This window comes from Gastrolobium bilobum, unplaced genomic scaffold (genome assembly GCF_033153095.1).
Source record: "Gastrolobium bilobum isolate Gb01-03AN ecotype WA unplaced genomic scaffold, APGP_CSIRO_Gbil_v1 utg3588, whole genome shotgun sequence".
NCBI classification, from domain to species: Eukaryota; Viridiplantae; Streptophyta; class Magnoliopsida; order Fabales; family Fabaceae; genus Gastrolobium; species Gastrolobium bilobum.
In genome coordinates this window covers 577,012-649,100 of record NW_026899729.1, presented here as the reverse complement: position 1 = coordinate 649,100, position 72,089 = coordinate 577,012, and the positions used below count along the sequence as shown (strand labels likewise).

The 72,089-nt window shown below is 32.7% G+C and overlaps 5 protein-coding genes and 1 pseudogene across 7 annotated transcripts in view; 2 read left to right on the top strand and 4 right to left on the bottom strand.

The window, feature by feature from the left end:
* The window catches only part of LOC133292996 (very-long-chain aldehyde decarbonylase CER3), a 6,282-nt gene extending 775 nt beyond the window's left edge, over positions 1–5,507 (bottom strand). Inside the window, exons 1-9 of the mRNA XM_061491506.1 lie at positions 5,134–5,507; positions 4,808–5,040; positions 4,449–4,681; positions 4,052–4,271; positions 2,895–3,022; positions 2,453–2,709; positions 2,223–2,330; positions 1,398–1,604; positions 73–183 (exon numbers count right to left, since the gene is read on the bottom strand). Coding sequence (XP_061347490.1) covers positions 73–183; positions 1,398–1,604; positions 2,223–2,330; positions 2,453–2,709; positions 2,895–3,022; positions 4,052–4,271; positions 4,449–4,681; positions 4,808–5,040; positions 5,134–5,184 — 1,548 coding nt within the window. The 5' untranslated portion in view covers positions 5,185–5,507. The remainder of the gene's footprint in view (positions 1–72; positions 184–1,397; positions 1,605–2,222; positions 2,331–2,452; positions 2,710–2,894; positions 3,023–4,051; positions 4,272–4,448; positions 4,682–4,807; positions 5,041–5,133) is intronic.
* Positions 5,508–28,005: 22,498 nt separating this feature from the next.
* LOC133293045 (uncharacterized) lies at positions 28,006–28,582 on the top strand (annotated as a pseudogene).
* Positions 28,583–46,651: 18,069 nt separating this feature from the next.
* On the top strand, positions 46,652–48,808 carry LOC133292999 (WAT1-related protein At4g30420-like). Of its 2 annotated transcripts, none has more exons than XM_061491509.1 (7): positions 46,652–46,865; positions 46,946–47,014; positions 47,123–47,239; positions 47,446–47,680; positions 47,753–47,911; positions 48,007–48,155; positions 48,302–48,808. In XM_061491509.1, exons 1-7 carry the CDS (start codon positions 46,684–46,686, stop codon positions 48,495–48,497), a joined length of 1,107 nt encoding a protein of 368 aa, XP_061347493.1. In that variant the 5' UTR covers positions 46,652–46,683; the 3' UTR covers positions 48,498–48,808. The 2 variants fall into 2 exon arrangements, with proteins under 2 accessions (XP_061347493.1, XP_061347492.1); XM_061491508.1 differs by having other exon boundaries at positions 46,668–46,865; positions 46,943–47,014.
* Positions 48,809–49,565: 757 nt separating this feature from the next.
* On the bottom strand, positions 49,566–52,509 carry LOC133292993 (tetraspanin-8-like). Its single transcript, XM_061491501.1, has 2 exons — positions 51,918–52,509; positions 49,566–50,104 (listed from the first exon to the last, which is right to left on the bottom strand). The coding sequence occupies exons 1-2, from the start codon at positions 52,422–52,424 to the stop codon at positions 49,808–49,810; spliced, it is 804 nt and encodes a 267-aa protein (XP_061347485.1). The 5' UTR covers positions 52,425–52,509; the 3' UTR covers positions 49,566–49,807.
* Positions 52,510–60,914: 8,405 nt separating this feature from the next.
* Positions 60,915–65,240, bottom strand: LOC133292990 (cytochrome c oxidase subunit 6b-2). Of its 2 annotated transcripts, none has more exons than XM_061491496.1 (4): positions 65,223–65,240; positions 63,520–63,608; positions 63,358–63,439; positions 60,915–61,156 (listed from the first exon to the last, which is right to left on the bottom strand). In XM_061491496.1, exons 1-4 carry the CDS (start codon positions 65,238–65,240, stop codon positions 61,103–61,105), a joined length of 243 nt encoding a protein of 80 aa, XP_061347480.1. In that variant the 3' UTR covers positions 60,915–61,102. The 2 variants fall into 2 exon arrangements, with proteins under 2 accessions (XP_061347480.1, XP_061347479.1); XM_061491495.1 differs by lacking the exon at positions 65,223–65,240 and adding an exon at positions 64,734–64,796.
* Positions 65,241–66,111: 871 nt separating this feature from the next.
* On the bottom strand, positions 66,112–71,422 carry LOC133293015 (protein FLX-like 4). The gene is made up of 4 exons (XM_061491527.1): positions 71,292–71,422; positions 70,040–70,651; positions 66,714–66,853; positions 66,112–66,633 (listed from the first exon to the last, which is right to left on the bottom strand). Exons 2-4 carry the CDS (start codon positions 70,591–70,593, stop codon positions 66,461–66,463), a joined length of 867 nt encoding a protein of 288 aa, XP_061347511.1. The 5' UTR covers positions 70,594–70,651; positions 71,292–71,422; the 3' UTR covers positions 66,112–66,460.
* Between the last annotated feature and the right edge of the window lie 667 nt (positions 71,423–72,089).

Sequence of the window (72,089 nt, the reverse complement as noted above, 5' to 3'; positions counted from 1 at the left end):
TAAGAAGAATCGTTAACAATTTGAGCTGTGTATAAAGAGAACCGGTGGAGAATAATAATGGCATGGAAGTACCTTGCAGTTTTGTGCTACTTGGTATTTTGTCACTTGGACAAGGTAGCTTTGGTATTCAAGAGGGGCTTCCTTTTGAATCCTCTGAAATCTATCCGTTGAAAGAGTTAACATCTGCAAAGTAGCTCTCAGCCTTTTAGTAATTGTGTTCGAATCTGTGATTTTTCAGTGGAACAGTTTTACACTGCTCTAGACTCGCACTACAGTATATTAGATCTAACAAATAATGAATTAGTATAAACAAATTCAATTTACATTATATTATATTTAATATCAAATTATATACATCATTTATTAAAAGGCTACCCTTCCCTTCAATCAAACAATGAAAGTAATGGATAAATTTTTAGTGAAACCACTTCATTGTAATTATGTAATTCGGTGAATAATAATTATAATATTAAAGTTATTTTTTTTTCTCTTTCCACGTCAGCGGACAAGTTTTTAAAGAAAAAAATAAAAAAAATAACTTTAATATTATAAATATATACTCTCCAAAATACATAATATAATATCACCGTTGCACTGAGTATGTGTGTATCGTTTGCACTAAAAATTTGTTCGAAAGTAATAGGCTAGAGGGGAGACAGGTGGACAAGTATTGTGTTGACTTTGCTTTTTTCTTGTGAATCCTTCCTTCCCTTTTTAACCTATTAACCCGCTCTTTCAGTTTTACATCTTCATTCTTTAGCTCTCTTTTTTCATATACCCCTCCCCAATTTTTATCCTAGCATCACCATTGCCATTACTATTTACTAATTCAACTCAAACACGTTTTATATCAATTTACCGTTTGAAAGAAAAAACCTCACCATTTTTTAATTCTTTTTGACAAGTTAGTTCCCGTATTAATAGGCAACACAATCATTAAACTTCCCTTAATGCCATTCACCTTTGCAAGTAGGGACTTTGTGCATTGCTTGTTAGCCAATTATAGTTTCATTTTAGGGTTTGCTTCTTCTGCAGTTACTGCAGACAAGTTATCTGCAGTAAGCCCAATACGACGTCGTTTTGAGACGGAAATCATGGTGTTTTTGTAATTTTAGTTTATTTTAGGGTTATAATAGTCTTTATATTTATAATTTTTTAAGATTTCAATACCAAAACGACGTCGTTTTAGGAATAAATGCAGATAAGTTATCTGCAAACATTTTTTCCTTCATTTTAATATAAAACAGCAATATTGCACAAATGAAATGGACTAGAGAGTAGAGACAATAATTAACAATAAAACTGTTATCTATAACTATGATCCACGCTTTTTAGAAGAGCAATGAGGTAAAGAAAAGAAAAAATATTTGAAAAGTGGGGTCTGGAAGAAATTTTACCAGAACTCTGACTTTCTTTTGGCAAAGGTAGAGTGCAATTGCCCTTCCAAGCTTGGATGTAGCTCCTGTTAGGAACACCTCTTTCACATCTTCTGGGATATCATTAAGAATGACAGCAGCAGTTAAGGTGTTCCCATGAACAACTCGAACCTTAAGGTTTGGGTGCTTGTCCACAAAAAGCTTTCCACCTCCGTTTAGGGATTCATTCTGTATTCAGTGAAGTATGATAAATTTATGATAAGAGAGTAATAATAGCACATATTTCTTTATAAGTAACTAGATAACCAATTTCAGATAGTTAGACCCTACTATGCTAAAAGCATGATAAAATAACTGATCTGCACTGTACCTTGGATATAAATGTTTCATTAGATAATTTATTACTGTTATTATATAATACACCATGGAACTGGTAATACTGAAGCCCCATGTAAAAATAGAATAAGTCGATATCCATGGAAAGCTAGAAACTAGAAAGTATTTATGCCCGAGTAACTTAAAACAGGTGCTGTGGATTAAAATCCTAAACGGCTTATCATGGAATGGAATATTCTCTATATATCTGTTTTCATTCTATGTATAGCTTAGACTAGAAATGGGAGGCAATGTTTAAATTCCTTTCACAAGTTATAAAGCTGGTCCACCATTCCTATGCGGCAATTTATGATGTACTAGATAGTGTTCTCAGGTGTCAGGGATCTACCTTACAAGGAATTAAAACCTTCAACAACTATGGTCAGAGAACGACAGAATTAAAGTAAATCAAGTTTATTTTACTATACTTGTCAAATTAAATAGCAAGAGAAGTTGTTCAATATGGCAAACCTTATTCAATGCAGCGAGGCTAATGACTTTAACCCCAATTCTATCGGCCCTGAGGATAGCTTGCTCAATTTGCTTATTAATTCCCTCAGTAGCAAATGGCAAGAAATACTGTATAGAGTATTCAAAAAGAAGAAAATTTCAATACTTGCTATTCTTTTTCAGCCTTCATGATGGAAAAAAAAATAAAAATGAAGGCAAATTTCATACTGATGAGTGTACTATAGACCCACCATGAAGCCACATCTAGGTACAACCCATGTTTGGTGTAGTCGACCTCTGAGGTAGTAGAAAGCAATTAAAAAGGTCTTGGACCAAACCCACATTGCTAGCAAAACTATGAAGGTGCAAGGCCACAATGGAATCATAAAAAGCCTTGTTGTGAATGGCAATGAAGCAATGGATCGAAAGACGAACGGAGCATGCAAACTGGCTGTGACATCCACTACATGTGCCAGGAAAACAAAATGCGGTACGGGACCACCGTTTCCTGCATTGATAAAATTACAAACACAACTTTTTCATATACGTAGATGAATATTAGCACTTCCGCAAAAAGTGGGAATGTATATAACTAGTAGTGAAAAAGACTCAGCAAAGCTTTACATCAAGTGTTGAAGTCAAAATGAAACATATTATTTAGATGAAGTCAATCATAATCATAAGACAGCTTACCTGAACCTGAACTTAATTTTTTGTGTAATTGCCATGATTTGCTGTTAAGCGTATTGCCTAGTGCGTCAAAGAGAGGCATGAAGAGGCAGAAATTAGTGTCCTTATCAGTGTGGTGTAGGTAGTGATATCTGCATAGCATAGAAAGCAAATAAATATATATATACAAGTACATGGTAAGATGGGAAATGGACAATCTAATTTGAACTTATAGCTGGACCACTATGTAGAAAACGCATGTCCACTTCTTATGCCATTCTTCTGACAGTTGCAACAGAAAAAGGAAGAAGCCAAATAAATTATGTGACGGAAATTTAAATAGGCTTGAAGCCAAAAAAATCTTTAGTAGCTTAGTCCTCAAATAAAATAATAGTTTCCAACTTAAATATGGCACCAAAACTTGTAGAAGTTCAATTCTTGTGGACCATTTGTTTAAGGGGTTTGCATTTGTCATTTAACATGACACAACAAACTTTTCTACACACATAACATTTTGTGATGCCCACACTTTTTAAAGAAAAAAGAAAAATAAAAAATTATGGCACGCAAAACGAATCTCTATAACATTACACAATCACTTTTCCTACAACATAATTCTTATAAAACCCTTTGTTTAAACTTCAATTCCTCTCTTCACAAGAGAGAATCTTAGACTGTTAACTTTAGGACTTTATTTTACTCTCCCTCTCTCTTAATAGTATGTTTGTATCGAGAAGAAGGGAGAGTAATAGAAGCATTTTGGTAAACATTCATGTTGTTTGAGAGGTTTATAAAAAGAGGAAATGGAAATAAGTGATTTTCATGCAATTATCCATAATCCCTTCTTTTTTTTTCAAGGTTCTTGTAATTTAAATAAATTTTGAAGGAGATTAAACGTCCAAATAAAAGGAAGAAAATCATTTCTACAAAAAAAGAAGAAGGGAATATTAATGAACCTAACATCCAAATATGCCCCTAACGAACCTAAAGTCCCAGACCTATTCTACTATGGTTCATTTGCATTTGGTCAAAAAGTAAATGCTTTTAACCTGTCTCACCAAGACACAAACAGAAATCAATGCGGGCTCTCATATGTCAAGTTCTACAATTAAATATCTGAATCCAGTTACTGAGATTTGTACTTGTGACTCAGTGGGTGCATCAGTTTTAAATTAACTTACGTTGGCGTGTATATCACATATCTAAGAATTGGAAATATCTCGAACAACTGATGTGGAACAAATTCAACGTTGCAATGGCCAAAGCATCTCAGGAAATCAAAAATCAAAACATAACCATATATCAAGGTTGCTGATCCATATCCCAACACAGAAGTCCCAAGGATAGGGATTCCAATCACTGCCGTCAAAATCAGATGCTCCAGAAGTGTTGCATTTCCAGCTGCAGCAATACAGGTCATGTTCAATCACCAAAGCAAGATTAACAAGTAGTTTGAAATGAACACAAGATATTAAAAAAAATTAGAACAAAATAAACATCTCTGCAACTAGTCTTCCTTTTGAACAAATCATTTCCAAAATCAGAATAAAATGAAGATGGGGTATCTATGGTTCTCACCAGTAAATGCCTGTGGTACTGGAGATGAATGATGAAGTGAGTGATAATGGGTGAAAAGATAGTCTCCATGAAACCTCCTATGCACCCAATAATAAAGTGGCTCTGAGATTCCCACATGGAGCATCAGAGCAACAATAAGACCCTTTACATTCCAGGGAGGGAGATGTTGAAGAAAGGGAAACATGTAGCAGGCTATGGAGGCAACTAGTGCCTGAAGAATCAAGAAATTGTCCCTGTTTGAAAAATAAACAAATAGGACAAACACTAATCATACATACATACATACATGTATGATAACATATTTTCAGCATAATATAATTTTATTAACAAAAAAAAAAAAAAAAAGAACCATAGTTTACCAGTCCCATTCTTTGTCAACCTGCTTGAAATCAACCCCCTGTTGAACAATCCTTCGATTTCTAACAAGAAAAAGCATATTACCATAACAAGTCCAAAGGGTATGAATTAGACCTCTGAGACCACATAGTATGAGCAAATGAAGACACCAGCTCAAGTTGTTGGAGTTGGAGTGTTCCTCATCATAGAACCTTTCATAAAGGACTTTTGCCACAAATGGCCCATATAACAGATACTATCCATTGAAAACATAAAGCCCATATCAGTACCACCACTAAAATTATCATAACAAATAAAGAAGCACGAAGATGCATCGATCATACTGTACCTTGAATATTCCAAAGTTCTCCCATGGCCAGGCTGATAAAGGAGCACCCATTTCACTACACTATATGATAAATAAGATCCTCTAAAATCTTCTATTATCCGTTTCACCTTTTCCCTTGTCAAATGTAAATGCTCAATACCATAGTACCTCCCTTCTAGCCTTCTAGGCACCTATAGTATATATTTTTTTTTTTACTGTATTCACTAAAACCCAATAGAGTCCCAAAAATCTGTACTGGCCAAGAAGAGTAAGCGGAAAGGATCCAATACCCAAAAAGAATATCAGAAAGAGGAAAAACAATGGGAGGAGAGGTTCGTTTCTGTAATGGAAAAGTGTCTTTTTATCCTTTCTTAATTGGAAACTCTATCTCTGTGTTTGGCCACAACTTAATTATGCATTTATTCTCCCATCCCCTATTTATAAGCGCAGCAGATCATGCTTTGAAGTTTGAACCAATACAGTAAGGTACTCTCTCCTAAACATCTTTTTTCTCACTAGAAAAAAATATTTTAAACGCAGGATTAGTGGATTAGGAACTTGGATAATTTACGTAAGGTTAAAGGTTGAAACATCATTATCCTACATTAAAAATATAATATTATATATAAAATTATTCATTTATCTTCAACCAATTAAATTTTTTTATGACAATTAATTACTTGATATGATATCATAATAATTTTTTTGTGAATATTATATAGGTAATGAGTATATATATTTTATCCATCTTTCAAGTAAAATACACTTTGGTGTGCAGAAACATGTTAAAAATATAATATGATATATTAATAATAATTTCATTTTTAGTTCATTTGACTTGCCGCGTAATAGGACAACCTTCCATGGAAGAGGGAAGCCAAGCAGGTAACCGTATCCACAGAGATTCCTAGTTACAATGAAAAAGATATACATATTACATAATGTTCTTACAATACTTTTCCATACGTGGATCGTTATCGTATTCAATTACATATATGTTATAGGAGATTAATATTTTTCATGTTATAAGAGATAATTTTATTTTTTACATATAAATATAAATATGTGGAGTCATATGAAATCGCTTGACTTGTATGATTTAGATGTCTCGTATTTTTTGAAAAAACGATTCGAAAAAAGAAAAAAAATATATATAAATCTTATATATTTTTATGTACAATGCTAGTCTTCTGCCACATAGAATTTTTCCTATCTTCTACTCATACATTGAAACATGTGCTATTTCTTTTTTCATTTTTTTTCTTTTCTTTTCTTTTCTATTAGATCCCACTTGGAGTTAAGTGCACGGGAGACAACACAATTTTTTATGTCACATGAGAATACATTTTCTCTATTTTTATATATGTAAAGTAAATAAAATTATTTCTTAGAATATTAACAATATTAATCTCATTATAATTACAATTAACAGTGGAAAATTTAAATCTACATCAAGTCATCAATGACAAAAAACACCACCACACGTTCTGCTGCCTAACCTCCAACTCAGCATACTTGCAGCGTAGTAAATGCGCTATGTGGTTGGCTGGTGAGTGGTGACACAGTGCCTCTCAGATCTTAGATAAAGATATGTCAGCGATCTCTTCAAAATACTGTTCTGAGCATTATAAAATAAACGTATAGTTAAAATATGTAAGTTATATTTATTTTTAATTTAATTTAAGATGTTTTATTATTTTATTTTATTTTATTAAAATTTTAAAATATTATTGTTTTATTTATTTACTTTAAAGATGAATTCACATTAGAAATGCTTCATTATGATTTATGTCATCTCAATGTAATAAAAGAAAAAATACACGTTTGAGTAACTATTTAATAATGATATGTTTTGATAAAATTTAAAAATCTAACACTAAAATCTCATCATTGCACTCTTAATCCACGTTTGGATTGAGAGAAAGAAAACACAGAGGAAATATTTTATCTTATTTGGTTAAAGAAAAATAATGATAAATATGATAAATAATTAACACAATAATTTTATATTATATTTCTTTATCATATTCTTTCACATAAGAGTTTATTAGGTTTAAAGGATGGACAATGTATTAGGCCAACAAATGAGATTGGTGATGCACCCAATGGGTGCAGCTCAGTTGGTAATTTGGCGCTGAATTAGTAGGGTTGGATATGTGTTCGATTCCCGCTGAATGCATTCTTGGGGAGGGGGCTGAACCTTTAGTCATCACTGTTCCCCCGCACTCCGGATTAGTCCCATAGCCGGCTCAAAGAGTCGAAGCTCGTGGGGATACCGGAGGGAGCCAACTCATCTCAAAGAGATAATTAGGGTTGGGTAACTCTAAAAATGAGATTGGTGATGTAAAAAATTGTTTCACCTAAAAGCTCAAGTTATTTGATGAAGGTCATTTTTAGTGGTTTTTTTATATTTCTCTAACAAAAGAAAATTCTAAAAGATAAAAAAAAAATTGTAAAAAAATTTCTTCAATTTTTTTCTTCTATATTTCAAATTTTAAGATTTACTTATTTTATTTTATTTTGGTAAACATTATTTCTTTATTACTTTCTTTTCTTTCATCCAAATAGTAAAGGAAAACTAAGAATGAATTTGCACTGTGCATAACAACATTCCCGGAATGAGTTTTTTTATTATTTTTGTTCCTGGGAAAAAAAATGAGTAGGAATTGCGTTTGACAAAATCGATTTATTTTTTTATTTCCGAGATAAATCGATTTATTTTTTGTGTTGGGAACAAAAAAAAAGAATCAAAAAATTTCTGATTCTCTGTTCTAGGGCACAGAAAGAGAATCTGTTTTCTTTCACTCTCAAGACTTCCTTCCCGCTCACACGCCAACACCGAACCGTCACTGGCCTTCAACCACATATCACCGGACCACTACCCATCCCTTCACCACAAAAGTTCTTGGTCTCCTTTCATTTCCCTTCTCTCTCTCTCTCTCTCTCTCTCTCTCTCTCTCTCTCTCTTGCGTTCCCAGTTGCAGGTCTTTCTCCTTCACACAAGAACAACAGGTATGCTCCTCACCTCTTCGTCTTGATGAATCTCGTGTAATGGTATGATTAACTGCTTATTTTGTAATTTAATTTTTCTTCTTATATAACCTCTGATCAGAATTTGATGAAATTTTGGGATTTTTAAAATTGGGGTTAGGGCTCTTCAAAGATTACACATAAATGATTTTTGAAATTGGGGTTAGGGCTCATTTTGGTATTTTATACAACTGATGAAATCTATAAACAAAAGTAAAGAAATAGATTTGTATTGTGTTATCAAACGTAATTCTAATTCTCAAAATGAAAAAAAAAATCTGTTAACAAACGTAATTCTGATTCTCGGAATAAAAATAAAATATATTAACAAACGTAATTCTGATTCTCAGAACTTTTCCAAGACACATAAATAGAAAAGAATCATTTTTTTCAAAAATAGTGTCAGGAACTAAAATGATTGTCATGCGCAGTCTAAGAATATATATTTTAAGCATGTTTCACTACAATTAACCTTTTCGTTGCTTCACTTGAAGCAAAGGATAGCGCGGTCATTAAATGTTGTCATGAAATATTACCTAAAATGTAAAGAATGTATTCTAAGTATAAATTATATATGTAAGAAGAATAAGATTTTAAAACTCAACAACGTAATTTTTAAAATTTATGAAATCATAAAACATAATATAAAATCAACTGATCTTTATACATGTACATCTTATATAAATTTAATATACATGATTTGATAAAAGCATCAAGTAGTTAAACTATAAATTACAAAAGTTTCTAAAATTAACCGATTACTTACATTTTAGGCTTAAATTTTGGCCGCCAAGATTAAAAAACACAAAAAACTTGGCATTAATGAGGGTAAGTTAGCGGATACGAGTATTAGCTGGATGATTTTCAGTATTAATACTTTGACCAAAGAAAGGGAAGGGAGAGCAAGTTGGTGAGAATGGTGCACTGGCAATGGCAAAGCATGTTATTTCTCAACCCTCTATTTCTATTTCAACTAATCAATGACAGGAAAAAACGGGTCCAACTTATACAAAAGGGTTTTGGAATTGGAACACTATATGGCGCCGCCTAATTATTAAGTTAGGGGAGAGTTATGGATCATTTCTGCCTAGTTACTTAATATGGTTGTTGTTCTATGGAAGTTTCTTCTAACTGCCACCACGTGCATGAAAACAAAACGGGTGGGTGAGTATGCTTTATATCATCTATATTAAATTTATTTAAACCAACAAATATTAAATAAAAACTTTACGTATTTAATATTTTAAAACTTAAAAGTATATATGTCGACATCAACGGCATACATAACATCATGATTTAGAAAACTAAAAAAAAAAAATGTTTTTTATGCCTTATTTATTTTAAAAGTGTTTTTTACAAAAGATAAAACTATTTAAATCTTTTAAAAAATATTTGACTTTAGACTTTTACTTTTTTTAAAAGGCAAAATGTTTAGCTTCTAAAAAAAACAAAGCATGTTTTTGACTTTTTTTTCCCTGAAGAGTGTTTTTTTTTTTTTCTAAAAAAGAGCTCATCCAAACTTTTCCTATTCATCTTATGTGGCTAATGGATTTTAACATGGTGCTATACGTGTTTGATTAGTTATGTTAAATCAAACTTTTTTTAATTTGCTTAGTACAGCAAACGGATTTTTTATTTTTATTTTTGATAAACCACAGCCAACCTTTCAAGGAAGACAATTGTATTCCAGTGAATAATATCTACACCAAAAAGGTTTTTAAATCCTTCCGTATACGTAAAATCGTTCTCAATCAACTCTTAGTTGTCTAGAGGATACTCAACCTCACCATTGGGACCATCCTTTAATTTCATAATCGACGTTTTTGCAGGCTAACTTGGTTTCCTTTTTTGTTATGACGTGGAGCGCTTTCTTTGTCTACATTGGAATTCACCGAGCCCTTCACTACGGAAAAGAACACTGTCATTGAAACAGGCATTGTCTATGTCAATGGAAATTCCCAGTGGTCATATGGAAATTCCTTTTTACCCTGACGCTTAATTTGCAGTTCATATGTTTGTCAGAATTGTGATGTTATTTGTACGAGAGCCGTTGAAAAGAAAAGATGCAGATGACAATGTATGGGTCTTCTCAGATTTTTCTATTTCGAGGATCAATCCCTTCATTTATATGTGATCTAGGTGGGGTCTAAATGGACTAGGCCGGTTTACATACGGCTTAGCCTATATTAGATAAGGTTTGGCCTATTACAAATTGTAAAATAGAACAGGTCTACACTTTAAAAAAAAATCTATTTAGAGAACAGTTCATAGACTTTTTTGTATATGTCGAGCTTATAAACTTACACGTCGGCCTATATCATATTATTTATTTTAAATAAGAGAAATAAAATTTTTATTTTTATAATTTTGAATAATAAAGTAATATTATTTTAGTTATTTTTTTAAATTGTTGAATATTTAATAAGCTTAAACAGGCTTAGGCCAAGACTTTTATTTTTTAAATATAAGTCAGACCAGACTTGTAATTTGAGCCTACACAGGCTAATAGTTCAAGTCATACCCAATATTTTTCATATAGACCTGACCTATTTAAGCAAAAGTCTAACCTAGTTAGCCTATATATTTACACCCCCAGACCTAGGCCTTTTGTAGTTAAGCAATTTTAGGAATTGGATTGAGAACAATTTTATGTATAATGACGGGTCTAAAAATCTTTATATTTTCCATGTATAATGATCAAGAGATAATTGATTATTAACCTAAACAGAAAGCAATTTACCAAAAAAATATTCTAGGGCAATCAATTTTTTATAGTCGATTATCTTAGTGCAAACTTAAAATTTTTTTGACCTTCGTAACGTAAAATAGTTGATTACTAAATATATGACAATGAATGGAACAGTGACCATTGTGTCACTGTTTCAAGTCTTATTTTCCAAAATGTCACGTCTACGCACTTTTTTTCCCAAACTGCCACGCAGGCAAGTTCGCTTGGAGTAGTAGCGAACTAGGTGTGGTGATGTGTCAGCAACCTAATGGTGCTCAAGTTCGCTACTGACACAGGCGAACTTGAGTGTAATAAATGCCTCACCTACCAGGCCACGTGGCTTGCACGCATGGAAAGTTGCTTGCCACGTGGCTGACATGCACCAAGTTCGCTGGGAGTGGCAGCGAACTTGATGTAACGGCTAATTTTCCCAGCCCTATATAAACCCCATCCCCCTCCCCCCTCCCTCTCCCCTTCCGTCTCTCTTTCTCTCTCATTTTTCTTCAGCACCGGGTTACCAGTAGCGCATCTAGCAATCAGTCGAGACAGGAATTGGCCTCGTTGTAATCTCAACTTCTTGTATATTATTTTCTTCAACTCAGTATATTTGCAACACGGACTCATGCAGAAGATCTTTGTATCTCCTTCAAACACTTGACCGTTCGGTCCAAAATATCTTCTCTCATTATAATATAGAAGGCATATTACATCATTGTTACTCTCATTCATTATGTATTGAAATAGCAAAAAGTAACAAACAAAAATGGAAACTTTAAGGAAAACCGACGAGGATGACTTCGGGAGAGGAAGAGGGTGTGTGTGTATAAATAGAACTGAGTTCGCTACCTAGGGCAGCAAACTGTAACTGTCGGCAGGTAGTTCGCTTACCTAGGCAGCGAACTTGTGAGGGACTGCCACGTGGCACACAGTTCGCTGCACGGGGAAGTGAGTTGCGTCAGTGGCTGCCACTTGTCACCTAGTTCGCTGTCAATGTCAGCGAACTTTGTGCCAATTGACACATGTCAAAGAGTCCGCCTGGTCCCCCAGCGAACTGTGTTGGGGTCAGACACGTGGCAAACCAAGTCCGCCTTGTCTGTCAGCGAACTCTTCATACGTGTCAGCATTTATTGCACTCAAGTTCCTTTGTGTCAGTAGCGAACTTGAGCACCATCAGGCTGCTGACACATCACCACACCTAGTTCGCTACTACTCTCAGCGAACTTGTCTGCGTGGCTGTTTGGAAAAAAAGTGCGTAGACGTGGTATTTTGGCAAATAAGACTTAGAACAGTGGCACAATGGTCACTGTTTAACAATGAACTATGGAAGTTTGACTTCAAAAAAGAATTTACAGATGTCACAACTATATATGTTTTACACAAGATCCAAAAAGATACAATTAAATATATTTATCGTTCAAACAGCCAAAAATATTTTTTACATGCATAAGATGTAACATTTTTTAAGGGTTTAGCAAGTTTTTCGAGTAAATATGCTGCATTTATTCAAATAATTGGCTTACTTAATAATGTGTTCTATTCTGTCCTAAATAATAACAATGATGATGTGTTTTATTCATACATTTTAGTTGCTTATTTATGAATTGTTAAAATTTTCTTTAAATCTATTTAAAATTATATTACATTTTTTTTGCATATATAAATAATTAAACAATTTTATCTATACCATCTGTTTAAATATTATTCATACAACATTATTTAACAAAAAATTAAGTAAAAAATTTCTTTTAAGAAAGGGGCAAAATTACTTGACCCAAATAATATTATTCACATACATTTATAAATATATTATGATACATTTATAGATTTATTATTATTTAATTATAAATTGTTTTTATTTTTTTATATGTACATTTTAATTTTACCATTAACATTATTAAATTGGTTACCATGAAAAAAAAAAAAGTTAATTCCTATGTAAGACATAGGGATGTAAATGGGTCACAAAACTACTCGGCCTACGTCAAATCAAGCAATCTAAGTAAAATATATAAAACGAACTCAAGACTTGAAATTAGTTCGTTTAAAAAACAATTTATATGGGTCTACTTTTACATGACCTAGCTTACAAGTCTATAGGCCATTTTAGATTGTATTATTTATTTTAGATAAAATAAAATAAAAATTATTTAAATAATTTTAATTAATAAAATAATATTATTTAATTTATTTTTTTAAATTCTTAATTTATAGGTATTGAAGATTTGATAGACTTAAATATATTAATATAATTATTAATGATTTTTTAATATAGGGAAAACTAGAACTACAATTTAACTTATACTATGTTAAGAGATCATACTAAACTCAAAATATTTTATATAAGCTTAATTTATTTAATTCAAAACGTATATTGTCTCATTCCATTCATTCTTTTAATAGAAGATGGTACTATATACAAGCAACTGTCTTCCTTTATTTTTTCCTTTGCAAAGTATTCATCTCTCATCACCTTTAAGATATCAAATCATGCAAAATATTTTTAATTTTAGGGATGTATCGATCACTCGGTATATTTTTTATTAAATATAAAAAAAATAATATATTTACACTATCCTTATATTTATAGTTATTTTTGTCTCTATCCTTTTTTTCCTCCTTTTTGATAAGAGAGTATTTGCTTTCATTGCACCAAAAATATGCTCCAAATCACGGTATTATGCATAGGCAGTGCATAGGAATGTCAATAGGCTAAGCTGGTTTACAGGGGCTTACGGCCTAGTCTATATTAGACCAGACGTAGTCTATTATAAATACTAAAATAGAACAAGTTTAGACTTAAAAAAAACGAACAAACTTTTTAAAAAACAGGCAATAGGTTTTTTTGTACATGTCAGGCCTTATAGTCTACAGGTTTGCCTATATTATATTCTTTATTTTAAATAAAATAAATAAATTTATTATTTTAATAATTTTGAATAATAAAGTAATATTATTTTAGTTATTCTTTTAATTGTTGAATATTTAATAAGCTTAAATAGGCTAACAGGTCTAGGTCAATACTTTTATTTTTTAAATATTGGTCAGGCCACACTTGTAATTTGAGACATACACAGGCTAACAGGTCAGATCAGATCCAATATTTTTTACACAGATCTGACTTATTTAAGGTAAAGTCTAGCCTAACATAACCTATTTACACCCCACTGAAACCCAGGACTAGTGCGGTTAGTTGTGTTGCTCACACACCACGCGTCGTGATGAATTCTCTCATGTTGTGATATAATTATTCATGTAATGTGAAAAGTTTTACTCATTCATATTGAATATTGAATGGTAATAATTTTAACGATGAAATTTAATTAACAGATGAGAAGAAGAAATTATTATTTTAATTACTGATCATTAATATATGAATGAATAATTAAAAAAAATTCCTAATATAATCATGTTAAAACAAAAAGTTAAAACAAGAAATGAGGAGATTTATTCACTAACCACCAAATCCTTTTGAGTTCAATATTAAAAAAGCAGGGACGATTTAAGGGGAGAAGCTAAGCTGGTGTTTTACAAGTAATTACAACCTATAAATTTTCTTTCCTATTAATTACATGTAATAGATTTTCTTGTTTAATAAATAAACTCTTGCACTAATATGTAATGGTCTCATATTCCAATTTAAAAAATTACTACGCTAACAGTGCGTATTTCATAATTTATTTTTTTAATCTTCAATTAGAGGATCTATCGCTATTAATATTATTGAAAGACTACCTTCTCATATTAAAGATAATTATTAAGTAAAGTCCTACTCAAAGTAATTTTATACACAGACTCAACAAATAAATATTTAACTGAAAAGGAGACACTAATCAATTAAGAACATGTTGTTTAACTTATGATTTGTGTGTGTTTTAGAGTATAGAATGATCCGCATGATGCAAATTTTTTTTTTTTTTAAGTTTGTAATTGTGGTAAATTGCTTGATAATTTAGAACTCATTGTCTTTTTGATGCAGTTATAGTTGGCCCATTATACATGGCTCAACCATTGATTCAAGAAACTCGTAGTCAACTAGAGTTGTGGTCCAATAAGTATGGCCCAATTGTTGAAAGAGGCAATGATTTGAAATATATCAAATTACAATCAAATCCAAGTCCCAGTAAAGCAGCAGATGTGATTGTGATTTATTTGGGAAGAAAAGGAAAACAACATATTTGGCATGATTTGAGATTAAAGATTTGGAATGTATTTTGAACTATTTATTTGTAATTTTTTACTTATTTTTAGATGTTAATTACTGTTATATTTATTTTAGGAAGTTTTATTATTTTTAGAATTTTAGATTTAGAATTTTGAATCAATTTGTAATTAGTCTATAAAAGGGTGCTTATGACCTTTATTATAGGAGTTGAATTTTGATATTTTGTTAATAGAAATTGAGAACCAGAGAGTTACTTTTTTGTGAAATCTCAATTTTCTGTTTAGCCACTTTTCTATGCGCTTTTGGCATCATCTTTTATTCAAATTATTTGATATTTACTTAAATAATTTACAAGATCTTTATCTTCTGTGATCTTTACAATTAATAATTAATGGTATAAATATCTTGAAAATTAAATGACCTCTTTGTTTTAAACCCCCTAGCTCCCCAAAGAAGTCATGTGTAGGGTGGCAAATAATTTGAAAATGGAAGTTCAACAATAACTTAATTTGGTTTTCGGAAAAGAAGAGGAAAAAAGGAGATATCGTAATCGCATGTCTGGTATGAATCGTATCTGATACGATAGCTTATGGGCTTAAATATCCACCCGAAGGCTTAGGGAGTGTTTTGTAGAAGATAATTTTTTGGTGTCCGAGAATCATGATTTTCAGGAATATGATGAAAAACTGAATTTTTCAAAATTGTGACCAAATAAGTGTTTAGTAGGTCAAAATATTACCGGAAATATTGGATTAAAAATTAATAATTCTATGTTTGATAGATTATGAAATATTATTGATTCAGTGTTTTTTCTTTTGCACGATTTACCTAGGGTTTTCTACACACATATATGTGATCTGGGTTGGTAGATCCACCTTCGTTCCAAGATGATTTTTGTATGCCCTAGGTTTTCTTCAACATCTCTCCCAACACTTCAAATGCTGCCTCTGGTTCGATTTTCCCTTGATGTTGTTGGTGCTCTGATGAAATCCCCTCTAATCTCCTATTTGCAAAAGTTCAAAAAAAAAAATGGAATTTTTATCCTCCACTCTCAACTTCTTCTTCACACTTGAACACAACAAAAGAGACGAACTTTATTGAGAGTCACACACACACACAAAAAGTTAAGCCATTCATTAAATGGACATTCAGCAGCAGAGTGTGAAGCAGCTCATGGTTCACCAAAACACACACAAGAAATTACGGTTTTCACACAAAGGAGCGAAAGAATCAGAGAAATTTTTAGAACCAATCAACAGTACTCCTCAAAGGAACAAACCTAGGGTTGCAGGGTATTTTTGTCTCATAATTCTGTTTCGATTTTCCTTGGTGTGTGTAACACCTCGTGTATACCCGGTAATGTTATCATACTATCGTATTAAGCTGCACTTAATTAAAAAAGCGGAAAATCTTTTTTTTCTTTTCAATTATGACGTCATTATACTTAGCCAAGTTGATTACTTAATCAATTTCATAAAATATCGCCTGTATGTAAATTGCAATAAGCATCTAACTAAAATACCTCCATATATAGATATAAATGTGAGTATCTAAGTCACGAATCTACAACCCGTAGTCCGGACAATAATCATGATACATTATTACAACTCCAACTAAAACAAGACATAAACAAGTCTATGTGGCATGGACAATCCCCATGCTCACCAAATCAACAGCATAACCAACAAAGTCTCAACATATAAATCCTTAACTGAAGCTAAAAGCATAAGACAGTAAACAGGATCCACATCCAATCATAATAGCAAAACAGTACATCAGCATAAACATGCAACGTCTATCAGCTAAGCTATGGCCTCCTGCCACTAGAGGTCTCAACCCCCGCATTACCTGAACTTGAAATAAGCATTCCCAAAACGTGGGGTGAGATCTCTAAACCAGATATCTCAGTAAGACAAGGGGTCTCCAAGGATCTTCCACCCCAAGCTCACTTACATGTGCAATATAAGTTCTAAAAGCAGTAATATCAATATCAGTTCCAAAACTATGCAGTGCAACAAATATTCATGCCATGTGTGTTATAACTATTCTACTGGCCAGAGAAATGCAGGAATACGTTTATACCTACATGTAGTACAAGGAACACCGCTTGCACCTCACCCTCAGCCTCACCATATTGTATGTACTACATACTCAGGTTTACCGTATAGGTGGAACACCACATGCATATCATAAAGGCACTAGCATATAACAGCTCAATAGCATTTCCAAAACATCAAAAGCATGTGTAATATCCCATATTTTTATTAACTTTAACCTTATGCCTTTAAGTTAATTTGAGAAGCTCAAACTTCTAAGTTTCGAGGACGAAACTTCTTTTAAGGAGGGTAGAATGTAATACCCCATATTTTCTTTAAATAAAATAATAATAATAATAATAATATATTAATAAATATTTTTGGATAATAATGATATTTAGTATTTTTGTAATTAATAATATTGGTATTTAATATTTTTAATTAATGAGTTAATAATAGTTAAAATAATAAGATGTAAGATAATAATAGTAATATTATTTGATTTATGTGATAATATATAATTATATATATATATATATATATTAGATGATAAATTATGATTAATTGATTTATTAATTGATTGATGATTTATGTATTTATGTTTGATTAATAATGATTGATTAATAATGATTGATTGATAATGTTCGATTGGTAATGTTCGATTGGTAATGATTGATTGGTAATGTTCGATTGGTAATGATTGATTGGTAATGTTGATTGGTAATTTGATTAGATATGATGAGTCAATAATGAGTCAGCAAATAAGTTAGCTGTAATCTGAGCCATAAGAAATTAATAATAAAATAGTGTATGAAGCCCATATCTGAGTCAGATAAATCAATAAAGAAAAAAGGAAATAAATGCACGAAACCCATATCCGAGCCCAAAACTTCAACTATAAATAGAGGCCTAGCCTAAACAAACTAATTCACTCTCCAACATTTCTCGTCTACTACTCTCTCTCCTTACTTCAAAAGTTTATTTGTTTTATTTTCTATATTCTTTTGGTTACCAACCGGTTCTCTGCCCCAATTTATTCTCTTCTAGAAGTTAGCAAAAACGGAGACCAGGTAATCCTAATCCCTAGAGAGTCATAGGTTATATTGATATGAATTTTGATATGAATCTTGATATGTGTAATCCTAATCCTTAGGTATTTTTAGATTATATTTATTTTATGTGAAATTTGGTATGTGTAATCCTAATCCTTAGGTTATATTTTTGTTTGAAGTTTATTGATAGTAATCCTAATCCCTAGATGTTTGTAGGTTATCTGTATTATATGAAATTTGGGCATGATCCTTATATGTAATCCGTAGATGTTCTTAATAGTTTGGTATGAACATTTCTATATATATAGGTATTTGTTCTTTTTTTTAAATTTAAATTACTACATATGATAATTAGAATATGGATACAAGTTATTCCTTAGAATGAAAGAGAATTCCGAATAAGCTTTTTTGAAGTACATGGGAATCGAACTGCAACTAAACACTACACACCCCACCACCACTAGGCTAGCCCTAGTGGGTTGAATTCTGAATAAGCTTGCAATATATGATATAAACTTTTATTTTAGAAATTATGATTATGTGCAATATATGATATAAAATGTTATTATTTTAGAAATTATAATTATGTGCAATGTGTGGTATAAAATTTAATTCATGTGCAATGTATGGATCTTATTGAATAATTATGAAAATTATGGAATTATACTACTCTTTAAGAAATTTTTTTCCAAATATGTGTTTTAATGATTGAATTTGAATATTTATATTATTAATAACTATAATAAGTGATATGATGGGATTATTTGAATGACGATGATTGGATTTGAATTTTTCTATGATGAATGTTGAAGATTTGAATTATTATATCCTTGAATAAATTGGAAAGTTATGATGAGGATCGGATTTGGATTTTACTGTGATGAATGTTGAAGATTTGAATTATTATATCCTTGAATAAATTGGAAAGTTATGATGAGGATCGGATTTGGATTTTACTGTTATGAATGTTGAAGATTTGAATTATCATATCCTTGAATAAATTGGAAAGTTATGATGATGATCAGATTTGGATTTTACTATGATGAATGTTGAAGATTTGAATTGTTATATAAATTCGAGAATTTATGATAATAGTTGTTTGAATTATAATACTTTGGAAAATTATAATGCCCTTGAGTAACTCATTTAGAGATGATAATACTTAAAGAATAAATAATTATGATTGAATCTTTCCTGATTGTGTGTGTTTGTAATAAATTAATGGTGGGAGGATAGCTTTGGGATGGTACCTTCCAAAGTGATGAACACAACTTTTGGGCTTTATGCCTCCGATGTGAAATTGATGTGAAAAAGATTGTATCCGTTCTTCCCAAAGTGGTATCTGGTAACAGTGGTTTTTTCCCGGGATACTAGTAGCAACTTTGGGAAGAGGTGTGCACACTAGGAAGATGTGAATTGATTATGGCCAATTTTGATTATACGTGGCTGGTAACAGTGGTTTTTTCCCGGGTCACGGGGTAGACTGGCAGGGTTTCCCGGGTCTACCATGGTTCTCTTCCCACAAAGTACAATGAACTTAAACATGATTAATAATGAAACATCATTTGATTTGATTATGATGAATGTCATTGAATTGTGAATATTACCATTTATGTAATATTATGATTAATGTTGTGCTAAATATGTTAGTTGACAATTACCCTTATACACTAAATGGACTAAATAATCTTAAACATGATTAATAATGATATTAATACTTGATTTGAGTTATGATTAAATGACTTATTTGAATTATTGCTTGATTTATGATTAAATTTCTTATTTGAATTATTACTTGATTATGATTAAATGACATATTTGAATATTGCTTGAGTTATGAATAAATGACATATTCGAAATATTAATTGAGTTGATTATGTTGATTATTCTTAAATAAATGTCTTGATTGATATTGGGTTATATTATCCTCGTTTTGTATCTTGATTGGGATTACCAGCTTTGCTGACTTTTGTGTTTGTTTGTCTGCAATGATCCTGCGGCTGCGGGGGAGCAGATTTTCAGTGAAGCATGTTGCAAAGGAGGGGGCTAGCTGTGGGCAGTGAGGATCACGACTCGGATATTTCTAGCTGTCATAAATATTATGTATAAAAAAAAAAAACTGTAGTCTTAGATTTTTATTTGAATGTAATAGAGTTAGCCTTGCACTTGTCCCTGTACAAGTGCGGCGGTAACACTTCCCAAATTTGATTATTTTGAACTTCCGCTGTTATTTATAAAATTATTGAATTTATTTATGCTATTATAAATTGTTAGAATTTGGGGTGTTACAGCATGTAACACAGCATGCATATAACCATACCCCCATAGGACATGGTGGAACCACAACATGGCTAAACTGAGGACACGAAAGCTTACCTCTAAGCTAGCTATCCAATGTCACAAGCTCAAAGTCCAAACACAACAGTATCACAATCTGTTATGGACCAATAATATATCAATAAACATACTCTACAAGCATACAACTTAAAGACAACGTCTTTTTTTACGTTTTCCGTCTTAAGGCTTCACACAAAGTCGCAAGCCCTTAATCACATGATTCTGACTTAGTTCATTAATTACAGAAGTCCAACTTCATCACTCTAAGGTCCACAAACCCCCAATAGCCTACTGTACACACAACATAGCTACTGTTATACGAAAACCCAGAATATCTGGATATTCCTCGGGGACATATCCGGATATCCAATATCCGGATATCTCACTGATAATATCCGGATATCTCACTGATAATATCCGGATATCCAGATATTTCACGGGCCAATATCCGGATATTTCGCGACAGAATGCAGTTTCTGCATTTTCGCGAAGATATCATTCCAAGGTACTATTTTTACCGATTACAGAAGCCTAAACATGCATTTCTAGGTGTGTTTGACATTACCCATCGTTAGGTTATCATCTTAAGCCCATTATATGCATCAAGGTTCCATTTTTAGACACTTAAACTCAAGTTCAAGGTTGATGATCATACCACAAGTTCAAAAAAGCAAAGGGAGATGCTCTTGGAGCTCACTAGAAGCTCCCACACCCCAGCACACCCAAGGACACGAAAATGGACCAACAAGTTTGGTCATTTCTTCCTAAAGATGACACCTTGAAGCTCAAAGTACCAACTCCAAGCTCTCACAAACAAACTAACCAAAGTCAGCCTCAAAACCTCACACACAACAGCTGGAATACCACTGAAGAACACCCTCACTCACCCACAAAGATGCCTCTCACTCACACCGAGTGTTTAGGATGATGAAACAACCAAGAAAATGGGTTCAAGGTTGAGTTTTGGTCAAGAAATAGAGAACAAAGCAATGGAACAGTGCTTACACACAAACTGACCAGCCCCACTCACGTAGGAAAGAAAGGAGTCTAGGATTTTGTGCCCATAATAAGAGTATATATAGGTCATGTAAGCATTAACACACAGTATTAACTTTAATTGTTACGCTTAGCATTTTAATACCAAACTTTGAATTCTTAACCTACTCAATTTTACAAGAATTATCATATTTTTATTATATTTTTCGGAGCACCTTTCCGGTACGCGCTTTTCATAGCCAGTATCAGTTTCTGGCACCAGTTCTCATTATTTTAACTTGAAAATCGTTTTACAAGTCCTATATATTATTCTAGGTATTATCATGCACTTATTATAATTTTCCGGGATACTTTTTCGGTACGCATTTATACCGACTAGTAGAATCGGTATCTACATTTTTCTTCCGAAAAGAGACTTTCAACATTCTTAATCACTTATCATAATTATTAAAGCCTCTTAATAATTATTAGGGTCAATTATAGAATTATTTCCTTAATTAACGGTGCGGGTTCTTACAGTGTGGGACATCGATGGTTATCTCAAATGAGAAATTTGTGTATAAATGAGAATACCTAAAAAGAAAGATTTTTAGAAAAAAAAAATTGGATGACCTTGTACCAAGCATGGCAATATAAGATTGCCAATGTAACTTCCCCGTCAAACTAAAATATTTCTCTTGTACCAAACATCTCTTTAACTCCTTTTTTCGAAGTCAAAATGCCTTTCTTTCACACAACATATTTGATGAAGCAATTGGCAGGGAGAAATTATTTTATGCCAGAGAAACATAATTTTCAGGAATATGTTAGGAAAACAAATTTCTAAAAAATATGATCAAAAAGTTGTTTGATAGATTAAAATATTACTGAAAATGTTATCAAAAAGCTGTGTAAAAATTTTTCATGTCATGAAAATCCAAGAATACCACCCTCCTTATAGTATTCTTGGATAGCTTTTTGATTCAACAAACTTAAAAAAAAAAACAAATTTCTGATAATCTGATTTTCTCGAGAAATAAGATTATCAATATTACTTTTTCAAGAATCCAAAAAAAATTGTTGTACCAAACGCACCAAGAAATTCCACTGAATGCGCAGAGTGGGTGATCATTTATTGTGGATTTAGAAAAATGAGTGCATTATGGCAAAATGAGGTAAGAGTAAAGCTATTTCCGTTAATTAATTTAACTTATGATATTATCAGGGAAAAGTTATATTTACAATTTTTTTATTTACAAATTCTTATAAACTATATTATGTCTTACCAGTAAAACACTCTTAAGTAGAGTCTTACCGGTAAGACATAATATAATTTATAAGTTTGTAAAAAAAAATTATCAATATAATCCTACTCATTATTAGGAGTATATATACGAAAACTAGTTACAAGAATGTGAACGTTCGGATATCTTTTTATTCCATTTATTATATACCTTCCCAACCAGCAACCACTATCCTCGGTCGGAACACATTAGTTGTGAGCAGATACATGTACCAACCAAGCCGAACGACACGGGATATCATTTAGGGCCTTATTCAGAACAACAATAAGCAAACCTTATTCCATAAATAGAATTAATTTCATGAATCAATTCACACCATTATTAGATTAAACATAAGCTTTGATGCAAAAGGGACGTTTAGCTACCACTCTTACACAACATTAAAAAAAAAAAAATATTTTGCATCATGCACATCTTCCTTTTTTGTTTCATATAATTTTTTTATCTTTTTTGGATAACTGTTTCATATAATTCTTAAATCACATCATTTAGTGCCTGTTTGGATCCTCTCTCTTTCAAGCTAGAAGCTACTTATAAGCATAAGTTAGGCCAAACAGATTTTGAGAAAAGCTCTCATTTTATAATGAAGAAAAAAGCTAAAAGTTAAAAGCTCCTATGAGGAGCTTTTTTTAAAGCTCTTATTTGTTTTTCTTGAATTGTGTATTTTTTTTTTGTAAATGAAGAGCTATAAAGATAAAGAGAGAGATACTTTTCTTGAAATATGTGCTTTTAAGTAATTTTAAAGTTAAAAATTTTATGTAATTACCAAGCAGCTTTTAACTTTTTTTTAAGCCCTTTTTTTACCTTTAGCTTATAAGTAATTTCTAACTTAAAAATAAGAGGATCCAAACAGGCTCTTAGTCTATCTCTGTTTTTCTCTTCTCTTTGTCCACTACCTTATAAATAGCCTTACAACATAGAAGATAATTTATCTTCTGCACACATATAAAAATTGATTAAATTCATTTTTTCATTTTCTTTCTTTTCTCATAAAATCTCACTATATAACTTATGAGGTAGGATATTCATAGTACCAATTTTTTCTACTACCACTCCACTATCACTCTAATCACCATTGAATTGTTCTTTTCTCTCTCTTCATTTAACTTTTCATCTAATCCAATAGTGATTAGAGTGGTAGTGAAGTGGTAGTAGATAAATTTGATAGTAAGAATATCTTATCTCATAACTTATAGGAAAAAATGTTTTTGTAGTTACTGCAGATGAGTTATCTGCATTTATTCCCAAAACGACGTCATTTTGGTATTGAAATCTTAAAAAATTATAAATATAAAGACTATTATAACCCTGAAAAAAATTAAAATTACAAAAATATCATAATTTTCGCTCCAAAACAACGTTGTATTGGGCTTACTGCAGATTACTTATCTGTCGTAACTGCGGAAAAAACGAACCCTAACTTATAACTTAGAGTTATTAGATTAACGATTAAGGTTGAGAATATAACTTATACTGATATAAAATAATTTTAATCTATATATATAAAGAGAGAGATTATGGCAGTTAATGATGCGCATCATGCAAAAATTCTTTTAGAAAAATTGTAATTTTGATGGATTCTTTATTATTTATGTTAATTAGATAGTTGATCTTTACTTATAAATATTTGACATCTTTATCCTTTGTGATTGTGCCATAATTACTGGTATAGATATCTTGAAGATCAAATGGCTTCTTTGTTAAAGGTGCATCACGAGGTCACGTTCAAAACAAGAAGTTGAATAAGGAATCTCCTCGTGAAGATTGCAGGTAGGGATGTGCATGGGTCGAACTGAACCTATTTTTTTGAAAAATCGAATCGAATTGGTTTAAATGGTTCGGTTCAAAAGTGGTTCGGTTCGGTTCGGAACCGGTTCGGATCGATTCTTTTTTGAAAAGAAAAAAAAATTAAAAAATTAAAAAATAAAGTTATAAAAATTAATTTGATTCGATTTGAAAATTGTTCGGTTCGGTTCATAAACTGGTTCCTTAAAAACCAGTTCGGTTCATAAATTGATTTTTAAAAATCAATTATTTTATGGGACAATTTGGTTCGATTCCTGGTTCGACACAATTTTTTGATTATTTTCCACCCCTACTTACGGGATGCAAGTTAGAGTTAGAGATATTAAAGGCATGTCTTGTATGATGACCAAGTGCGGTTTTGGACTCAAATAACCAACCGACAGCTTTAAATCCTTCCTGTTTCGAAGACGAAATATCTTTTTTTTTTATTCATTTTCCCTTGTTAGATGACTAAAGTTGTTGAGCAAAATTTAGCGAGATGATACTAATATGTCTTTTTTGATATATATTTTAATTAAATAAAATGTTATCCCGATTTCATTATATAATTATTTATGCTAGTTGTGTTTGTACATTTGGGTTAGGAATATATAATTAGATTATCTACCTTACAATAAATTATTTTTTTATACCAATAAAAAATGAGAAATAATTATCTCATGTTACATGAGATAATTATCTCATTTAACATAGACAAAATAGTAGGATTCACAATTTTTTATTTTTTTGAAAACTCCATTATCTTGTCTTTGTTATATGAGATGCAACATGAGATAAATAGATCCCATAAAAAACTATGTATAATTAGCTTAAATAATAGTGTGCTAGAAACTCCTCACCAATGGCATTTAATAGCATGTACGCAACCATAACGTGTTCTTAGCTAATTTGAATCATTGTGTTGCAGCTTCGTCACATGAAATTTAGATTATCGAGTTACATCTCCTGTTAAAGATATATAAGTTCAATAATGCATTCCATGTTTATGTAAAGGGTGTGTGGGTGTGTTTGTCTCTCTCTATATATAGATAGGCACATATATACAAAGAAATAATCATGGGAAAAATTGATTAAAAGTGCTTGATCTCGTGAATGTATGATTATATAGTAGTAATTAATGCGAGATCTGTATACTAGCTGAGAGTCTATGAAAGAAACAGAGTAAGGGATGACAAATAACTACACACAAAACAAGGTTTAAAGTCGAAGGAAGTGGAGTGTGTGTATAATGACAAATAAAAAAGTGTTGCGATTTTGGCAAGTGCACCGGTTATACAAATAATAAAGTGATAAAAGTAAGATTGTCGATCCCACGAGGATTGATTTATCAAGCAATAAATTATTTATATAACCAAAATTGGATTGACCATAAATGATTTTTAAGAATATGATTTGAATTAATAAAAATAGAAATTTAAAAATAATATTTTTTGTTTTCAATTTTCAAGATTTAATAATTAATATGCAAGAACGCAAACTAGAATATAATAACAATGAGTTGAATTCAAATATGTAAAAAAGTAGTTAGAGATTCGATTTCCTCAACATTTTCCTAATGAGTTTACATTTTCTTGCAATTAACATTCAAAATTAAGTTATCAACAATTCTTTCTAAACTAACTAAACCCTAAATCCCTCGGTGATTTTAGTTATTTACTTTATCCAAAGCCCTAATCCCTTAGAGCCATTTTCTAAAGCAAGCATTAAGAGCAAGAATCATAAGTCGTAGAATTCATAAGCCTATGCCTAGATCATACAAATCTTAGACATTAATCAATCAGAATCAAAACACCAACATTTCTATTGCCATGCAAGATTCATATGTTCATCTATGAGTGATCAATTCATAAACAAGATTAGTCGTGAGGAAACAGATTAATTGCATAACTCAAATCTTAAATATTAATTACAATAAAGATTAAACAGTATTCAAGAATTCATTGGTTCCATCTTGCCTTAACTACATAAAAGAAACTAGCCTACCATGTTCATGGAAACAAAAATAATAGATGAAAGTTAAAGAAAATACATGATAAAACCAAATTAAAGATGATCCACGGTGAAGCCTTGAGTTTTTCTTCTTCCTTCTCCTTTCCAATAGCTCTCCTTTGCCTCCTCAGAATCTCCTCTACCGCATGAATCCCTCTCACTATAACCGTAGTCTCATCTCTCTTTTAAAGAAATAAAATCGAGCTTTTAATTTGGACCAACTGTTGGGAACTCGGTTCCCTCAGATCGGCTCAGGGGCCTTTGCGGAAGTCAGTCAATGAGATCCTCGATCTCAGATCTCAGCAATACCTCGGCCTGAATTTCACCAGGTCGGGCAGCGTAGCGGAAAAAATCAAAACGTAAACACGGGAGAGAGAGAGAACAAAAGCAATTTTAACGTGGGAAAACCTTCTCCAATGAAGAAGTAAAAACCCACGGGACCTAGTCCAGATCAAAAATCCACTATGAAAATAATGGTTACAAAATAATCAGAATACACCAATGTGGGGGTTAACTCAATCTCTCCAACAATGGTGATAATCAAACTACCCTAGAGATGTTTCACTCAAACTCTCTCTAGAGATCTCTCAAATGCAAAGCATAAAGCTTTGCTCAAACAATCAAATAATTATCTCTCAAATTTTTCTCTTTCATTCGCTTAACCTAGCCTCCACCCACAACTAATGAATATATAGAGGAGGTGAGATCTAGGGTTAGAGTTTTTAAAAAACCCCTCAATGGGCTTGGGCTTAGCATTGAAAGAGGAAGCCCAACACCAGGCTCACTGAAGCGAGCTGCTCAGCGAGAAAATACGATCACCTCGCTCATGTTGCTCGCTTGAGCGAGCTACAGAGCGAAGGAATGCGAACAGAAAGAACGTCCTCGTATTAAAATTCCACGAGCAATAAATCTTAAGCTTTTCTTGAATTCTTGGCTTGGATTTCATCTCTTCTAACTTCAATGATCTTCACAATTATAGTTCATCATTTTAAACCTGAAATTAACATAAAAAGAAGCCAAAATCACATCCACGTATTAAAACCTCAATTTTTGTGCATTTAGCTAATTTGCAGTATGTTCTTAAACATAGTTCATCAGTAAGATTCAAAAAGTATGTTTTGAGAGATTCAACCTGTTATATAAAGAGTTACCCGTGAGTGTGAAAGTTTGAATATGAGTGAAATTGTCGAGGAATAGGATAACAGATCATATCTCTTAGGGTGTGTTTGGTTGGAGGATTTTGGTTAGATAGATGGGCAAATGTTAAGTGGGATTGTAAGGATACCACATTTGGTTGAACCACTTCCAAACTTGCCTAGCTAAATTGGAATGATAGGTGACCAATTTGCATGTCTATTTGGATCAATTTAGCCGGCCAAAAATCCCACTTCAGATGTGGTATTGGGTCTTATCTATGTATTTGCTTATACTGTCTAAGAAGCAGATGACTTGTGTACCCCGCGCGAAACTGAAAATGTCGTACCCTGTTTCTGCTGTAGGAGACCTTGGAATGCAGAGAAATGGACTGAGGGTGGCCTTTGAAGCTTGGAACTTTTGCAATGAAGTTGGCCAAGAAGCTCCTCTCATGGGTAGCCCAAGAGCTGCTGAATGTTTTGATATTTCAAATAAGCCAAATCACACAACAAAACAAACATTGATCATAGTATTTTTGTTCTTTTACAAATTTATTTTTCTTTTGTTGAAACTGATAATGTAGGATGCACAGGTTCATTGAAACACAAGGTCACAAAAGCTGATAACAAACTTGGGGTGGGAAAGCCCTTTCCTGGTCTGGGACCAAAAGATATAAACAACACAGACCTTTATGCAGTTCAAAAGGAACTGTATCTGGGTTCTCTGTGTCAAGTTCAAGACACTCCAAGGCCTTGGCAATTTTGGATGATAATGCTGAAAAATGACAACTACGACACAGAATCTGGTTTATGTGCCAAGGATGGGAAAAAGGTACCCCTTTTAGTCCGGGGAGGTTTCCATGCTTTGGACAAGGGTGTATGAACCAGCCAACACAATACATGTTGTTTAACATATAGACATTGGAACATGACAACCCTTTTTACGGGTAAAGGGTACTGATTCAAAATATCTGGAAACAGGGTTATTTTGGTAATAACAATCTTTTTTCCCATCTAGATTTTACCTACATCCAAACATAGACTTTATAAATGTTACCTAATTTGTCCGGTTAAATATTTTCCAACCAAACAACTTTTTTTTACATTTTCCTATCAAACTCACTTTCCAACCATTTCCAACCATTTTCCTATGTATATCATTTCCCTATTATTCATAAAATTTCTCCTCAACCAAACGCCCCCTTAGTACTTGAACTAGTCACTTATCCTAGTATGCTACTAGTAGATGTTGTGGGACTTATTGAGAGGGTCCAGACCAAAAATGATTTAATTTTAAGGCGCATTTACCTTGGTCTAAAATTTCTTTAAACTAAGGCATGATTAGAGATTAGTCTTATAATCGGCTTAAAGAGTTGAAACTATTGAAATATTGGAGGCCGACTAGCCTTAAAGGTAATTAGAATCAATATACCAAAATAAATGTTTGATAATCACAAAAACTTTATTGGAAGTCTAATATTTTAATATTGAGCTAACAGAAACAATAGTGTAAAAAAATTATATTGAGGATGCATCAACTTTTTTTTTTACCAACCTTTTAATATTTTTTAAAGAGTGATGATATTCTAACTACCAAAAATTCTTACTACTAGCTTACTACTCATCACATCACCATAAAGAGAGAGAATGTTAAATTTTTTTTGAAGAGAGAATAAATGTTAATCTAATGGTGATTAGATAGGTAGTAAGTTGGCACTGAAAAATTTTGGTAGTGAGAATATCCCTCCTCTTTTTTAAATGCGAGATTAACACTGAAGTTGAACCACCTCATAAATATTTTCTTACGGTTTAAAACATTTGATATAATTTATTACACCTTTATAAATTAAAAAAAATATATATTTTCCCGTTTGAAATATCTGCCGTTTTAAGATGTAATCTAACTATCTAAGGATTAAGAAAGATAATAATATTCCTAATTTAAAGAAAATTATAAGTTCATTTGAATATATTATCATCGATCTTATTTCATTAATGCCCTTTCATTCTGCTTAATGGAGATACGAAAAGATGAAAATGAAGTTAAAAAGGATGTAGTTAATTTTTTTTTTATGGCATTAATTAATGTTTCTCTTGTAGGAAATAATTTATCCCATACAACATACATAAAAATGTGTGGGCTCCATGTGGGGCATTGTAAAGAGAAGAGAGAAAGAAAAAAAATATGAGTATCACAAGTTTTTATGTGTGTGTAAGAGATAAAATTATCTCGAATGAGAAACACTAATCCTTTTTTTATTATCTAAAATGACATGCATGTAATTAATTTGAAACAAAATATATATATCCTCTATTGTAGCAATTATTTCGAAACGTAGGGAATAAGTGCAACTGGTAACTAAATGATGCTTTAGGACTGGGAACAATGAATCCACGCAAATTCGTCTGGAAAAGTAAAAATGAAATTGGGTGATTAGTTTTATCTTTTGTTTTTGCCAAAATTGTATAAGTTCATTCTTTGCCAATGAATGTAATTGGTTTAGCCTAGTGGTTCGCTTCTTTATGTTCTCATGTAGACACTGGCTTTATCGCTTATTAGTTTCATGTACTAATTTTAGTTCACAACGGGGCCATGCTCCAATCACATCCACATGCATGATAAATATTAAATACAGAAATTTAAAACCTGCATATATATATTTGTTTTGATATCGAGGTTGATACCATGTAGCAAATCAGCGTAGGACTATCATCAATTCAACGGTATGATAATATAAGTTGAGAAATGTATTTATATATAGGGAAAAGTGTGTATAATTTTGAAGGATGTAAAGTTGTGTCATTTTAAGAGAGAGAAAGAGATAGATAAAGGAGGAGAGAGAGTTGACAAAAAAAATAAAGTTGTGGATCCCACCTCTTTGTGAGAGTGAAAGGATGTAAGTTGTGTAATTTAAATGTATAGACACTTTTCCCTTATATATAATGTCAATTTAGGATATTTGTGAAATCATTTTATCACTATACTAGCTAGTAAAATCTCAATTAGGCAGTTCAAGAAAATGTAGTCTCATTTTTCTTTCTTCTCTTTTTAGCCCCGCTAGATCTATATTCTTATTAGAGCACTTCCTTTAAACAAACCGACGTCAAGAAACGAAAGTGTAGTTACAAATTAAACCAATGCTACTGTTTGCAAACTCGGCAAGTGCACCGGTTGTATAAGTAATAAAGTGATAAAAAAAATTGTCGATCCCACAAAGATTGATGACACGGGCGGACCTACATGGAGGCTAGGGTAGGCACCCGCCACTGTCTAAAATATGAAAATATGTTATTCAACATGGTCTAAAACAAAATTTTAAAAGAGCTTTTAAAAAGTGAAAGACAAGCAATGCTATTCATAAGAAAAGTGTTTCACCCGTTCATTGCACCCAATCAAAGATAAGATAACTATTATTTACCAGATTCAACCTGCCAGTAAATATGACAGTTTTGTTCTTGGTCTGTCACCCTCTCCAATCAATGTGGAAAGTTGACTTTTCCGTTGTATACAAAGAAGAGTTCAGCTAGTATATATGCATATTCACTCTACTACAAATTTGATTTTATATTGATTAATTATCTTTTTTTTTTTTTATAACAATTTTCTTTTTATAATCATTAAAAATTTGTACAGATTGTCATGTCAGAACTCGGGAGTAGAGTATTTAAATTTTGACTTTGTTGGCAAATAAAAAAGGTCAATAATAATTATCAATTATTAGTTGGGACCAAATACTAAAAGTAAATAACACATTAATTAATTAATGTGTCTTCTACTAAATAACAGCTAAGGAAGAAAAAAAGATTATAAAGAAATCAAAGAAAGTGCAATTATAACACCAGAAGGCATAAAGGTAAACAATAAAAAATTGATCTTACAAACAAAATATAGGATCTTAAGGCTAGTTCCTCATTGAAATAGAGGGTGCAGTGGACCACTGTCACCGGAAACAAAAAATTGACATTCCAACCAAAAAAATTGGCCAAAAATTATGTAATTTTATTAGGTTCTTGTTAATAGGTATTTTTGTATTCTTAGTGTGATCATCCAACCAAAATTGGCATTACCTTTTCATAATAGTAATATAAATTTTTACCCCCCGTCATGTAATTTTTTGGATCCGTCACTGATTGATGACCAAGATATAATTTATTTATTTAACTAAAGTTGGATCGATCATAAAAGGATTTCTTGAGAATATTGTAATTAAATTAAAAACAGAATTTGTAAACTTATTTTTAGTTTTTAATATTGTAGAAAATAAATTCAGAATTAATAAATCTAGAAATTGGATTTAAGTTTTTAATAAAAAGGCATAGCTAGGATTTAACTTCCCCAATGATTTTCTTAACGAGTTTGCCTATTCTTACGATTACATTCAACATCAAATTATTAACTGTTCTTTCTATGATTGGTTAAATCTCAATCTCTTGGTAATCTAATCATTTACTCTAATCAAAAGCCTAATCCCTTAGTACTTTTTCATAAAATAAGCATTAACACAAGAACCTACGGTTATAGAATTCATAAGTCTATCCCTAGGTCATACAAATTCCAGCAATCAACCAATCAGAATCATACACCAACATCCCTATTGTCATGCATAACTCATATGTTTATCTACGAGTGATCAAGTCATAGTAAAACTAATCATAAATATCATATTGATTGCATAATTTAAAAAAACAAGAATGTAATTCATAAGAAAGGTAAACATAAATTAAGAACCCATTGATTATGTATCATCCTAACTACTGAAATAGAACTAGCCTAACATATTCAAGATTACTTAAGAAAGAGATGAAAAGAACTAAAATTCATAAAAAGAAATATAAAACCCGGTCTCCACGGTGAAGCTTTGACCGTTTCTCTGCTCCTCAGGTCCGGAACAGAGCTTTTCCCTTTCCTAAGCCGCAGCCATCATCAGGTCTGTCGTCCTCCGTCTTCCAAATCTCCTATTACGGCTTTACTCGCGTTGTATTTAAAGAGTTAATTTGGGCTTCTGTTTCTGGACCAGCTCGCTGAGGGGCTCGCTGAAGTGAGCTGCTCAGCGAGAAATTTCCTTCGTCTCGCTCACTTGCTCGCTGAAGCGAGCAGTAAAGCGAACGTGACCAAATCTTTAATTTCTGATTTTTCTTTTATCTTTTCACCGTGCCAACTGCTTTCCCATCCTCATCAGATTAGTAATTTGTTATTCTTAGTATGAAACAACCTGAATAAATAAAAAGGATTTGGATCTTATCTATTTGTTGATAATTTACTATCTTTTAAGATTTTATTAATTAACATTATATTTTTAATTATATTAATTATTATTTGCACTATATTTGATATTAAAAGCATAATATATTTGACACTTATCAGCTACCTATATATATATATGGACTAGGATCATTTTATACCAGTGAAAGTTACATTCTCAATCTTGATCGTTGATCCCACTTATACCAGTGTAAGAGTTAGAAGTCTTACACTCAATATTGAGCATTGATCCACTTGTATCCAATGGCTCACATTTCTAAAAAATTTGAGCCCTTAGATATAAGTGGGATCAACAATCAAGATTGAGAATGTAACTTACACTGGTATAAAATGATCCTGACCCTATATAAATGAGGTAGGATCCTTTGTCACCGGTGTCAAATTTGAAATTTGACACCTCATCTGAGAGCCATTAGATCAAAAAAGATCAATGACTCTGATTTGTAAGCATGTGACACCATTGATTTTTTTTGATCTAATGGCTCTCAGATGAGGTGTCAAAGGATCCTACCTCTCTCTCTCTCTCTCTCTCTCTCTCTCTCTATATATATATATATATATATATGTATGAGATAAGAACCATTTACAAACTTTTTTTGCAAATTACACTAAGTACGACCGGTCGTACTTAGTGTAGTTTGTAAACAAAAAAGTTTGTAAATATAACCTGCCCTATATATATATATATATATATATATATATATATATATAGGGAGGGGTTATATTTACAACCCAAATAGTTTACAAACTCTTACAATCATATCTTAATCGTTGATTTTCGTCAATCAACGATTGTCATTTATTGTGAATTAATAATTAATTAATAAATTTGATTTGCAAAAATCTTAACCGTTGATTGACGAAAATCAACGGTTAAGATATGGTTGTAAGAAGTTGTAAACGAAAATAGATTGTAAATATAACCTTCCATATATATATATATGTGTGTGTGTGTCATTTCTCTTTCAGTTTAGACACATTATTGTTAGATGCTATAAAATATATAGGAGATTAATATATATCATGCTTGCATCACCCTCCTTAGTGTTAATAGTATTTCAACTTTAGACCTTTAACATACAGTAGCATACAATGCAAACTCAACCATTAATGGCATGTCCTACAGATCTTAAAATGTCTTTTTCAATCATTATTGAATTTTATTTTCTGATATATATGTGTATATATTCATATCATCAGTTCTTGATTTGGTACGTAGTCACATTAATATTGTGGATGCATCCGCACGTAATTTCCCAACTCGAGTATAAGCCACCCAAATTCTTTTTAGGGTGGGTGGCTAAACTTTCTCTAAAGCTCCACTTCTATAACCTAGATGGTATCCGATTTATGTTGTGAGATTTACACATGTAACCTACATGAAAATGTATCTACTTTCTCAATTTTTACAGTTATTGAGAAAATATGATATCAATGCTTAACATATATACTATAAAGTGTTTGTGGCTTTGGTAACAGTGGATAGCGCTTTCAAGTGGGAGACTATAATTTATATTGCTCTAACGGCTTGATGGCAACATCCGTGGAATTAAGTGAAGAAAAGGGACTTGCATATGGGTTTAATGGTTGGACTTGTAAAGAGAAAGGGGGTGCGTCTGTCATTAGAGAGCTTAAAAGCTCTTTTCGAAGAGAGAAAGCGATTTAGGAGATGAAAAAGACATTTATATATAAATACCAAAGTGGCAATAAACCAATACGGGTGGACTGTATGTGTTAGGTGTGTCGTGTGTGTAATATAATGTATGTCCTGTTTGATTTCCATTGTAATCGATTTGTTTTTTTTTTTTCGAAAATGAATGGTTGCCTGTGAACACAAATTGATAGAAATAATAAATAATTTTTATTTTGTTTTTATGTTTTTATTCTTTGACACACTATTTATTAAATACAGACATCATAAAATATATTATCAACATTAAATAACACTATTTAGTAAAAATTATTAGTAAAAATTATTATATACTCTATCTTTGGATATAGAAATAAGTTGCGTTATTAAATATATATTTTTATCTAAAAATTCCTCCTAAAAAAAATAATATTATTCCTTTACAAAAACAGTGCCAAATAATTGAATCATTTTTATGCATACCCTAAATGCCTCATAAATGATTTATTCATTCCCTATGATAACAAACTGTGTAACGTTTGGGAGATATGGGATTTTATTCAAGAAATTTTTTTAAAAAAAAAATTATATACTGTAAAAAATAAAATTTGGCTAATAAGGTAGTAGTTAATTAATTAAAAATATTTTTACCAAATTTTTTTTTAAAAATACTAAGTATTAAATGAAAATTAAATAATTTAATATATTGAGAATTCAAAAACCATTTATTAGTTATTTTAGATAATTAAAATGATTCAATTAATAAAAATATTAAATAACTACTAATTGGTAACATTAAAAAATTCCGAAAAAAAATGTGAGAATTTAATAATATATTAAATTTTATATATGTTCACATTAAATGAATGTTTTTATATTTTTTTGTAAATATACTTTGCTAATGTGTATTTTTAGATTACATGTTAAGAAATAAAAAATTAATTTGTCAAATAAAAAGTATAAAATTTAAATGGTAAAATTTAAATATAATTATTTTTTATTTTAAAAAACTCAATATTTTATAAATTTAAAAAATATTTAAAATTTGAAAACTATTTTTATTCGAGAACACATGTTCACTGAATCACTGAGCCATTATTTTGAACCCAACAAATAACAACTTGTGCAGAAAGGCCCACGTTACAAAGTTCACCAGTAGCATATGACCAAATACAATTTGGGCCGATAACACTTGTACATGGGAACTGATTGCTCGCGCTACGATATTACAAATATTGAACCAAAAAAGAATGGATTCAAATTACTCACGCTATCTGCTAATAAACTGATATGCTGAGCTTAGGAAATTGTGAGCCACAGGTGCGGTTGGGTTGGGTTTAGATTGGTTGATTATGTGTGGTGAATGGTGGTGATGGACATGTTGATTTGGGGAGGGATAGGTAGCCATATGAATGAATATACGACCCTCCAAGGGGGATTTTACTATGAGAATTGGGATCGTCATTTTTACCAAGAAATCAGGCACTCAAGTTTGAAATACTTGGATTTACTCGTCAAATTTTCACCTTTGGGCACTTTCAGAATCATATTTGGCGGGTGTTTAATTGAAGGCGATAGAAAATTACACACATTTCCTTTAATTTTACATTATTTATAGTAATCTCCATTTTATTTTAAAACTTATAGACACTTCTGTATGCTTTCTCTACATGCCATGCTAAGGATGTAGAGAAAGCGAGAATATATAGAGTAAAAGGAATGTGACTAGTGTTGGGGGATTTAATAATATATGTAGTTGGGGCTGGAAAATACTTATAAATATGAGAATAAATTATGTGTTGCTGCAAAACACTTATGTTTTTTTTTATTTGGAAATAAATTAATTATATTAGAAAATATTTAGTATATAAAAAGGCTTGATTTTATTGTTTGTGTGAATAAAAGTTTAACATGAATCTTCTCCGCATTGATTTCGTAATACTTAGTAGAACTATGTTGTTATTTTTATTTTTTTTAAATGGATACTAACTTTTTGAAAAGCTCACCGATTGGCCCTAGTCCATAGAGCTTTTGATCAATGCATACTTTTGTCATAACAAGTATTTATCTATGTAGGCTTTTTGCCCTAGCCCGGATAAGTTAGCGCCTAACGGATTAGGCTAACCTATTTTGATGGCTCTATTTATAATGGTTACATATATAATTTAAGAGAAAAATATTTGTCATTTTAAATGACATAACTTGTATTGTTTCATTCTTACAAAGAGGTAGGATTCACATTTTTATCTTTTTTTTGTCCACTCTCTCCTCTTTATTTATCTTTTTTTTTTCACTTAAAATAACACAATTTTACATTCTTCGAAATGATATATATTTTTCTCTGTTTCATATTCAACTAAGAGAATCATTCTATGTGGACATGTGACGTCTTGTCAAACTCATGAGAATGGTATCTGCTCGGACATTAGATTTGGTCATTTTTTATGAATGATCAATTTTACCCACTTTTTAATTTATAAATAATTGAAAATAATTTTATATACAGTAATAATGTGATACCAGATTGAGTGGCTATGATTGAACCAGCAAATTTTTTATTCCGTGAATGACCTACATATAATATTTGTTACATAAGATCACATTGTCTACTCTAACAATTTAATGACTACTAACATTGGATGAAAAACTATATCTGCTAAAGCTAAATTATCTTGTTCACACTCTTATGGGGAGTTTGTAATTGAATATCAAATTAGCATTATGTTTTTGTTCCCTTGACGGCTGATTAACAAATTGTTAACTCTTTGTTATTAAACCTTTTTGAAAAATACAAGATGAGGCCAATTTACTTCCAATTTGAATATTTAATAAGATAACAAATCTCCAAAGCTCTTTTTATTTCCACTGTAAAAATATTTATTAAAACAACCTGCTTCAGCCTATCATGAAAGTATCAAAACTTTTACTAAAGCAAAGAAACAATACAAAAGTAAAAGTCAGTTTGGTTCTGCTATCAAATTGCAGTAGTTTTTTTTTTTGGATTTAGGGTTTTTCACGGATATAAATTTATTTCTTATATATATATATATATATATATAAAAGTATATAAATTTTTTTTCTCTTTTTTTTTTTCATATGGATCCACATAAATTTCATATATTTTTATGGGTTCACTTTTTGTCATGTCACATGACAAGATTATTTTTCTGCACACACGAATCAAGTGTGAGTCCCACACTTAAAAAAAAAGTCAAATCAAAATCAGGATACGGCGCCGTATCCTCAAGATACGTTGCCGGATCCTTGTTGCAGAAATGAACAGTGTCATTTCTGCAACATGATTCTTATATTTCTCTATTTTTATATGTGTATGGAAGATAAAATTATGGGTTCAAATTTTCTCCTTTCAATGGAGAAGAAATTTTATGTAGCAACCGATTTTCATTATGTATTCTCGAGAATATATAGCAAAAATATGAAAATTATTTTTTTCTCTCTTTCCACGTCAACAGATAACTTTGAATAGAGACAAAAATGAAGAAAAAAATTCTCCAGTAAAAAGGAGAAGTACATTTATCTAAAACTATATTTCCTTCGTTTTATTCCATTATTTGATGCAGCACTAAACCAGTAGAAACTTTTTCGCATGTGCATTATTGGTGCCGGTCGCTAAGCGTTACTCGTGAACAACTGGTCCAATTCTCTTTTGTCTGACATTTCATGTGAAATGAACACACATCAACATACACCTCATGGAATTGGGATTCTGTCATTCTGACATGGATTCAAAACCACATAATCAATGCTAGAGCAAATTGTAAGGGGGCAAAATTGGAAGTGTATTCATGACAAAAATAAAACATGGATGTATTGTATTAGGATTTTAAAATATTATTTTGAGATAAAAAAAAATTTATAGGTTTTAAAAGACTATGTAGAATTATAGCAATTTTTTTTAAAAAAAAATCAATATTTTATAAGATTTAATTTCAAAGAATTTTACAAGAATTTATAAGATTTGAAAGGATAATATGAATTCATATAATTTTAAATAATATATGAATTTTGAATAAGTATTCAAAATTATAAGAGTCAATAAAAAAACAAAGAAATGCAATGATATTAATAAAAAATCTTAAACCTAATATAATTTTCTCAATAAGTAATTTGATGTAACTTGATATCTTATCAAGCAGCAGCTCTCCACATATCTATACTAGTCTTCACACATTAGCATATTCTCATTTTTGCTCTTGGGTTTGATTAATGGGATAAAAATTATTTTCTTCATTTGATATTAGAGCTATGTATATATGATTATAAGACCCACAAATTTTTTATTTATTAAAATAATTTAAAATTTGCATATAGAACCTAAAATTTATGATAAAATTTCATTTGAAATTTTTTGCAATTGATCTTCGAAACTTGGGGTTTTTATTTTACGTGATGAGAGTTTTCTAACCATATATCATATGTACGTTTTCATTGATTATTTTAAGAAAATTTCAAATATGAATTTCTAAATTTTATCACATGAAAGTTTAGAAAATTTCTCATGTTAGAGATATATAAAACCATTAATGTAGCCTTACCCATTAGCCTAAGCTTTTGGGTTGAATTAGTTCTTTACATGATATTATAGTTTCCTTGACCACAAGGTCACAAGTTCGATCCTCACCGCCTCCACTTTCTAGTGGATTTAAATAAGCACAAAATAAACCAAAAATTGGACCTGTGCAATATCCACGTTTCAAGCCCAAAGGGCTCTTGAGTCTTGAGTAAGGGGGTGTTAGAGAATAATATAAATCATTAAAAAGACTCTCACCTAACATCTTAAGATTTTGTGTTAAAATGGTAATTTACATGATATCAGAGCCTTCGTGTCATAGGTTCGATACTCACCGCCCCCACTTTCTCTTGTGAAATTTCTTAGCAGAGGTAGGTGGACATATGCATTGTCCACCCTTCAAATCCAGTGGGCTTATTAATGTAGCCTCACCCACTTATTTTTAATACAAAAATCAGACATTGTTGTGCCAAAAAAGTCGCGACTCATAGCTTTAAAAAATATTTTTTAGACTTTCAAAAGCTCTAAAAAATCCTTAAAAAATCTGCTATTTTTTAGATGGATTATATTAGAAGGGATAGGATATTGTGACACCCAAGTTATGTTACACCCATGTGACACCCAGTCAATCTCACTGTTAGATCGCTTATGTTGATCCAACGGTTATATTTATTTCCATCTTTGTATGGTCATGATTTCTCAAATTTAATATTTTATATTTATTTCTACCTTTGTATGGTTATGATTTCCCATATTTAATGCTTTCACTTTTTTTTTTTTTTTTTTGATAACATAATGCTTTCACTTTAAATTTGGGAAATCATGACCATACAAAGATGGAAATAAATATAACCGTTGGATCAACATAAGCGATCTAACAGTGAGATTGACTGGGTGTCACGTGGGTGTAACATAACTTGCGTGTCACAATATCCTATCCCATGTTAGAATCTTGTTGGGTTGTTGTTTCTGAGTTATTTTGTGATAAAAATTACTCAAAAATCTACTTTTTTTTAGCTTTGACGAAGCTCCCATGATGGAATCCGATTTCGAGCATGTGGACCCACCAAAGGAAGAAGAAGACAGCGCAATAGAGGAATCTCAAAAAATTCTAGGAGTCAAAGAGAGATTGTGTGAGAGAGACATCCTATTTATACTTTTTATTAAAAAATCCACTAAAATCGTCTATTTTTCCTTTGTTTAAAATACTGCTTGAATACTATCGGGTTTAGATGAACTCTAAAATAATCTTTTAAAATTCTAATCGAATATCATGTGATTTTTTTTTAATTCTTTAAAATCTTAATTAAACACCAATAATTTTTTTTTCAAAAATAATCCATTAAAATTCTTTAAAATCTCAATTCAATACACTTCTAATGTTTACAACTAAAAAGTTACGTGAACTGGAAGGTGGCTATCACTATTTATATAAATAATAAAATAATAATAATAACACTTACAACTAAAATTTTATATGAATTTAAAAGAGACGATTGTTTATCCTAACCCTCCCTCACTCCATGTAATTGGAGTTAGCTTTAAAATATTGATGACAACCATCGGTGTCTTCAACATAACTTCCTTCCCTGACCCTCAACAGCCGGGTTTTGTTAACATCTACGAAGTACCAATATTTCAAAAAAAAATTATGTGTCGTGTGACACTCTATATTTATCAATACTCTAATATTTTCTGACATTTCAATACTTGTTGTAGAGACTCAAAAAAAGTTCAAAAGTTACGTTGTGTTATATTTTGAGTTCTAACTATTAGATTCGTTGATTACGATTATTATTTTATTGAGTTTAATATAAACATTTAGGATATCTTATGTTTTTTTGCAAAATTGATGTGTATTATAGGTTTAGCTTTATTTTTTGTTAAATTATTGAATATTAAATATAATATATATTACATAAATTAAAAAATTATATAATATTAAAACATATCTTAACGTGTTAAAATTTAATATTTTTTAAAATTAACGTATGAGAATGTGATATCATATCATATTTCATGTGGATACGAGTGCAAGATAGGTTAACATCACAAACAAATCATCTTGAAGACTTCTTCATTAATACACATTACATTACAGACAACTTTAGTACGGACCCCTGTCTTTTTTTAAATGAATTTGATTATGTCGTATGCTAAAAACTGCCACCGCGTAAGAAAAAGACAGGCAATGAAAACGAAATGTAATTGAAACATATGTAATTATTTAATTAAACATTATATGAGATTAACTTGAACTCTTGAGACCTGTCTGTCCAAGCCTGTTATTTTTGACTTGGCAAGCACTAACGTGGACACCCTATCTTCTTAATGAAACTTATTGGATTTTGTCGCTTGCCACCAAATTGCATTTGGCATTATTCACCTAACATTTATGTAGGTCATTCTAATTTTGTCATTTTTCATAAACAAAAATATTTATTCAGCATCATTCCCTTCCTCACTAGAAGATTCCTTTTTTTCTTTGTTTTTTTAAATTGTACAGAGATCTATTTAATCCTTTCATGATCCCCAGTCCCCGCATATCTTTGAAAGAAGAAGCTTATTTTGCTAGCTCTTCTCGAATGTTCACGTCTCTGCCTTCATGAAAGAGAGGTTGCTCCATTCATAATAAGAAGCAAACCTAAAAACTTTGGACCGAGACAGTTTGATGCTACTAGTCGAGCAAGTCCTCTTTCATGTCTCAGTTTATTTGTTTTTATAAATCAACGGGTAACAGAAGTTGCTGTCATTCGCAGCTTGATGATATATCAAATTGGGTCTATTATATAGACCAAGATTTACAATTGGTTACATCAGGAAATCAGCTAAACTTAAGGAACAGAAAGCATAAATCAAGCTAATCTATTTACATCAGGAAATCAGCTAAAACTAAGGAACAGAAAGCATAAATCAAGCTAATCTATTTTAATATACAAGGTAACAAACCGTGATAGTTACAATCAGGATCCTAACAAATTAATGCTACTCTAATACTCCCCCTCAAGGTGGAGCATGGAGGGAGGAGATGCCCAACTTGGAAGTCAAAAAATCGAATTGTTTGGATCCAAGTGCTTTGGTCATAATATCTGCGGGTTGAGAACTAGTGGGGATATGTTGAGTAGAAATAGTCTTGCTGAGAAGATAGTCCCGAACAAAATGGCAATCTAACTCGATATGCTTGGTACGCTCATGGAACACTGGATTAGAAGCAATATGAATAGCAGACTGACTGTCACAAAACAGTTGCATAGGGGCTGCATGAGGAATATCAAGAGAGCTGAGAAAAGACTTTAACCAAATAAGCTCAGAAGTCGCAGCTGCCATGGCACGGTATTCAGCTTCAGCAGAGGAGCGGGATATTGTGTTTTGCTTCTTGGTTTTCCAAGAAATAGGAGAATGTCCAAGAGTAACAAAATAACCAGTGACTGATTTTCGAGTCAAGGGACAACTAGCCCAATCCGAATCACAATAGGCACGAAGAAGAAGATCACTGTCAGATCGAAGAAGGAGTCCTTGGCCAGGATTGGACTTAATGTACCGAAGAACACGAATAGCCGCATCGTAATGTATCTGCATAGGATGCTGCAAAAACTGAGAAAGTGTGTGAACTGCATAACTAAGTTCTGGTCGTGTAATCGTGAGATATACAAGACGGCCAACAATACGTCTATAACGTTTAGGATCATCAAACGGAGGTCCTTCAGCAAGAGCAAGCTTGTGATTGGGATCCATAGGATAAGCAACCGGTTTACAACTTTGAAGTCCACATTCCTTAAGAATATCCAAAGCAAATTTGCGTTGAGTAAGAAACAAACCGGTCTTGCTTCGAGCAAATTCAATGCCAAGAAAATACTTGAGGGGACCAAGATCTTTGATTTTAAACCAGGTTTGTAAATGAGCTTTGACACGGTCACAGAGAGAAGGATCACTACCTGCCAACAAAATATCATCTACATAGACAAGTATAGCAACATAATGGGAACCAGTCGAGTAAGTGAACAACGTATAATCAGCACGAGACTGAACAAAGCCGAAACTGAGGAGAGAACTACGAAGCTTAGCAAACCAATTTCGTGGGGATTGCTTGAGACCATAAAGTGAACGTTGAAGCTTACAGGCGTGACCAGACTTGGTTTGGGAGAAACCGGGAGGAAAACGCATAAAGACTTCTTCATCCAAATCGCCATGGAGAAAGGCATTTTGAACATCCAGCTGAAAAATGCTCCATTTTCGAGCTACAGCTACAGATAAAAATGTACGCACACTTGTCATTTTAGCCACCGGTGCAAAAGTCTCAGTGTAATCTTCTCCTTCGATCTGATTGTTCCCAGCAATAACCAGACGCGCTTTATAGCGTTCAATGGTTCCATCAGAATTGTACTTGATGCGGTACACCCACTTACATGGAATAGCTTTCTTACCAGAAGGGAGAGGTTGAATTTGCCAAGTATGATTGGCTTCCAATGCATCAATTTCGGCTTGCATGGCTTTCTGCCAATGAGGATATTGCATAGCCTCTTTAAATGATTTGGGTTCCAGGTTACTATCCACGGCGGCAAGAAAAATCTGATGGTGCGAAGAAAATAATGCATTAGAAACATAATGATCAATGGAATATTGAATACCTGAGTCGATTGGAGAAGTGGAGAGACGAGGAAAGGGTGTAGTCATTGTGTTGCATACATAATCCTTTAAATGAGATGGGGGACGTCTGGCACGCTGTTCACGAATATCTGCCACAGATGCAGTGTTGGGTTCTGTCAACGGAACCGGTGAACCAGGGACATCCGTGGATGAAGTAATAGAACCCGGAACTGGGGAGGACGAACTCCCCCTGTCATCAAGCTCCGCTGTGGGAGTATCAATAGCAGTAACAGGTGCCACATCATAATCGGTGAAGACAGCTTGTGGTGACGGTACATGGACAGAAGGTGCAGATGAAGTTGCAGCCAATGGAAAAATAGTTTCATGAAATAAAACATCACGAGAAACAAATATTTCATGAGTGGAGATATCCATGACCTTCCATCCTTTTTTGTTGAAAGGGTAGCCAACAAACACACACTTACGGGAGCGAGGAGCGAACTTGTCATGTGGTTTGGGTAAAACAGTAGTGTAACATAAACTCCCAAAGACCCGTAAGTGATCATACTTTGGTGGAGTGCCATGCAAAACTTCATAGGGACACTGACCACCAAGGAGTGGAGTCGGTGTCCTGTTGATGAGGTGAGCAGCGGTCAAGATGCATTCTCCCCAAAGAGATATAGGTAAGTGACCATCAAAACGCAAAGCACGAGCCACGTTGAGGATGTGACGATGACGACGTTCAACGCGTCCATTTTGCTGTGGGGTGTAAGTGCATGATAATTGATGATGAATACCGTAGGATGAGAGAGCCTCTTGGACTACAGATGACAAAAATTCAGTCCCATTATCACTCTGAATTCGCTTAACAGATGCATCATATTGGGTGCGAACCAAGTGGAGAAACCGAAGTAAACATGTGGAAGTTTCAGTTTTATTGCGCATCAAAAAAATCCAAACATGTCTACTAAAATCATCGACTACAGTTAAAAAATAGCGGGCACCAGTTGTAGATGCCATATGATATGGCCCCCATATATCACAGTGAAGTAAATCAAAAGGATGTAAACAACGTTTATTATTAATAGGAAAAGGACTTCGTGGTTGTTTGGCTTTACAACAAACGTCACAAGGAGCCAAATTGTTTGCATTGGAAATAAAAGGTAACAAAGATAAATAACGGGAAGATGGATGTCCTAGACGACGATGCCATAGTGCTGCAGAATCTGACGTACTGGCAACATGAGCAGAAGCTGATGATGCACACAATATATACACCCCTTCTCGTTCAACACCCGTTCCAATCGTCCTCTTCTGCTTTAGGTCCTGTATCAAACAAACAGAATTAACAAACAATGCCAAGCAAGACTGGCGCAGAAGCTGAGATACAGAAATCAAATTACAAGCCAACGAAGGGACATAAAGAACATTGGAGAGATGAAGAGAAGAGCCCAAATTAATGCTGCCACATTGCGTAGCAATATCATGAACTCCAATCGGCAGTCCCACAGAACAAGGAGAAATAGAATGCACATTGGATAGATAGGAGAGTGTGCCCGTCATGTGTTGGGATGCACCACTGTCGATGATCCAAGATGGGTGTAAAATTTTACCCGTAAGTTTATCAACTGGAGGGGCAGAAGAGACAGCCAAGGACATGAGATGTTGTAGAACTTCTGGTGTAAAATCTGCCATGGAGATGGATGCTGATGACGGCTCAGAAGGAACCGAAGGCAGAGAAGTATGAGCAGCCCAATTTTCATAATTGGATTGTCCACGGAGGATGACCGTGGTGAGAACAGCACCAGGATTGTCGGATGGGTGCAGGTAAAAGGGTGACTTAGAATCAGAAACCTTGAAGGTTTTAGGTGCGGAAGTCATGATGAAAAAAAAAAAAAAAAAAATGAAGGCTTGTTGATCGTCAAGCTCTTGATACCATAACAGAAGTTGCTGTCATTCGCAGCTTGATGATATATCAAATTGGGTCTATTATATAGACCAAGATTTACAATTGGTTACATCAGGAAATCAGCTAAACTTAAGGAACAGAAAGCATAAATCAAGCTAATCTATTTACATCAGGAAATCAGCTAAACTTAAGGAACAGAAAGCATAAATCAAGCTAATCTATTTACATCAGGAAATCAGCTAAAACTAAGGAACAGAAAGCATAAATCAAGCTAATCTATTTTAATATACAAGGTAACAAACCGTGATAGTTACAATCAGGATCCTAACAAATTAATGCTACTCTAATAACGGGAGATAATTTTCTTTGAATCGAGAATATTCATAGGGTTAACTCTTTTAAAGAGACCAAATGGTAGTAGTTCAGTTAGTGCATGGGAGCTAAGTAGGTGGGAGTGAGAGCATGTGTTCGAATCTCTCCAGTATCAGCTTTGAGAGAGGTTTAAAACCTTAATCCTGGACCTGCCTTGAATCGAATTAGTTGCAAAACAATGAACCGATTGGAATATTTTTTAAAAAAAAAAACTCTTTTAAAGAGGATTTTTTATATTCAAAAGAACTTAGACGTAAAATTTTATTTAAACGTAATTAAATATGTACCACTTGAATCAACTTTTTCTGATACTTCAGTCTAGTCTCTCTCTATATATATACCAAAGTCTAAAACTCACATATTTTTATTAATCGTTATTTCTACTTGTATTTAATCGTTTTAAATTATTGGAGATCAAAAGTTTAAGTTAAATGAACGTAGATTCAACTATTAATAATGGGTACACAATTTTTTTTTATATCAAATCTAATTATCTTTTTTGAAACATGTCAGTTCTAAATATTTTTATAAATTTCAATTCTTCAAACTGATGATGGGACTAATCCCAAGTCGAAGTTAATAAACTTTTCTCCCCTCTTAAAAAAATGTATTTGATGAAAATGCAACTCAACTCCACTCTTCGTTTACTTAGCACTCTTCAACTCCTCTCTTAGACTTACTATATATACATCAAAGGTCTCAAAGCTTAACTTCCATCTAAAAAAAAATGGGTAGGCTAGATGGTTATATTCCAACAATGGGTATGATAGGGTTACAATTTCATTATGCAGCGCTTGCCATCTTCACAAGAGCTGCTCTGGTAGATGGGTTGAGTCCCACGGTCTTTGTAGTGTATAGGCAAGCCATAGCCACTTTGGCATTGGCACCTATCTTTTTTTCCTCTAAGCGGTAATAATTTCATGACCTCTCCTTTTCTTAAGCTTAATCTCATTCACCTACTCAGAGCGTATGCTTGTTTTTTATAGCAGGAGACAATCTTTTAAGATTTCATTGGGATTTAGGAGCTTCTCTTTGATGTTTCTGACCTCTCTTGTTGGGTAACTCTCATGCTTTTTTTTTTTTTTTTTTTTCTTGTTTGTGCTATTTACTTTTAACAAAAAATTAATAATATTGAAACTTATCCAAAGTTGATTTTTTTATTGCAGTGTTACAGCAAATCAGAATGCATATTTTAAAGGTTTATACTATGCGTCTTCTACAGCAGCTACTGCAATGAGTAATCTGATACCTGCAGTAACTTTTGTAATTGCAACAATTGTTGGGTACTTGCTCTTAACCCCACTAAGTAATTAAGTATGCAGTTTGCAAGTATGACAAAGAAGTTTTAAATCATGAATCACTTCAACCAAAATAGAATATATAGTAACAGTCATGTGAATGTGACTCTAGTGATCATTTAATCATATTTTTTTTGCTGGTATTTGTTTTCTTCATATGGAATAACATTTCCTGTTTATGAATGAGTTAGATATGAGAAAATTGATCTACGAAGCTTGAGAAGTATGGCCAAGATACTAGGTACGGTTTGTTGTGTCAGTGGAGCCTTAACAATGGCATTTCTCAAAGGACATAAGCTGTTACACATGGAGTTCCTTCCTTATAAGCATCTCAGTCTCACAACCAGTGGAGGTGAGAATTGGCTGCTGGGTTGTCTATTGCTCTTAGCAAGTAGTGTTTTTTGGTCATGTTGGATGATCTTGCAGGTAAATAAAAACAGAATCATGGGATAATCTCATTGTCTATCAATGAAAAATATGATTTAACTTACACAACAGGTACCAATTTCTTCAAGCTGCCCAGACCATTTATTATCGACCTTTTGGATGTGTCTGTTTTCAACGATACAGTCAGCCATATTTGCATTGATCATTGAGCAGGATCTTCAAGCATGGATTTTACATTCACCTCTAGAAATTTCATGTTGTTTATATGCAGTGAGTCACAAGTCCCTCAACAACAGTTTAATTGGTAAATATTGTTTTGCATAGTAAAATACTGATGCTGTTAACTGGTAACTGTTATGAAATAGGGAATTGGAATTGCGGTTAGCTTCTTCGCTCAATCTTGGTGCATATCAGAAAGGGGTCCCCTGTACTGTGCAATGTTCAATCCTCTAGCAACAGTCATCACAGCTTTGATATCTGCTACGTTCCTACAGGAAGAGCTATACGTTGGAAGGTAATACACTAATATATTTCCCTCAATTATATTGTTCATGAAGAACTCAATGCTAATCCAATTCACTCTTTCCCTCATCAGCTCTTTAAATATACATATGTTATTTTTTGTGAATGGGCCTAATCAAATGCATAATTCATTTTCAGTGTGATAGGAGCTGTTGGAGTGATTATTGGTTTATATATTGTGCTATGGGGTAAAGCCAAAGAGTTTGATGGGATTAAACAAGAGGCACCACAATCAAACTTGCAAGATGATGAGATACGTAGTAAGATAGATTTGGAAGAACCCCTTCTATCAGATAAATCAGAACATGTAGCAGAGAGCAAGATGGAGCCCTGATGACTAAACCAATGATAGTTTTGGTGAAATTTGATCACTTAAGAATTGATAAAACGAAGAGGAACAAGTGGCAGCTTAAAGAAACTTAACTTAATACCCTTCACCAAAATTTGTAATGAAGTGAACGTTGAAAAAAATAAAAATAAAAATCGAAGTTTTGCGTTCCGTTCTCATTTTCTTACCTAGAAATCCGTTCTTCTGCTTTTGTGTTAGGAAAAATTAGGAGTTTTCCGCTCGTAATTTCGTGTAGTTTTTCAAGTAAATTGCTTCCAGCTTTTCTGTATTTTATTTTCAATATATTTCAAACCTCTTATTTATTTTAAGAATTTATACAAATCTGTGATATAAGTATAGAACTATAAAATTGGACGTTGAAAATCTACACAAACCTCTGTTAATTTTTTTTTGAAAGTTTTAAAAACATACTTTAGCCTACTCTGTTTAAAGAAAGTTTGTAATATAAAATTTCAAGAGATTTGAAAAAAATAATTAAACACTTGCATCCTCGTGCTCTAAAACTCGTCAATGGAAAAAAGAAAAGAAAACTGAAAATGACCCATCCGTGACGCAATTTTATTCCTAAATCTGAAATTTGAAAAGAATTGAAAACCTTAACAAGAGGAATGCGTGAACAAGTAGGATAAGGACGGAGGGAAGCGCACCCAGACATGACAATGACACCTGACACCTGACACCTGATGTTAGGAAAAGTCATGTGGAAGAAGGGTCCCACAAATTCTATCCTCATTCCTCAGCCACAATTTATGTAAAAAAATAAAGAAGGAAAGATAAATTCATTGCAAACTAGTCTAATTTCAATCATCGATGGCTAGAAACAAGCCCATAGCAGATTCCCTTATCCAAAAGACGGGCCCCAAGAGCACAGGCATCAATAATTCAATATTACCAACAATTCAGAGACAATGACATGGTCTTTCACCTCCAACACACAGGTTCAATTCTTTAGTACCCAAAAAAATCAAGAGAGAATGATTTTTTTGTTTACTGAGATTCAAGGGAAAGCACAGCTCATGTCCCATCGATAATTCGAATGGCTAGCACAACAATAATCTGAAATACTTTCACACAATCAATTAAGCGAAGGTAAAATGTTCTGCATTGTGCGATATAAGGTGAGGAAACAGAAGGAAATGCAGTGCATCCAAAGTAATATCTAAGTACAGAAGGTATGCGAAAATGTAATATAAAAGTGAGCAATTTACATAGCAGACACTGTACTGAAAAAATCCAGCATATAAACGAAATGACCTAACTCATCTACATACTAAAAATAGTGAATGTAAATGAGCCTAATATCTCTTCCAATTGTCCCTCCTGTTATTCCTGAATGCACAGCAACCAATGGAATACACAATAATCAGGAAGACCAGGAATATGACGTTGATAATAGCCACCTTCTTCCAGTCAGTCTTTAGGTTTTGCAGTAAGCCGGCCTTGCAAGATTGGCAATTGAAGCACAGAACGTTTGGATCGTTATTCCAAGCATCACAGTCAGGGTTGGTATAAGTCGCATTTGTTGTCTTCGTCCATGTAGTTGGATTTTGATAGACAAATTTACAGTCGTCTGAAGGCTTACAACATCCAGACTGCAGAAAACATTCAAAAAATGGGAATCCATAAGGTGTCTAGAATTTACAAACCAGAAGCAGAGAACAATCAGCTAACAAAATTGAAGCTGGGCCACCCAGCTTCAGAGCAAACCGTAAAAGGACAGAACTAATGCATCAAACATTCTAGAATCAGTTTTTGAAAACAAGGAAATGACAACAGCAGTTTTAAGAATGAATTCAGTTCGTTCCAATTCTAGCAAACAAATTAACAGAAAGACAATAGCAAAGGTAAAGCCCCTGCTAAGCTCGGAAAAATGAAGTTTTAGGTATCGAATAACTTAAAACTGATCATGGTATTTAAGTATTTATATGCTAGCAAACATGATATATCTATGTTAAGGATTAGTTCCTTTCCATGTTCAAGTTGGGCAGCAAAAGAAACCTGAACTCAAGCCAGGCAACACCATAAAGAAACAAGTGATTAACATGGCATAACATTATAACCATCAGTACTTGTGTATCACAGAAAGAAATTAAATCGTAAGATACCACATAAATTAAGCAGTCACAATGTGTCAAACAAAGAAATTCAATCGTAGGATTCCATTAAGTTAAGCAGTCACAATCACTTGCACTCATTTACGTGAAGCATCATTTGGTTTCCTTTGAAGTTTAAATTAGCTTAAAATATTTGTCCGAAGAACATTGTTTGTACTACAAGTCACCATCATGAAAAGTCAGGAGGAGATAGAAATCGTCATGCTTTTCAGAGCAACTGGGATAGGCATAGAAGACTCTTGAGTATCTCAGCTAAGTACTGATCACTGAAAACAGGCTTAAAAATCCTCACTACTGGCTTTAATCCAAGATATAACAAATGTGAGCCAAATGCAAACATCTGAGCTTTGTGAGGAAAAGAAACGCTTCACTTTTTTACGGTCTATAACTGCAGTTTACTCCAACTTATTTGAATCCATTAAAAAGAAAAATACTGTACAGGGCATAACTGTATATCATATAAGAAATTCTCAAATGTCCTTAAAGGAAGAAATTTTCTTTCTACAAGAAAAATTGGACGGTTAGATTCCACCAGTGATGTGGATCCAATTGTAAGACCAAGTAAATTGAAGGGTGGAATTGCTCTTGGAGAAAGAATAAGCATATAGAATCTCTCGTAAACCAAAGATTATTTATTGGAAAGACAAGTGAGCACTAAAACATGCAGATTCAAGAGCAATAAAAACTAAAAAAGTGAAAAACTTTTAGCCCAGCAGCACTAGCATCCATGAGCCCTTAAAAAAAATTAGCAAAAAGAATGGAAAAAGTCCGACAAAAAATGCATTGGAAACAAGCAAATAAAATAAGAATACAGCCTTTTCAGACAAAAGCCAATCCAAGTCAAAAAGAATACAGCCTTTTCTGAGAAAAAAAAGCCAATCCAAGTTAAAAAAAGACCACCTTTCAAAAAGAAACCTTGGCTACTCCGGAAAAGATATATCACAAATTTGATCCGACGAAGTTTCACTTTTTCCAGAAATCTATTTGAATTTAAACTCACAAAAAGATTAAAGGGGGCGGGCGAAAGTTTAACTTGTTTATGGTCAACCAAAGAAATTCCCTTCAACCATGACCCAAAAGTAAACAAATCAAGATTTCGAATAGACAAAACAAGATTCGAATTCAAAACCAGATCTGCGATGACCACGTGCAACCAGAGAAATTGGTAACAAAACAAACCCTTAATGTAATTTCATAGATTCAAGACCCCAATCCCAAACAAAACACACCGCAAGCTCAAATTTTGATCAAAACCCAGAAAAGCAATAAAGTTCAAGAAAAGAAATTTGACCTGAAGCGCTGATAAATTCTCCGTGTAGAACTTATCGACGGTGTCGTTGAGGAATCGGGATTGGAAATCGGAGCAGAGTTTTCCAGACTGCAAACAACTCCTAATCCTGTTCCATGTGTTGGTATTGTTAACCCTTTTCTGCAACCAATTAGAGTAATCACCAAGCCTATACTCCTTGTACCCTTTATTCCCCAAAGCTTCACCAGCTCCTTTATTGGTAACAACAAAGGCGAAGATGGTGAATCCGAAGAGGAGCACGATGAGCAAGAACATCACGAGTAGGTAGAACCAGAGGAGCCACGAAACGCGACAACAAGCACCGATGAGTCCCGCGAGTGAAACCACCAAGAGGAACACGCCGAGTGCAATGACGGGTCTCTCCAACCATCTCTCGCATTCGGTGTTGGATTGTTTGCTGAGCCACACGCCAGCCACCAGTATCGGAATCGAGAGAATGAGGGTCAAGAAGTTCAGGATTCCGATCAAGTTGTTGCTCAATTTAACCATTTTTTTTTTCCTTCAATGTTTTTTGAAGATTAATTATGAAATGCAAAATGGAAAATACCAAACAAGAAGATTGATTATAAAGAAGGTGAGGTTTGTGTTATGCATGTGTTGTGTATATGATGTATTTATATATGAGTGCTGTTTGTTTTGACTGTTGAGAAGGACAGCTAAGAAAACTACTCACGAAGTTGCCAACGAAGGTTAGAAAAACCTCACCCGTTTTAATTTCACACGCTATTTCGGCATTGGAAGAAGAAGAGGCGTTAACAAACGCGTTTTTTTTATTATTATTATTTTCTTAATTTAGTCAGTATCCTTCGACCTTTCACTGCTTTGCTTAATTGAATTTCGCAAAAAACTAGATAGGGTAGGGTGTTGGTGATCCAAATTCGATCGGTTTTAAAAGTAAAAATTATTTGATTCAATACCTTCGGTTTGATCATTTAATCATTCATACAGTTTGAAATTTTTTTCAAATCTGATCCGATCCAATCTAATATTTTTCAGTTTGGATTAGATCAGTTTTCGATTTTTTAAAAATTCTAAAATTTGTTTCATGATTATTGTGCAAATAATATCTTTTGTATATATTGGTTTTGTAAGTTTTTTTTTTTTTCAAATTCAAAAGCATCAGTAAACAATAATATAGATTTTTTTTGGGCAATGAGGTATGAAGTTTTACACAGATGAATTTTTTTCGATGAGATGTGATTAGGTTTTTTCTTGGGTGTAGTTGATGGGTTAACAGGTTTTGGATTTAGAAATTTTTGGGCTATGATCGGAGAAAAGCCCAAGTAGGTAAAAGAAAATTAATATATTGGATCGGTTTGGATTGGATCGATTTTCATCAACCCATCCAAAAATCGATCCAATCCAATTAAATTTTGCAGTTTTTTTCGATTTTCGATTTTTCGATTTTTCGATTATTCGGTTATCGATTTTTCGGTTCGGTCACCGCGGTTTGAATCGGTTGATGAACACCTCTAAGACAGAGTCTCCGTATATTAAAACTTTAAACCTAGATAAATGAAAAAATCAAACACATTTTTTTAAAGAAAAGGATATGTATTATTAAATAACGCCAATGAAAATTCATTAGGAATGAATAAAACTGAATTAAAGGAAAAAGATTATTCGATGCATTCTATACATTCCATGATTTTGATTCTAAATTTTAAACTTAGACATGTGTATCCAATTTGATATAATTAAGAATGATTTAGGTTACGCGGTTTTTAACTTTTTTGGGTGGCAAGTTGTTGATTAATTGTTGAAATGGTTAGAATAACGTCCTGACACGAGATACCATTTTGCCTCTTTATTGGCATTGCTCGTTTGACGATTTCGTGGTTTGTTAGTGTGTGTTTTTTTTTACCTTTGAGGCTTTGCAATTTGCACAATACAAAAAAATAAAAAAAAGGAAAGGGAAGAAAGAAAGAAGAAGAAGGGCCAGTATCTCCCACAAACAAACTGTGAATAGAAGGCTAGGATCACTTTTAGAAAAAAAAAATTGGAGTATCCCGGTAATCTCATAGGTTGCCGATAGACTAATTCGAAGTTCATGGCGGGTCTAGTATTAATGACTTAAACCCTTCTCAAAGATGGTACTAGGAAGAATCGAACACATGCTTTTATTCTAACCTGCTCAGCTCTCATGCGCCAACTAAACAACCATCGAATTGAATACATGCTCTCACCAACCCTACTCAGCTCTCATGCGCCAACTGAACAACCATCATGTTCTGTCCTGGCATATTGGATCTATGTGCTTTTTCATATATCTATAAAATAGATATATTTGAAGTAGCAGATCGTTGTGCACATAATAATGGCATTGCCAAAACATTGTGTCTGTGCATAGTGATAACATAACAATAAGAGAGAGAAGATAATCATTCATGTAAGTTTTATCTCTCATTTATAGGGTGTGGATAGTAACATTTTGGACCTTTAGTGGCTCTTGTGAAACCCATGTCATAGCTGTCGCATTAGAATTAGCATCAATTAATAATTCTTTCCTTTATTTGCATTAATTTCTTTTACAGTTGCCCTTTCTTGAATCTTCTAGAATACGAGCCTTTCATCTAGGCCCATAACACATCATTTGGTCACTCTTGGAAGTTAAGAAAGAGGAATAGGTAACTTGCTACAATTGCCTCGTAAACATTGTTGTTAAAAGCTTGATTTATTACTACAGTTTTATGATTTTTTCTCATCAAAACAATTTTACTAATATTTCAAACGCTTTTACGCTTTTAATATTTTTTTACATTACGATTTTACGTTTTACGATTTTTTAATCTCCTACCGATTGTACTTAAGATCTCGATTTTAACAACATTGCTCGTAAAGACATCATATATCTTCTTTTAATTGATACTCTATGTAGCACTGATACGGACACGGGACACGTGACACGATACGACACGACACTCCGACACGTTAATTTTAAAAAGTGTTAGATTTCGACACGTTAGGACACGTTTTGATATTAAATAATATTTGTAACTTATGTAGTGTATATTATATTTAATATTCAATAATTTAATAAAAAAATGAAGTTAAACTTATAATACCCATCAATTTTGTAAAAAAAACATAAGATATCCCAAATATTTATATTAAACTCAATAAAATAGTAATCGTAATCCAACGAATCTAATAGTTGGAACTAAAAATGCAACGCAACACAATCTTTGAACCATTTTTTGGATTTCTACAACGCGTGTTGAAGTGTCGGACACGACACGTTAGAATTTTTGAAGTGTCGGTGCTTCATAGTTGATACTTTAATAGTTTTAATTTGTTTTTTATTTGATTATAAAAAAAATTATTTTTATTTTTTGATATACAACTCTAATTTTCTTTTTGAAGCGAGTTAGGTCTTCAATTCTTTCAGCTGGCTATGAGAGTAATCCCGAGTAGATATTTAGTTACAATTAAAGCTCATTGCCCCTCCTTAAAGATGTATTTAATGAGAATCGAATTCAGATTCTCTTCCTAATCTATTCAATTTGTGTTACCAACTGAGTTAAATCATCATGCAATTTGATTTATTTTGAAGTTATGTTGAACCTAAAGGAGATGGGGAATTTTATCACAAAAGTTATTCTTAAAATTTGAGCTATTATTATTGTCGTCTCAATTAGGGTCAGCAAAACAAGTTCAATTCGGCAAGCCGACCCGCCCTGGTTCACTCTAGAAAGTGAGGTGGGGTGGGAGGAATCATTTTTTGGAAGGTTGATGACAGGAGGGTGAGTTAGTGTAAAATAGATTCGGGCCGGCGAATAGAGTTTTTCAATCGGCTCTCAAAAATAAAATAAGACGGACTAACTCATTTTTTGATAGGTTAATGATAATTTAACCTGCTCACTTTGCCAACTCTAACCTGAATAACTACAGGTGCGCGACCCACCCTTTGTCGGTAAAATGACAATTGTGTATCTCTGGTTGCACCAAACACACAGCCAAACGAGTCAAATTCATTAAATTGATTAAATTAAACTAAAGTGAAATGTTAGTCATTGAACTAAGTCAGCATCCGTGGGTTGACCAGAAGGTTGCTTTAGAGCTATGTGTTACCGACTCACCGCCACGTGGCTTCCACGACATCTATACTACGTAATACGCATGATACAAGTAACCGTTATATAATTATTATTTAATTTTCTGCACTCGATTATTTATTTATTTTGATAAAAATAATATTTACAAAAACCATAACACGTTAAGAAATGGGTTAAATTTACCCCAATTTTCATTTTTTTTATAATATTATAATTTAGCATAATTCTGATAAGAGTGAAGTATGGCTTAAAATTTTTAACATTGTACAAATGTTCTTCAAATTTTGTATAAATTAAAGGTGCGAGAGTCTTTTAATACTATTGAATCATAATCCATAAAATTAAATGCCCATGTAAGTAGTTAGTTTTTCTTAATATTTTAATCAAATGAATTATTCTTAAGTATACCATAACCTGTATCTTCGTAAAAAAGTTTTAGAAAAACTAGAAATAATCTCTCTACAAATTTAAGATTTCCAAATCTCTTATTTAAATTAAGGGAAAAACATACGTCCTTTACAAGGATATAAGTTTATATCATTTTAGATCCTAACCGTTGATTTCCGTCTATCAACAGTTATAATCTATTAGGTCAAATTTAATGGGCCAAATTTATTATTAATTAATTAATAATTTTGACCCATAGACTATAACCGTTGATGAATGAAAATCATCGGTTAGGATCTAAAATAATATAAGCTTATATCATTTAAAATGACAGATGTTAATCCTTTAAAATAATGATACTGCTATAGCTTTCAAAAAAATCCCAGATCAATTTTTCTTTTTCAGATAAATCAAAAGAGAATTTGTGCTTCAGGAGGCAATTAAACATGAATGTCACCACTTCGGGATCTGATTTTCGTTGCTTGAACTTCCATTCTAAAACTTGAGCATGTGATACTTGGGTAACATATAAGGCAAAGGGTAATTAATTTGGATTTTTTTTTTTTTGTGTGTGTGTGTGTGTGTGGCTCATTTATGTTTTTAGGAGATCATTTTGTGTAAAAAATATATATTCTATTTTAACACAAATTATGCGATTGATACGAGATTACATCTTCTAAGTGAGTTGCATTAAAGGCATAGAAATTAAATTTTACATGAAATACGATTAATTAGTGTTTGTAACTCTAAAGAATATAGAATCGTATTATTTTATTCAAAATTATTGTGGATGAGAGAAACAAAAATTATGATAGGAGAAAATAAAAGATTTTTTTAATTTAAATCTTAAATAACTTTTAATGAAAATAACTATTTTTTAAGGATTTAATGTTTGTCCTTGTAAATAACATGGAGTTATGTCATTTTAAATGAGAAAAAGATACAGACAATTAAAATTATAGAACCAAAAATGGGTTTTTTTAATTTTAAATAAAAAATATTTGATTCTATTTTTTCTTTTAAAATAGCACAATTATATTTTTTTTTTAAAGATAAATATTTTTCGCATTTTTTAAAACACAAATATTTTTCCCAACTGAAAAATACTTAACTTTTTCTATAGAGAGAGGCAAAGTAGAAGAGGGTGCAACGTGCCCTGCCGGCTGCGAAATCTAGTTAAAGGTGGCAGTGGCACATGGCAGCATCGAGAATTTTACGACTACATTTCTATAGGGAACAATGATAATTGATAAATGTGGAATGGGTCAAATATTGAACGTGTCTAATGGGTGTTGGTGAATGGTGGCCGCTGAAAACATGTGGCGAATGATAATTGCATTCTTGGAATGTTCAATTGTTTTGCTCCATAGATACTATTTTTTTTTTCTTTATGTTAATACAATATCGCTGTAGATATAATGGATTACTTGTTTTCTCTAGTGCCAGGAAGGACAGATTGACATTTTCGTTGGCAGACAGATTATGGATGTATTTGGTAATGGAATTTTATTTTGTTATTTAGAAAAATTTACACAGAATTCAAAAAAGATCATATTTGTTAGAATTTTTAAAAAATTTGCTTAAATATTGTGTATAAAATTTTATTCAGATTATCATTTAAATTTTTTTGTTTTAACTGGAAAATAAAAAATTAGAGAGCGAAAATTTGGATATAAATATCCTTAAAATAACTTGTCAAAATTTGATAGGCAAAAATTACTTTAGTAATTCTAATCATTTTTTTAGTAAATTTTATCTTTCAACCAAACATAAATTTAAAAAATTTAAATTAATTTTTTTGATAATAATTCGATCAACTAAATAAATTTCTTTTTAATTTTCCTTAAACATTACTTTTCTATGATATTTTCAGTAATTATGATTAGGATAACTTACTTTCCTAAAAGGTTTAGCAAAAAGAGAGAGGGTGGTGTGCGAAGTCAACTCATGAATGATTGCGTCCAACACTCGTTATAACTTAGCGAGACTAACACAACACGTAAAATATCGGATAAGACTGAAGAAATCAGCTAAAGGTCCTGATATTTTAAGAAAGAAGTTTACTAACAAGTATTTTGAGGATATTAATCAATAATAAAAAGCATTTTAAAATAAAGTATTAGTATATTAAAAGTTTTAAAAAATTAGTCGAGTATTTTATTTTTGGAGAAAGATATTACAACAACCATGATATGTTACTACTAAGTTACTATCAATCCATCTTACCGTTAGATCGATTATGTTGATCCAACAGTTATATTTATTTTCATCTTTGTATGGTCATGATTTCCCAAATTTAATACTTTATATTTATTTTCACTTTTGTATGGTTATGATTTTTCATATTTAATGCTTTCACTTTAAATATAGGGAATCATAACTATACAAAGATGAAAATAAATATAACCGTTGAATCAACATAATCAATCTAACGGTGAAATTGATTGGTAGTAACATGATAATAACACAACTTTATTATTACAATATCCTTCTCCTTTATTTTTATTGAATAATTTTTATTTTGAAATTTGCAAACCATAAACAGCAATTAAACGAACAATCCGATCTCGGGAGGGTTTGTTCTGAGAAAGAGTCACGTTTCCTTATATTTTATACACGCGGCGAGTTGTAATGGAGACATATCTCTATCTCACCGTCTAGTTTACAAAATTGATTTGGCCACGGCATCGTGCATGAATCATGATGCAGGCAACGGGCTCTAAATCCATCTAATAATTATAAAAGTCAATTAAAAACCAAAATCACACATTGTTATATTAAAAAAAAAAAAAAAAAAAACCATACAAGTAAACCTTTCACATTCTACTTGAAAGTTACATGAATGACGTACACCAAAATAAAAAATCCTTAAAAACCGTCACTTACACCGAAACAGATATCGAAATTTTTCATGCGTTTAACTTAACCCAAGAAATTATTATCTGCTATTTTAAAGCATGTAAAGGTTCCATGAGTTACATTTCTTTTGCAACTCAGATGTGTCTTCTCTGAAGTATATTAAGTATTTTAACTATTATCGTTTATGCCGTTGTATTAAGCCACGGGTGTAAAATTCAGTCAATTAGTTGGTTTATTATCAATCAATTAGTTAGTTTGTTATGTTTAGTTAGTACAGTTAAACTGATATATAATCAGCCCATCTCTGTATAAGATCATGACTTCAGAAATAGAATTTGTTTTTTTTTCTTTCATGGCTGGTTTTGCTCTGTTTCATAATATGAAGAAAACCACAAAAATATCCATGAAGGAAAATAAAAAATAAATTCTATTTCTGAAGTCATGGTCCGATACATAGAGACACTAATTATATATCAATTTAACTGTACGAACTAAACACAAGAAACTAACTAATTGACTGATAACAAACTAACTAATTGACTGGATTTTGCACTCATGACTTAATACAACAGCATAAACGATCATATTAACGTATAAAGTACAATTAATAATCGCTGGTAAAAGAATAAATTCGCGGACATTCATAACCATCTGATTTTCGTAATAATTCAAGTTCTTTATTTCTTCTCTACAAGAGTGTTCGCAGTCTGGATTGGATCAGTTTTGGAAATAAAAATCATCCGATCCAATCCTTTCGATTTGATCATGTAATTATCCATTCGGTTTGAATTTTTTTCAAATCTGATCCGATCCAATTCAATTTTTTTTGTTTGGATTGAATCAGTTTTCGTTTTTTTTTTAAATCCTAAAATTTATTTCATAATTATCGTGCAAATAACATCTTTTGTATATATTGACTTTATAAATTTATTTTTTTAAAATATAAAAACATCACTAAACGATAATATAATTTTTTTTTTTACAATGAGATATGAAACTCTACACGAATGAAATTTTGTTGATGAAATGTGACTGAATTTTTTTTTTATGTAGTTGATGGGTTAATGGGTCTTAGTTTAAAAATTTTTGGACTATGATTGAAAAAATGCCCAAGTAGGTAAAGGGGACTTAATATATTGGATCGGTTTGAATTTGACCGATTTTCATCAACCGATCAAATCCAATTAAAATTTACGATTTTTTTTTTCAATTTTTAATTTTTCGATTTATTCAGTTATCGATTCTTCAATTCGATCATCGTGGTTTGAATCGGTTTAAATCAGTTAATGAACACCTCTACTTCTCTACAATAATCAATTTTATTACACAACCATATGAAGCTGTGCAAAATCTATATATATATATATATATTTTTTTTTAAATTCCTCAGAAAATTGACTACGTAATCTCTTGCTAATATCATTATACTTTTACTCGATTCAACAAAAATGAAAAATCTAACGGTCTTCAGACTCTCGATCAGTATGAGCAATTTCAGCGCAAAAAATGGCTGTTCCGTTTTGTAATATTTCGAGGGAAGTTCTTTTTTTCCTTTTTTTTTTAACTATATTTTCATTTATCAAGAGCATAGCTGAGTACGGTACTTTGAGGGAATGGAGCTGACAAAAAAAAAAATTAAAAAAGATTCAATGGTCTGAACAAAGAAAATACCATAGTCAGAAACACTGCATCAACTTAAAAAAGTAAAATGGTTTCAGCAATTTTTAGAACAATGAATATCCATAAACTGCCTTATTGATCCACCATGATTCGGTGAAGGTCAGAGAATATATAGAAGAAAATAAACCAATAGAGAATGTTCAAGACACCTCATGCGTCAAAAAAACATCCAAGCCATTCATGATTTCAAAGAGGTCCTGGAAAAGTCCCATTGTCCCTCTGCTCATTCCACCTTTCAACCTGCCACAATTTAGTACAAACAAAAAAATTTAGATAGAGTAATGGTAACCCACCCAATGGAGATTATCGAATCAGAAAGAATACTTCAAAGTAATCTGTTCAAACGGTTTGATAATTTGACTTAGTAATGGTGCTGTATTGCAAAATAGTTGACATCTTTGTGTGGTAGATAACCAGCTTAGGATAACACCAAGCTTTCAAATTTGTGACAATATTTGATATATAATTTGCTCTATGCACAAGTGCAAAAAATATATTAGCAATTCTATGAATGTCTAGAGATTAATTACAGGGGCAGGCATTTTGCAGAATAAACCATATATACCAAAGCAAATTCACTCTCCTAATTCTAGCAAAAAACACAAAACACCTAGATACACGAATAAATATTAGGTATGGTACCATAGGTTCAAAGGACTGATATATGAGCATAATCGCAAAAAAATCACTTCCCATTAAACCTCGACTAGCGAGAGTAGGGTGAGAGCAATACTTGTACGCAGTGTTACCCTTGCATATTTGCAAAGACATCATAAAAAGATCACTCGACCAATTACACCAATTCAAATTGTGTCACAAAAATCTTGCCAGTGCAAAGCATCAACAATAGTTTCAAGCAACTATGTTCTTGGAACAAGTTAACAACTTTCTTGAGATAAATGTCCTAGGAGAAAAAAATTTAAAACTTAACTCTAATATAAGTCAATTTGTTGATGACGAAAACTGTGTCTAAACATGCTAAATCCAAAATAACTAGACTACATAAGACATAGCCATGTACTTAACCAAATCCTTTCTTGGGAAAAAGAATAAAGGAGGGGGAGAGGCAATCTACGAAAAGAATAGACAAATTGCATAGATCCACCAAAGCTCAGAGCCAAGTACGGATGCAAGAGCACGGCTCATGCAATGGCTACACAGCACAAACAGAACCATGAGGGTTTACCAGAGTATAAATGCAGACAAGACAATACTTTTGCTTTGCCCTTGTGCATTTTGGGATTGCCTGTTAGAGAATAATATAGACCATTAAAAAAGTTCTCACCCAACACCTTAAAGTTTTGGGTTGATGTGGCTTTTTACATGGTATCAGAGCTTCAGTGACCACAAGGTCATGAGTTCGATCCTCACTATCCTCCACTTGTGGAATTAAATAAGCATAGGGTAAACCAAAAATTGGGCCTATGCAATAATCCACGCTTCAAGCCCAAAGGGCTCTTGCTTGAGGGAGCGTGTTAGAGAATAATATAGACCATTAAAAAAGCCCTCACCCAACACCTTAAGGTTTTGGGTTGAAGTGGTTCTTTACACTTACCACTTTAGAATTCTAGATAATTTAGTTATGACTCCAACTCTCCAAATAAACTAAACCACCATATAAACATGTTTAATAACATCCATCATTTCTGAAACATACATATTTGTTCTTTTTTTTTTGTAACGCTTTGTATTTATTAACTTCAGAATACATTAGCCAAAGAGAGTATTTACTTCATTTTGAGGACTGTGTCTCGATATCTTTATCTCTTGGCAGTCTTGAGATACACATATATTAGATAAGGGAAGCAGAGAACCCAAAGTGTAAAATATTATTTATTGGACATTACAATCAGAGGTTTTATTCTCAAGCACAAGATTCAGCTTTTTTTCATAAAAAAGAATATATAAAATTCACATTTTTTCAGGGTAAATGTCATGAACATTGGATTCCCCCACACTGATCACCAATTTTTGTTCTTTTGAATTTTGATTAAGTCCAGGATGCAGTCTATCAGTATTTTAAATTGCTACAGAAAACTAAAAACAATGAATCTTACAGAGCTTTGATATAGAAGGCTAACAAATAGCACAGCACAGTAGCACTTCAAAACCAACATAATATACCAGCAAATGATTGTTAGAAAAACAACTTTCATTAAAAGGTTGTAGACTAGCTTGTAAAAACATTGAAGAACAATTGCGTTGATAGTGATGCTGTAAATAAGCAAAGGGGAATCCACATGCAGAAAAGTTGAGACTACACATGGGGGCAACGGGAGTTCATTGATTCAAATTGCAAAATACTTGCCGATGGTAAGTACTGAATCCCATCAACTGGTGAACACCACAAATCACATTAACTTTAGCTGTGACATCAAGCTTTACATTTAAGTACATTTGCAGATAGTTTCAAGTAAATCAATAAGCTAAGGGTTGCTTACCCATTCACCGGGGCAAAGGGAACGGTAAAATTTAGCAAATTTCTCACATTCACCTGACTCTTCGCCTTTTGCTGCCAAACACCTGTAATTAAAACTAATCTTCAATAAAAGATTCTGGAAACAATATTTGCCAAAAAAGATAGCCAATGTCAGGAAATCCACCTATGAAACTCTATGTAGCGAGTGAAACAGTGTCTGGTTTGATTAGTTGTAGGAAAACGAAAATCAGCGGGTGCAGTTTTTAGATCAATCTAGCAGAAAGTAACAAAAAAGAATTATGTGAGAAAAAAGGCTAAAGAAGAACGAAAGGTACTTAACCTGTCCCATCAAAATTCAAACTTGAACTAGGATAAGATATATTATAGCAGAATGCTAGACTGAGATTTTGTTTTGGGCTCTCTAATTGTTAAGCAATGAAGATAAAAAACCACTCCCAATGAAACCTCAACTTTGAAGGTAGGCGTTTAAGCAATGAAGATAAGCGAGCGTTAAATCTATTATCCATATCCTGCTCTACTTAGGAATGAAGAATGACTTGTATGAATGTCAACAAAGGCAAAAACATATCTTGATTCAGAATCTTATCCAAAAACACATGCGCAGTGAAACCAAATTTAGACAGTTATCCCAAAATGCCAGGATCAGAATCTCAAAAAATGAAGTTTAAATGCCGCATGGCATCTGGGTGTAGTAACTAAGATATCTATAAGCGAAATGCATCATAAGTAAAAAACTAGAAACACAAAGCAAATATTCTTCAGGGAATCAAATTTCAAAAAAAAATTGTCACAGGCAGCAGAAATATACCAATACATTCTCAATGAATACGGTTATTTATAAAAAACAATATTTAGACATTTTGGTTTGATCCAGTGAAGCAGCAACCACACTTATAAAACTATGGTTAAATTAATTCTTAGGTTCTTATAGTTTTAAAAATTTCCAATTGAAAACCTATAGTTTTAAGAATTTATAATTGGATTCCTCTCTATTGAAAATGTTCATACTTTATGTATCCAATACTTCATTTCCCTGGAGAGTTTATATTCTCACCACCTCCTATCTCATTCTCAATCATTTGGCTCAAACAACAACCTTGAACGGTTGAACCCGATCACGTAGAGGAATAAAAAACACGCAATCCACAATCTTATTTATTAGAAGGAAAAACACCTAAATTGATTCAATAGATCAGCTTAAGAATATAAATTTAAAAACAGAAGAATATGCAAAATCTCAAAAGATAATAAATCAGAATCATGAAAGGCGAAAATAAGAAACAAAAAAAGAAATTGAATATCAAAAAGAATAAAATAAATTATTCAGCTATTCTAATTCAGCAATGAGAATCAGAACCTGAGAAAATGTAAGCTTACCTCCGCCATGAGTGAGACTCGCTCAACAAAAAGGCTTCGGAAAAAGAAAAGAGAATTCAGAAATGGAATGAAAGCGCAACTTAAAAAATAAATAATAACGGGTGGGCGGTTTATCAAAAAAAAAAAAACGGGTGGGCGAAATGGGCTTCAACGAGACCCAATTAAGAGTTTTTGATTAACGGGTCCAATTGGATTCTCAAGGTTGGCCCATTTTTAATGTCCTAAACCTAATTTTTTTTTTTTTTTGGATAGCTGTCCTAAACCTAATTTGAGATATACTAAACATAAAGAAATTTAAAAATTAATACGTCTGGAGAATAAAAAGTAATATGGATTGATAAATATTGAATAAATATAAAAATAAAATCTTAAATTTTTGACATAAGTATTAAATAATCAACTACAAATTGAGTAAACAAACAATTTGGTACTTAAAATATGTTACTTATGTTGTTTTGGTCTTTGAAAGTTTTCATCTATACAAAGTACTTTTGAAACTTCTGACATTCGATGTTAATACATTGTTTAAAACACATGTGTAATGTTGTGTGCCCATTAAACTGACCACATGAAATATCAAAACGACATTGTTTCCCACCATAAACCCATAGAAATGAAAATTTCTCTCCATTATCCTCTATTTACCTCTCCCTTTTTATCTTATTTACCATGAAACTGTAGCAGATTGGGAGAGGAAGATGAAGAGTATTATAGAGAGAGAATGATTCAAATTCTTCTTATCATTCTAACAAACTTCTTCACATATATATTCGTATCAGCATTTTCAACTATTAAAAAGAAATTACATAAAAGGGGATTATAATTCCGAATTGAAAATAAAACTGGACTCTTGAGATTTATCTTCATCCTGGATTGCAAGCCTGAACCCAAATCGTACTCCTTCAAATAAGCTGGGCTCGTAACAGAAACAATTACAAAACTATCATTGATTGATCCCTTCCTCCATCATGTCTTAATTGAACATTTCCATACATTTAGTGATTCTTGTAGTTCTAATGATTTTTATGGGTTGTGATCCCCTTATTCTTTATCCTTTACTTTTCCAAAGATTTACTTCGTACCTATGCGAATGTGGTGTGGTTCCTCATGGAAGGCTTAATAGTGATTTGTGATTTTGTTATATTCATAAAAATGTGAAAATGTTAATAAGTTGATAAAAAAAGAAGAAGATGATTTCTAATTTTCTCTCCATCCTCCTGAATCTGATTTATCTCCCCCTCACTGCAGTTTTCTCCTCCCTGTTTTCCTTCTTTTCCCCAAATCTCATAAAATTACATTACAAAGGCAGAAAACCAAAACATAAATAATTTAGTTTTGTGCCAGCATTTAAAAAGATGATTTGATTTCACTTGGTGGTATCAATAATGACTTGCAAACAGTTTCATCCTAAACATGTTTCATATGCACGCCAAAAAATAGGCTTGCGTCCTCTAAAGCTAAAAACTTGGGGAAAAAAAAATAACAGTTCACTACATAGCCTATGTTTGATCAGACGTCCAATTTCTCCCCCCATAAGTTGTTTGAGAGAAAGATCTGTGGCTTCTTCAATTTGCAGATTTTATTCAAAAATTCACAAAATTGTATTAAGCCCAATCTGTGAGATTTAAACAGAAAAAAAAAACATCAATTCCCCATGCATTATACCAGCAAAAGCTAAAGTCGAGCTGCATCTGATTAAACTTCACTTCTGAGCAACCAGAGGGATCTTATGGACCTGGCCAAACAGCACTACCACCACCAGCACTATTGACAGCTGCTACTCCGTTGCTGTCAACATACGGTACCATACTCTCTCCTACATGACCATGAGCTCTCCCATAAGCATCAACAAAGGGACCATTGCTGTCTACAGGAGTAGCAGCTCCAAACAGATTTGGTGCTGTTTACATAGTATGAATGCATCAGAAACATATATGTATAGAAATATCACATAAAAAGACTATGAAGGCAGAAAGTTACCATTTCCTCTTTTCTCAGCATTCAAAATCTCAGCTCGTAACATTTCAACTTCTTTCGCCATTGCTATTAGATCCTTCTCTTTTGCTTTCATTTGATCCACCAGCTCTCCGTTTTTGTTCTTTTCATACTCAAATGTGGCACTATTTACCCAAACAAATTTAAAAAATTACCAGAAAATTTATCAGAAAAAAAGATAAATAATTAAGAGCAACAGAAGAAAATGTGTGACATCCTGCAAAGGAATAACAAATATAGATTTTAGGCATATAATGGCACCCATGAATAGCAAACACGGACTTAAAGCGTTATTTGATAGATAGTGAAATTGAAAACTACTTCAGCACGAACTCAAATGATTCAGGAGTCCTTCATACAAGTTTTGAACTAATTTTCATTCCACCCCATGGCAACCTCGTGTTAAGGGTGATTGTGCAGAGAGAAAAGGACATAGAAGTTGGGAGAGAGAGAGAGAGAGAGAGACAGGATAAAATGAGAGAAAGATTGGAAAGATATTTGATTAATTGCTTGCCTATTCCATACTGCCATTTTGACCTTTATAATAAGGATTTGAAATACTGAAAAGGTATAGCCAATAAATGCTAATTCTAATTGATAATAATCAATACTAATTGATACCAACCTAATTCTTTTATTTAATGGAAGCTAACAACTGCTAATTGATACCCCACGAAAACCTTGGTGCATAATATCCCTTCCCCCATTGAGACGCGATTTTCCCTCAAGTCGGATCCTGTTCAACAAGCTCGAGTGACAAGTCATCTTCCATGTCACAAAAATCATCGAAACATAAAAGGGTTGGGCTTTTGCATTGATGCCTATGGACAAACTTCTCATCGCAATTGAAGCATAGTCCTTTGTCGCATTGCTTCTGCATCTCTTTGTTTGTTAGACGTTTGATAAAAAGTCATGTGAAATGGGATTAAGACAGCAAGGGCAACTAAGCTTGTTGTTGCAAGGGTAATGGCTGAAATGGCAAGATGATGAGGTGCAGCTTGCTGAGTTGAGACTCATACATGCATGCCAATGTGAATGCATCATGTCTGTCTGTGGTCCGATGAGCTTGAACCTCCATATGCACTCCAAGTTGCAAGTTAGTTATAAACAAGCTACATAAATGCTCTTAAGAGAGTCCACAAACCTGGCTAGCAAGGTTCTCGAAAGCAGCTTGGTAATTGAGGACGGAGTCTATCAGAGACAAGTTGGTAATCATACTTAGAAGGACCCAAATGGCAACAAACGACATGGACAGATGCGTCCAAGTAGGTAGGAGGCTATTAGCAGTTAGGTGCATCAAGAAGCATCGCGGTCTGCAACAATCAATCCTCTAGGTGCATGTTATGATACTGAAAATAGTGTTGCACGTTGAAAAGCCAAACGGTCGTGTCATCAAGGAAAAATGTGGGAATGTGAGGCGGAAAGTAAGTCCATGTGCTGGCACAACATCTGGAGGCATGGACTTGTGCAGAACGCTATCAAGAATTTTCATTATTGGATTGGCCATAAATGGTAGTAATGGTGGGGGCTCATGTCGGAGGATGGTAAGGATGCGCGGATCACACTTGTCTAGAAATGTCATGAGACTTTTTGTTGTCAATTAGTTGTCTTGAGAATCTAGGAAAGCCTTGCATAATTGATCGATGTTGGCTTGGGTCCAGGAAATCCAGGTGTAATTGTTCAATGGAAACAGCTGGTGCATTGGCTAGTTGTTGTACTGCTTGCAATTGAGCCTCGTACTCTTGAGAATGGTTTGCTAGCATAATGGAGGCAAGAATTGATGAAAACACTAGCCATAAGGAGCTAGGTTATTATAATGGCGTTATTCCACCCTACACCGCTACATGTGTGTGTAGCGGCACCCAGGCGCTATTTCCGCTACACAACATAACAGTGTATAGTAGCAGTCGCAATCGCGGCGCTACAGTGAAAGAAGGGAAATAGTAGACTTTTAAAGGGGTATAAATATAATTGACTTTTACTCCATTTTAAGCTACAAACCCTATCTTGTATGCCTGCGGCGCTGCAGTGAAGGAAGGGAAATAGTAGACTTTTGAAGGGCTATAATCAACTTTTACCATTTTTTAAGCTACAAACCCTATCTTGGATGCCCCTCTTTCTCAATCTCGACTCTCTTGCCTCTCTCACTTTCGTGTCACTCTCACTCTTCCTCCTACCTCTCTCCACTCTTGCAACTCATTTCCGGCGGTTTATCGGCAAGCCCACTCACTCCTCTTTTCAACTCAGATCCGTTGACCCATCAAAATCGGTGAATTATCTCCTCTATATTCTGGCGACCTAGTCATCAATGCTGGTAACGAGACACATCTAGACTGTAAGGTGAGTTCATCTCTTTTCACCTGACCTATACCTTATGTTAAGATGATGCAAGACTTATCCTCCACCTATAATTTATCACAAATGCACAAGTCATGGCATCATCTTCCTTGAATCTTTGTTTGGAATGAAAGTGACAATAGGATTAATTATGAATAAATGTATTTTTGGATAATTTTTTATTTTTGAGCATTTATATGTGTAGTGTAATTTAGCATAGCATTTATGTAGACTTCTACCTGCTATACTAATATAGTGTTTTGGGGGGTCGTTCTCTATTTGCGATTGATAACTGTGGTTAAGGGTAATTGTAGAGTTGGCAGAATTGCAGAGTAAAATGACAGAGAAGTGAGAGAAGGGGGAGGGGGGGGGGGATGAGAGAAAGAATGAAAGAAGATAATTGCTTAATTGTTTGCCTATTCTGTACGGCCATTGTGACCTTTATAACAAGGATTTGAAATACTAAAAAGGTAGAGTCAATAAATGCTAATGCTTATTGATACCAATCCAATCCTTTTGTTAATGGAAGCTAATAAATGTTAATTCATACCACACAAAGACCTGGGTGTGTAATATCTCACCTTTAGTATATCATAACAATGACAATAGGATACCCAAACTATTATGCCATTCATAATACCCACTTCAAAGATAACATGCAATATCTAGAAAGCGTTCAGATCCTATCAAGCTTAGATACTAGATAGTTCGATGAAAGGAATCGTCCTTGTCAGTAGCATGCGGGTCCTAAACTTTCTGTTAGTGTACTAAGTGGGGAAAAAACCAACATGAACAAATTTCTTTGATTGTTTATTTATACTTTTCATATCTTCATTTTCTGTTAGGTAGGGGTGGGAAATATGCAGATTTTGCTTATAGAAAGTGGTGAACTTGTATGTTTAGTGTCAGTTCATAGCATCAGTTCTGATCTACATGCAGGTGCAAACAGCCATGCAACAGACTTCAATACTCACCGTAACCTCTGGTGCTCTTGCACTAAACTGTCCAGCTCAGCCTGCAAATCTGGCATATTCTTAACATCACCATGGGCCTTCCTCAGTTCCTGAGTGGCTCGTTGAATTTGGGCACTCAATTCCTGCCTAGAAGCTGCCAAGCTCTGTGCCTCAATATGAACCTGTTGCAGGTTCTTCTTTACAGTATCACCAGCTCTAATATCTACCTCCATTTTTGCAATCTTATCTAGTAAAACTCTGATCTGAATATCACTTTCAGTGTGTATGCTTCTAATGTGCGACTTCAGCTTTTGCAAATCCTGAGTGGCGGACACAAGGGCATCTCTTAAGGCCACATGTGTACTTGCCAGTCTATGATTGTCCCCAGCAAGTTGCTTTATTTCTGCTTCCTGAGCAGCAATTTTATGCTCCAACAGGTGAGGAGGAGGCAGGGACTCCAGAGGACGATGTGCAGCAGCAGAACTCAAACCAGGAAATGGACCATGCCGCATCATCCCAGAACCTTGAACAGAGCGCCCCTCAAACACTGGCAGAACTTTGCCCCTAGCAGCCATTCATCAGATTATGAACTTGTGGTTATGCCAACATCAATACCAAACTCTACCAAGGTACCTGCAAGAAAAATAACCACTACTCCAATTAAAGAGGATACACAAAGCCATATCCAACGTCAATAACCAAATTTTCAATACTCAAAATGAATTCCTACAACTCTCCAAAGATGGTTTCATTAGTACATGGACTCAAGGTCAGATCAAGCATTACAAACTATGACAAAGTTCATATTTTTCTTTCACCCAAAAAAAAAAAAGTTAATATTTTTCATTTCCTTTAAAAGGGGGCATGGGGGCGTGAGGTAGAATGTAAACGCTAATTTCAGAATGCCATTGATTTTTATAGCATATCTTTTCTTTTTGTTTTGCTAAACTGACAACTTATTCAGATATTTTGCATCATACAGAAACATATATCACAGATGAATAGTGTGGAGCTATATTTTACATAAATAATAAATCGAATTGGCAAAGGAATACCCACCTTCAATAAATCGTATCTGTACGTACCCAGCAAAGAACAGACTAACAATTCATTTCGGAAATTGAAAGAGGGGGAAAAAAATACAGAATGAAAAACCAATGATGCAAATTGAAAATTAAGCAACATTTAATTAAAAAAAAAACTGGGGATGGGTCAAATAGGACTTGAAGCGATCAAAACGAGAGAGAGAGAGAGAGAGAGCGAGCAGGCTTACGATGAATGAAGAAGGAGGTGCTTATTTGGTGTGCATGGCACCGTCGATGAAGACAATGGCCAGAGCAGGGCTCACCAGTCTCCAGGATCCCTCTGACACAGCGAATGAATAAGAACAATATGAGGCTCCTCCAATTTACAAATTTCCATCAACACAAAACAAATATATAAGCTCGTTCTTTTTTTAATGATAAAAGTGATATTTATTTTTAAAAAATATTATTTTACATTTTTAATTTTTGTTATAATAATATCACTGATTTAGTGTGTTAGTTAAAAAAATTGTAATTCAAATATAAAAATTAATTTTTAAAATTCTTAAAATTTATGATAAATTTTAAATTTTAGTGTACAATACTTATCGACTTATGAAGATAAAAATAGCATAGTGAAATTATATAAAAAAACAAAAGATTTAGGTAAATATAGGATACACAACTAACAATTTTACTGCTATTTCAACTAAACCAATATCATTAAATTAAAATTTTAATACGAGAGAAAAATAATAAAAATAGTTGAAAATTATGCTCTAATAAAATTAAAAAGTGAAAGGTAAAGATAGATAAAATTACCTATCCTCACGGTTACTACCAGAAAAAAAATATCAATTATGCAGACGTAATTGATAAAAGTTGAACTCAAAAAAGATAAAAACATCCTATACCTTTTCTTTTCTATTTTAGACAAATCTATCTTTAAATTTTGCAGTCACATTCTTTTATTTCCACTTTTATAATCATGATGACTTGGGCATCTTGATCTCGGAAATATAAATAATTTTTTTAAATTGACATAT

What these genes read in the sequence shown, in the direction of transcription:
- LOC133292999 (XM_061491508.1), top strand. Translation starts at nt 46,684, where the DNA reads ATGGGTAGGCTAGATGGTTATATTCCAACAATGGGTATGATAGGGTTA. An exon ending in TTTCATGTTGTTTATATGCA is followed by an intron (nt 47,912 to 48,006) that starts GTGAGTCACAAG and finishes GTTATGAAATAG; the next exon opens with GGAATTGGAATTGCGGTTAG. An exon ending in GAAGAGCTATACGTTGGAAG is followed by an intron (nt 48,156 to 48,301) that starts GTAATACACTAA and finishes ATTCATTTTCAG; the next exon opens with TGTGATAGGAGCTGTTGGAG.
- LOC133292993 (XM_061491501.1), bottom strand. Translation starts at nt 52,424, where the DNA reads ATGGTTAAATTGAGCAACAACTTGATCGGAATCCTGAACTTCTTGACC. An exon ending in AGAATTTATCAGCGCTTCAG is followed by an intron (nt 50,105 to 51,917) that starts GTCAAATTTCTT and finishes TGTTTTCTGCAG; the next exon opens with TCTGGATGTTGTAAGCCTTC.
- LOC133292990 (XM_061491496.1), bottom strand. An exon ending in CGCTACATAGAGTTTCATAG is followed by an intron (nt 63,440 to 63,519) that starts GTGGATTTCCTG and finishes TTTTAATTACAG; the next exon opens with GTGTTTGGCAGCAAAAGGCG. An exon ending in CCCTTTGCCCCGGTGAATGG is followed by an intron (nt 61,157 to 63,357) that starts GTAAGCAACCCT and finishes AAATTGTGGCAG; the next exon opens with GTTGAAAGGTGGAATGAGCA.
- LOC133293015 (XM_061491527.1), bottom strand. Translation starts at nt 70,593, where the DNA reads ATGGCTGCTAGGGGCAAAGTTCTGCCAGTGTTTGAGGGGCGCTCTGTT. An exon ending in CAAGAGCACCAGAGGTTACG is followed by an intron (nt 66,854 to 70,039) that starts GTGAGTATTGAA and finishes TTGGGTAAATAG; the next exon opens with TGCCACATTTGAGTATGAAA. An exon ending in TGCTGAGAAAAGAGGAAATG is followed by an intron (nt 66,634 to 66,713) that starts GTAACTTTCTGC and finishes CTATGTAAACAG; the next exon opens with CACCAAATCTGTTTGGAGCT.